Source organism: Adiantum capillus-veneris, chromosome 16 (assembly GCF_014529385.1).
Source record: "Adiantum capillus-veneris isolate H3 chromosome 16, ASM1452938v2, whole genome shotgun sequence".
Taxonomy (NCBI): domain Eukaryota; kingdom Viridiplantae; phylum Streptophyta; class Polypodiopsida; order Polypodiales; family Pteridaceae; genus Adiantum; species Adiantum capillus-veneris.
Window position 1 is genome coordinate 64548041 of NC_140946.1, and position 72089 is coordinate 64620129.

Genomic DNA, 72089 nt, shown 5'->3' on the forward strand with positions numbered 1-72089 from the left:
GCATGCTGCCTAGTCCTGTTTTTTCTAGAAAGTGACTCTTGCAACAGCAATGTGCATAATGCATCAAACTTGACAACTTCAGGATTTCCTTGGGTCATTAGTCTCCAAGTACTAGCAAAAGTCTGGTAGGAATCTGGTAAGGCATCAAGAACAGTCTGCACAAGGGAACTGTCTGAAATGACTTCACCTGCATAAATAAGCTGCTCATTGATATCCTCGACACTAGCAAGGAAAGTGTCCATATCATCTTCCTCATGCATAATCTTCGACTCCAACTCTTTACGCAGCAAAGCAATTTTAGCCTCATTGCGGCTTGCATAAAGACCTGCTAAAATATCCCAAGCCTGTTTTGCAGATTTTGCTGAACGGATGTGAGGAACAATGGTGCGCTTCACAGACAACGCAATCAATGCATGAGCCTACGCATCCTTAACATCCCAACGAGCCTGTTCTGCCGTAGGCAAAACAACTCTAACAGCTGCAATCCTTGCAGCAAGACCTGCAACATCCTCAACATCGCCTACATCATCAAAACCAAGACGTACATCAATGCCCTGCACAATGTTCCAGACACCCTTTGACACAAGAACATGTTGCATCATATAAGCCCACATACGGTAGTTGTCCCCATCCAACCTGTCCTCAGCATCAAACATCTTGAACACATCTGTGTTGTTGTTGTCAGCCATGGTAAATGTTGCACCTGATGTGAAAAATGCTCAAAAATAGGAGAAACAGAGCGGGAACAACCTGTGCTATATAGCACGAACCGTAGAAGACTATAAGACACCTGTAATGCAGGAAAAGAACTGACAGAAATTCTGCACAAAATGACAAAATAGCCTGTGCAGTATTGCCTATAGTGGAAACGGAGGCCGAAATGAGCCCAAATCAAAATTCTAATCAGACCTGCGAATGCTCTCCAAAGCTCACTGAAATCGAAGAAAGTGAGCAGGCGTGTGCTGGAGCAGCTGGCGACTAAGCACGGGAGGACGTGACCTGCTCTGATACCAATTGTTGGAATTAGGGTTGCAAAGAAACACACACAGCTTGGAGAAGACGAAGGAAGCTCAAGGCACACAATAGAGAGTGTGTTACTTAGTGTGTAATGGAAAGATAGATAGCCCTAGAGTGATGGGCATATATACAATGCACGGGGGAAAAAACCTCCTAAAGAGGGAAAAAATGCCCCGGCGGTCCTAGTGTGTTCACACACATCACTACCACATGTTGAGGCGGTCCGGGGCGGGCAACAAGAAGAGTGGCCTCTAGACACCCTTCAAGGCTCCCGTGCTGCTCAATGGGGCTGGGGCACAACACAACACAAACCAAAACAACAAACCCACCGCCAAATCCCAACTACACAAGGGGCACCACCTAGTTTAAGAGCGAACTAGGACGCAAAAGAGGAGAATCGTTAGAGCAACCCACAAACAAGCAAGGAATTACACTAACCCTAACACCAATGGAATACTCTCACACACTAAAACACGAGAGAGAGAGATAGAGAGAGAGAGAGAGAGAGAGAGAGAGAGAGAGAGATAGTGCTCGGGCTGCTTTGAAACGTATCGGCGATGATCAAGCAAACACAACTATATATTTAAGAAAGAGAGAGAAAGGGGGAGGGGGTGCTTGTTGCATTAATACCTTCTTACAAATCTGTCATGACAAATCAAAGTGAGATTAGTACTTGTTCAACATAGCTTGCGTAAATTTCACCACAACACATCACTAGAAAAGCCACCCCAATCACTGTCTTAAGGCCAGGGGAGTCCTCTCCACCCTGTCGCCCTCTTACAGTATGTGGGATTTATGGCTAGATTGATGACAACACCAGAGACAAGCTATCAAGAACTTAACCAAAAAAAAACACCAAGACACTTACACATCATTGTTGTCCATTACTTCACGTTGGAAGGGAGACAAAGTATCCAAGCTTAGTCCAAATCCACCCTCCTTGATTCAGTGAATGTTGGGCTTACACTAGTAGGAGAAATGATAGATTTCCTACTCTCAATTGAATGATCACTCTCTCTCTTACAATGGCATAGATTTCCCTTGCTAATCCCCTATTACAACACATGCACATGCATAAGACAATGAGCTTCCACTCAAGAGCTCCTTCTAGAGAGGTTGAGATTGGCTTCTCAAGCTATAGCATAGTGCTCTTGCTTATGGCTTCCCCCTTTTATGCTAGCTACACCCTCCTTTTATAGCAATTTTGAAGGCTAGGGTTACTCCTCTAACCATGGTTGGGTAAGATTTTCAGCAATTTATCTAATTTCTTTTGCTTGGAATTATCAAGAAGTTGGTGGGGAAAGAGAGAGGAGAGAAATGGAGGTGATAGGACTTTTCATAGTGGGTTAGTGTTAGTAGAGTTAGTATTAATTTACAAATGGAATTGGATATTTACAATGGGAGTATCCATGTAGGATACAAATAAGGAAGAAAAACTCTTAAGAGGTAAGAAAAGGTGGATTTCTTACAAGGTTGATGCTCCAAGTGTCTTGAGTAGGGCCAATTTTGACGCTTGTTGACGGTCCACTAGCTTTGACGGTACATTTTTTCTCCACTCTTGACCTTCCTTGAGAGACAAGGTAATTGAAGCTGAGTAATCAACCACCATGATGCTGTCTTTTAAGAGAAGAGGCTGAATTTTGTGGTTTTTTGATAGATATGGGTAATTTGGAGGAGGAAAAATGAGACTAGGTGGTCAATTTTGGAATGGAATTGTGTGTGGGAGGTATGAGTTCACCATGGTTTCTCTTATTCTTCAAGGTTGAGGATAAGGTGAGTAGTGTGCAAAGAGGAGTGGTGAGAGAGATGGGGATGATGAGTGGAGAAGTGTGTGTGAAAGAGGAAAATGATAAAGTGGAAGAGAGAGTGTGGCTGCATAGCATGGGAAAACTGGGGTCCACTAAAAAAATCATAGCTCACAGCGAATAGCTCCAAAAATCATGAAATAATTTGGGGTGATTATTCCAAGCGTGGGCTACAGTTTCTCTTTTGACCACTGCTCCAAATTCGGAGTGGAGATAGGTGCCAAAATTCTCACCAAAAAGCCTGTTTTTTATGCTTGCAAAAGTCTTTTAGTGGTCCCCTCCTTTGTTCAATTTGTACAATGCATCCAAGAGTGAGCCCCTCCTTTGTCATATTATAATACAAAGCATTCAAGTTGCCCTTGACCCATGCATGGAGGAGGATTATTGGTGAAATAAGAAATATATACATGGTGGGACTAGTGTATGGACTATTCATGGACTTTAGCTCAATGAGCACATGGTGTTAGAATAATGAGTAAAAATAATAATAAAAATATGGAGGAGTTATGGATATGGAAAGATATTGGAATCATATGATATGGTCCCTCCTTGAATTATTTTGGGTGAAAGAGGAAAATGTATGCAAGTAAATAATATAATAAAAGTAACCAATGAGTAGAAATCAATTTTTTGTTTTCACGAGGGTGAGGGTGAAAATGTGGGAGTGATTTGTATAAAGGAAAAATATGAGGTTAGAGTATGTACATATTGGCAAAAAAATAAGATTATGGTGTAAGAGGATGAAAGAAGGTGTACATAGGTTTAATAAAACACACACCTAAGTAGAAATATTTAAATAAAATACCAAAATAATTATAAAAAATCCCTATATTTAGGCCATATATACAATGAAATATTTACACACAAAGAGGTCATAATATACTTTTATTTTTTTATTTATTATTATTATTATTATTATTATTATTATTTTATTTTTTTTGGCTCACCTAACCCAGTGACTAGCTAGCTGAGGGTTTTTAAGAAGATATGGGAAAAGTCCCATGACTCACGCACGCCTATGTACAGTGAAATGGTAGGGATAGCCACAGTGTTTGGGTGATTTTGGTAGGGTGAGGTAACTCACTATGGCAATTACAAAGAGCCGAAAAAACGGCTATCATTAGCCCTCCCCCTGGATGATGGTATATTCATGTACCATCATAGAGCATCTTTTCCAAAGAGAGTGCTTCAGAGTCCTTGACGAGATCTTCATTGTTTAGCCCCTCAGAATTTTGGCTGGAGTTACACTCATGCTTCATGTAACAATACTTACATAAGACAGCGGCCTTTGGACAGATCTTTGGTAGATCCTTTGGTAGAAGGCGACTCAAATAGGGCTTCAAGCGATACCCGTTTACTTTCCTGGAGTGCTCTTTACCATTCAAGTCCATAAGCTAATAGTAACTTGAATTGAAAGCCTTCTTGACTATGTATGGCCCTTGCCATCTTGTTTCAAACTTGGCATCAAAACGATTGTCAAGTCGATTGTCATACCTTAGCACAAGCTCTCCTTCCTTGATGCCTTTGTCCTTCAGTTTCTTGTCGTGCGTTTCTTTCGCTTGTGTGGCTTTCCTCTTGTAGCACTCATATGCTGCTTCTCTTTTCCACTCAAGCTCCACTAACGTAAGAAGTCGATCCATCCATACCTCTTGATCATCTTGTGCTCCTTTGCCATGAAGTCGCATTGTTGGAATGTTGAGCTCGATAGGCTGCAAAGCCTCTTGACCATAGACCAAGTGAAATGGTGTGAACTCCGTGGCTTCCCTATATGTGGTTCGATACGCCCACAAGGCACCATCCAAGAAGTCATCCCATAATTTTGTCTTGTTTTGCACCATCTTTCTAATGATTCCTGCAATGACACCATTAGCCTTCTCCACCAAACCATTTGACTGTGGGTAGTATGGTGTGCTATGACGATGTAGAATGTGAAGCTCTTCACAAACTTCTGTCAGCAATCCTTTTCTAAACCCTGGACCATTATCAGAAACAATCTCCAAAGGTGTGCCAAATCTACAACAAATGTGAGTGTAGACGAATTTGCTCACTGTCTTCTCATTTACCTTTGCCACACTTTGTGCTTCCACCCACCTAGTCATATAGTCTACAGCCACTAGAATGTAGAGTTTACCATTTTTTGTCCTAGGCAGAGGACCCATAGCATCAATGCCCCACTTTTCAAAGGGTCCATTTGCAAGCACTATTTGCCTCGGGCCATGCACCAACCTTCTATTTCCATTTATCTGACAAGTGTGACAGCTTTTACACCCATTGTTGAACATCCACATGCAAACTTGGCCAAACATACCCCGAAAGAAAAATCTTCTTCACAGTTAATTCTTGGGCAAAATGACCACCACATGCCTCTTCATGCAAACCTTTTAGAATGGCTGGAATTTCCTTGATAGTTGGTACTCGTCTGCACACTTGATCCTTCCCTCTTTGATAGAGGGAGCCTTCTAGGAAGAGATATACGCTTGCCTTCTTCATGAGTCTCCTCTTCTGAGCTTTTGTGAAGTCTGGTGGAAACTCACCCTCCAAAATGTAGCCAATGATGGGAGCCAATGACTCCAATCCCTGGTACCTCGGTTGCTTCACAGCAGCCGCCACCATGATGACCTGCACTTCTTTCTTTACACATGCAACGGCTTGTTGTGCAAGTAAATCAGCATCTTCATTCTGTTTCCTAGGAATATGATATAGTTGCACTTCTTCAAATTGATTAAACAATCTACGAATGGCATGAACTTTTGTCCGTAAGCTCTCATTCTTGCATGCCCAAATGCCTAAAATCTGTTTAACAATGAGAAGTGCATCTCCCTTTACCATGAGGCGTTGTATCCCTTGGCCAATGCACATCTTCAAACCATGAAGTAGAGTGTCATATTTTGCTTCATTGTTGCTAGCTGAACTTGGTAGATTGAACTTCTCTTTCATGACCACCTCTCCACTTGGGTTGAGCAACACTAGCCCTCCCCCTGCTTTTCCTGTGGCTCGACGAAAAGCTCCATCAAAGAACAAAGTAAAAGCATTAGGAATACTTTTTGGTGGTGGCAATGGTAGGGTCTTTACTTCAGGCACCTTAATCTCCTTTTCGTGCACCCTATAAGTGAGAATCCCTGCCAATTGTGCACGCACACTATCTTCTACCTTGAAAGAGTATTGAAACTCTTGCAACTCCATAATCCACTTTGAGATCCTAGTACTAAGATTCATTTGAGATGACACCCAAGGAAACAAATTTTCTGCAGTGAGAATTACAAAAGGTTTTGGTAGCAGGTAGGATCTAAACTTTCTCACCGCAAACATGAGAGAAAGCATCATGAGTTCTGCTTCTGTGTAGTCTCTCTCCAAAGCATTCATGACCCTACTAGCAAAGTAGATGGGTCGCATCCTTGTACTGTGGGGATCTTGTTGTAGCAACACAGCACCAATTGTTTCTTTCCCAGCACTAGAGCTAACAAAGAATGTGTACTCCCAACAAGGAGGCATGAGTGTTGGTAGCTCTGACAAAATGACTTTAATGTTACAAAAGTACTCTTCAAGCTCATCAGACCATGCAAATTCTACTTGTTGTGTCAACTTTTGCAAAGGGTGAAGTAACTCCGAGGCTAAGTGAATGAAGCGTGACATATACTTCACCTTTTGAATGAATGAGATGACCTCCTTAAGACTCTTGGGTGATGGTAGCTCAATAAGATCCTTTGCCTTCGAAGGATCCACTTCAATGCCTTTGTAAGAAACTTTATGACCAAGCAAGATTACTTCATCCTCACCTATATGGCACTTGTCGGGGTTGAGTTGACCTCCCATGTCGTAGAGCTTCTTTAAACCTTCTTCTACCCTTTGTAGATGCAATGATTTTGAGCTATAAATACAGAAATCATCAATGAACACCCTAATTGACTTTCCAAAGAATGCTTGAAACACCATATTCATGAAACGTTGGAATGTTGCAGGAGCATTTGTTAGACCAAATGGCATGACTCTAAAAGCATAACAACCCCAAGGAGTGATAAAGGTTGTTTTCAATTGATCCTCCAGTGCAATCCCTATTTGAAAGTAACCTGAGTAACCATCGCACACAGTGTACTTCTCATGACCAGCTACCTCATTTAGTATCTCATCCTGGAATGGGAGGGGAAAGTGATCTCTCTTTGTTGCCTCATTGAGGGGACGGTAATCCACACACACCCTCCACTTGCCGTTCTTCTTAGGAGTGACAACAACAGGAGAGACCCACTCTGAATTCTCCACTGGATAAATGAACCCTGCTACTAGAAGCTTTCTTACCTCCTTGAGTAAAGCCTGCTCCTTGATGACTCCTAGCCTTCGTAGCTTCTGAGCCTTAGGTGTGGCCTCTGGCTTCAACTCAATTTTGTGTTGAACAGCATCTACTCCACGCACATCGGTGTAGTCTTTAGCAAAAAGCCTAGGAAACTTCCTTAGCACACATTTGAACTCCTCTCTTTCATCCTTTGTAAGTGTTGTTGATAGCATACCTTCCAGCATCCCTTCATCTTGATATTCACCTTCGTTCTCTTGAGGACCTACCTCCTCCAAGCCTTGACAAGAGGTCTCTTGGTTGCTTGGCTTAAACCTTACCCCCATGACTTCGATGGAAGACTCCTCTTCAGTAATGCTGCCGCTACTTTCTTCTTCTGAAGTGCTATCGGTCCAACCTTCTTCCGTCTCACTTTGAGATGATTCTTCATGGAGCTCCTCTTGGCGTTGCTCCTTCATGTCAAAGACAACCTTCTTGTGATTGTCATTCCTGCAAATTAGCTTTCCACTCTCCCAATCCTGCAAAGCTCGCATTTTCATTAGCCATGGTCTTCCTAGGATAAATGGGTAACCATTTCCCTTGGTAGACATGACATAGAAATCCACTGCCTTCTTAATGCCAAAGGCCTCCACAAAAACATTTTTACAAATGCCTACGCACCTAGCCTTGCTATTGTTTTCCATCTTGACCCTAATTTCAGGTGTCTCATGGATGTGCATGCCTAGTTTTTGCATGAGTCCCTCTGTCATGATGCAAATTTGTGCACCCCCATCCACTAGACCTTTCCTAACAAATCTCCCTTTGATGTAACAGTCTAGCACCGGTGTAATGTCCTCATTCATTTCAGCTTGTGCAATTTTTACAACAGGCACACTCTCTTTTACCTTTCTCCTAGTGCTAACTGCCCTTGTTAAATCCCTCCTAACTTGTGGACATAATGCAAGAAATTGAGGCCATGAAATATCAGGACCCTTACCTCTCATGTCTTCCAACAAGTTGTACGGAGCCATACCATGTCCAAGAGGGAAGTCTTGGAGGTTGATACGACGTCGAGTCCTCTTGGTTTCCTTGGTTCCCTTTGCCTTCTTGCCTTGTCCATGGTCACTCTGTGATGTGACTCCTTCTTTCTCTTTACCTTTTCCTCGGCCACGCTTAATTCCATTGGCTTCCATGTCAACCTCATTTGAATTTGTCACCTCTACCACATGCACATTTGGATCTGGCAAAGGTGGAACTCCTTCTACCCCTTGTGGAGGTGGTCTTGGTCCATTTGGCCTTTGTAGAAGCCTTGGTTGTTGACCAGTTCCTTCACCTGCATTCATCACTGGGTAATTCAAGTTAGGCCTCCCTGGCTCCCCACGGGGCCAAGGACAATTATACATCCCATGTCCAGACTCTCCGCAATTCCAACATTGCAAGACTCTCCTAGGTCGTGGATCTCGCTCTTCAGACTTCTTTGCTTGTCCCTTTGGACCTACAACTTGTGCAAGGTGAATTGACAGGCTGCTTAAAGATTCGTTTAACTTCTCAATTACTTCCGCCGTTACCTCAGGAAGCTCCCTCGATGTTGATGCTTGTGACTTACCTTTGGGTCTAAGACCTTCTATTGGAACCTCTCCCCTTAAGCACTTGAGTTTCCTATACTTCTCAGCAGCCCTAGTTTCAGCTGCATCAAAAGTAGCAGGTGCACCCGCCTCAACTTTTACCTTAAGGTAAGGAAAGAGTCCGGCTATGAATCTCTCCTTCTTTAAAAATTCTGCACCATCACCAGGGTTAGCAACATTTCGTATCCATAGAGCCCAAAGACGTAGAAACTCTTGCTTGTACAAGTAGTAGTCATCTAAGTCTTTTTGCTTATGAGAAACAATGTCTTGCCATAGTTTTTGAGTGTTTTGGGGATCAAAGAAGTATCTCTTAAAACGATTTAAAACTTCTGTGTAATTCCCCTTAACTTCCTCAGGCAAAGAGTCAAACCAAGTACTAGCATCTTTCCTAAGGACCACCTCAAACATTTCTACACGTTCTTGATCGGTTACTATCCTCTTGATACGGCAAGACATCTTGAAATTTGCTAAAAATAATTCTGCATCCTCTCCAGGCTCTCCAAAGAAAAGAGGATATCCAAACATTTGGCGTTGGCTCTCCATTATTATGAAAGATTACAACACGAGTTACAATAAGGGATACAATAGAGATCTAGAACCACTCGCCTGCAAATAAAGAAGTGAGAAAATACCACTCTAGGTTTTCTTCTTCAGCTATCCAAGCTTCAATAAGGTCTCGATTTGTTTGATCAAAACAAAAGGGTAGACTATTGATGAGCTCTAAGAAGGGTTGAAATTCTTCAAAGCTAAGGCGATAAACAGAAATCTCTAGAACTTCATTTTCTGGATCCAAAAGAGCAACCACGTCCCAAGTGATAAATTGCACTTGCTCTACAATTCCCAATGCACAAGCGGTTTGTATAAAAACTAGATCTTCATGCTCGTCGAAGGCCGTGAGAAAGTAGCAATTGACTAGGAGCTCCTTTCCTTCGAGTTCCACACAGTCGGAGTGAGGCAACCTTCTCACAATTTCATAAAGAACATCCTCATCAAGTCCAATCAAGTTTGCAAGATTTAAAGACTCCACTTGTGCTACAAAATTCCTGGACAAAAACTCCTTAGGATTATGGTTAAATCATTCAAAAGCATAAAGAGATTTACAATGTCTCTATGAACAAAGTGTCATAGAAAGTAGAGAAGGATGAGAATTTATACAAATTTGCAATCTTCTCTATGCTCTCTTTATTAAGACAAGCTCTGAATAGCTCCCTATCTCCTTTGTTGAAAGCGAAAGGAAGACTATTAATAAGATGCAAATGAGGGAAAAATTCACCAAATGTGAGTCTATGAAGCATGAACTCTGGCCGCAAGTTTCCTGAAGAGTCTTCCTCAATGGTGAAATGCACTCGCCAAATGCCAAATTTCACTCTATTTACCAATCTTAGGGCACACACTAGTTGGATGAATGCGCGGTCTTCCTTAGTGCCCAACAACAAGAGGAAAATGGAATCAACGCGTAGGACCTTCCGTCTTAACTTCACCACCCTCTTGTTATGAGGGAGACGCCTTACTACTTGCTCCTGTAACTCAATTGGTAATAGAGCTAGATCTCTAAGGATTGAACTTTCACTGCACACACATTCCCAGTTAGAATAAATGATCGTTTTTTTGTTTCTTGTAACAACTTGGACAAAGAAAAAACAAACATACACACTACTTTGCCGGGCTGCACTTCATTTTAAAATAAAATGAACATATGTACATCAAAAGAAGTGTGGTAGTTGATGAGAGGTAGAATGACAGGGTTTGGTGATGCAAGAATTTCTCCTGCTCTTTGGGCACCAAACATGAACACCATTCGTTGTTGAAAATGGATCTTTCTACTAATTGCAACGTTTATTCTAATGTGTGGAGTAAAATGAAAGGGAAAAACCTCTATTCCTGGGCCATTATCCATGGCCTATGCATGTCCTAATGCTTAAAACAACAAAAATATAGACGTCCAAACTAAGGTCGTACCTAATGAGAGGCAAAATAAAAGGATTTACTGAAGCGTTTATCTCGGCCAACCTAAGAGGACCTAAAATTCTACGAATGAAACGTTGAAATTGCAACTTAGTACTAACAATTATGTGTACCTTTTGCCTTGCAATGGGAATGAAGGGATCATACAAAGCTTCGTGATTCATGCAAACTACTTGACTATGCTAAAGGTTGATTCTACACAAAAATACACAAGCCGTCCTCGGTGGGGGCACCAATTTGAGGCGGTCCGGGGCGGGCAACAAGAAGAGTGGCCTCTAGACACCCTTCAAGGCTCCCGTGCTGCTCAATGGGGCTGGGGCACAACACAACACAAACCAAAACAACAAACCCACCGCCAAATCCCAACTACACAAGGGGCACCACCTAGTTTAAGAGCGAACTAGGACGCAAAAGAGGAGAATCGTTAGAGCAACCCACAAACAAGCAAGGAATTACACTAACCCTAACACCAATGGAATACTCTCACACACTAAAACACGAGAGAGAGAGATAGAGAGAGAGAGAGAGATAGTGCTCGGGCTGCTTTGAAACGTATCGGCGATGATCAAGCAAACACAACTATATATTTAAGAAAGAGAGAGAAAGGGGGAGGGGGTGCTTGTTGCATTAATACCTTCTTACAAATCTGTCATGACAAATCAAAGTGAGATTAGTACTTGTTCAACATAGCTTGCGTAAATTTCACCACAACACATTACTAGAAAAGCCACCCGAAATCACTGTCTTAAGGCCAGGGGAGTCCTCTCCACCCTGTCGCCCTCTTACAGTATGTGGGATTTATGGCTAGATTGATGACAACACCAGAGACAAGCTATCAAGAACTTAACCAAAAAAAAACACCAAGACACTTACACATCATTGTTGTCCATTACTTCACGTTGGAAGGGAGACAAAGTATCCAAGCTTAGTCCAAATCCACCCTCCTTGATTCAGTGAATGTTGGGCTTACACTAGTAGGAGAAATGATAGATTTCCTACTCTCAATTGAATGATCACTCTCTCTCTTACAATGGCATAGATTTCCCTTGCTAATCCCCTATTACAACACATGCACATGCATAAGACAATGAGATTCCACTCAAGAGCTCCTTCTAGAGAGGTTGAGATTGGCTTCTCAAGCTATAGCATAGTGCTCTTGCTTATGGCTTCCCCCTTTTATGCTAGCTACACCCTCCTTTTATAGCAATTTTGAAGGCTAGGGTTACTCCTCTAACCATGGTTGGGTAAGATTTTTAGCAATTTATCTAATTTCTTTTGCTTGGAATTATCAAGAAGTTGGTGGGGAAAGAGAGAGGAGAGAAATGGAGGTGATAGGACTTTTCATAGTGGGTTAGTGTTAGTAGAGTTAGTATTAATTTACAAATGGAATTGGATATTTACAATGGGAGTATCCATGTAGGATACAAATAAGGAAGAAAAACTCTTAAGAGGTAAGAAAAGGTGGATTTCTTACAAGGTTGATGCTCCAAGTGTCTTGAGTAGGGCCAATTTTGACGCTTGTTGACGGTCCACTAGCTTTGACGGTACATTTTTTCTCCACTCTTGACCTTCCTTGAGAGACAAGGTAATTGAAGCTGAGTAATCAACCACCATGATGCTGTCTTTTAAGATAAGAGGCTGAATTTTGTGGTTTTTTGATAGATATGGGTAATTTGGAGGAGGAAAAATGAGACTAGGTGGTCAATTTTGGAATGGAATTGTGTGTGGGAGGTATGAGTTCACCATGGTTTCTCTTATTCTTCAAGGTTGAGGATAAGGTGAGTAGTGTGCACAGAGGAGTGGTGAGAGAGATGGGGATGATGAGTGGAGAAGTGTGTGTGAAAGAGGAAAATGATAAAGTGGAAGAGAGAGTGTGGCTGCATAGCATGGGAAAACTGAGGTCCACTAAAAAAATCATAGCTCACAGCTGGTAGCTCCAAAAATCATGAAATAATTTGGGGTGATTATTTCGAGCGTGGGCTACAGTTTCTCTTTTGACCACCGCTCCAAATTAGGAGTGGAGATAGGTGCCAAAATTCTCACCAAAAAGCCTGTTTTTTATGCCTGCAAAAGTCTTTTAGTGGTCCCCTCCTTTGTTGAATTTGTACAATGCATCCAAGAGTGAGCCCCTCCTTTGTCATATTATAATACAAAGCATTCAAGTTGCCCTTGACCCATGCATGGAGGAGGATTATTGGTGAAATAAGAAATATATACATGGTGGGACTAGTGTATGGACTATTCATGGACTTTAGCTCAATGAGCACATGGTGTTAGAATAATGAGTAAAAATAATAATAAAAATATGGAGGAGTTATGGATATGGAAAGATATTGGAATCATATGATATGGTCCCTCCTTGAATTATTTTGGGTGAAAGAGGAAAATGTATGCAAGTAAATAATATAATAAAAGTAACCAATGAGTAGAAATCAATTTTTTGTTTTCACGAGGGTGAGGGTGAAAATGTGGGAGTGATTTGTATAAAGGAAAAATATGAGGTTAGAGTATGTACATATTGGCAAAAAAATAAGATTATGGTGTAAGAGGATGAAAGAAGGTGTACATAGGTTTAATAAAACACACACCTAAGTAGAAATATTTAAATAAAATACCAAAATAATTATAAAAAATCCCTATATTTAGGCCATATATACAATGAAATATTTACACACAAAGAGGCCATAATATACTTTTATTTTTTTATTTATTATTATTATTATTATTATTTTATTTTTTTTGGCTCACCTAGCCCAGTGACTAGCTAGCTGAGGGTTTTTAAGAAGATATGGGAAAAGTCCCATGACTCACGCACGCCTATGTACAGTGAAATGGTAGGGATAGCCACAGTGTTTGGGTGATTTTGGTAGGGTGAGGTAACTCACTATGGCAATTACAAAGAGCCGAAAAAACGGCTATCAATGTATATGGTAACATTTATTATAGTTAAACCGCACAATAAGGGTGGAAGCCATCACAAGAGGCGAGGGAGAATCTAGTATTTGAAGGGGGGACGTGGGGCAACTTCGAAGAAAAGTATTTATCGCGCCCTCAACACGAGGCATGCCCTGTACAATATAAAACAGATCCTTGCGCAAGAAGGCATGCAGAAGATTTTGAGCGGAGCGTTAACAAGTTGTGTTTGACTGCTGCGTTTTTAGTGATTAGAAGCTATAGTTGCTGCAAGTGATCATGGCGATTTCTGCCAGGAATTCTATGAGCGAAAGGAGAGTGACGGCCCTGCTGTTGTTGATGCTGGCAATCCCTAATTACATGATGACGATTATGAGTGTGCGTGTCGAGGCCGCACGTCCGAGAATTACAGGTTATATATCTCTCCCTTCCCCCCTCACACACAGTACACACACACACACACGCACGCTACCTCATGCACACGCAGGACCATACTTGATCAATAAGTTTGTAATTTGGCCTTCGGTGTACATGCTGCAGATATTGATGCGAAATTAGTTGATCATGTGAGGAAGGCATTAGCGCGGCCGGACTACATCTGTGCTGATGACTGCACGCAGAGGCTGGAGGGGCAGCAAGAGTTCGTGCTGGATGGCAAGCTGCCGCCGGCCATCCTAATTAACCATTTCCATTGACATTTTTCCTAGAAGCACGTTCTTACGGATTTTTCCCAATGTTTTACTTTTCTAATCTAACTATATTGCCCCTCAGACAAGTTATAGCCTTTTCATGAATTCGATGACAAGATAATCATTTCTTTTCAAGAATCGGATGATTTATTTTGTTATCTTCTCAATTCGTTGCTCTCTTGCTTCCCTACTTTGTCTTTTTCTGGTTTGCGCAAAGCTTACAGTGAGTACACATACACATTTCTCGTAACTCCTAAGACATGCAATGTAAACCTGATATTAGTTTTAGTGCTTTCTAAAAGGTTTAGATGTCATGCTTTATGCTTTTAGTGTGACAATCGGAAAGCTCAACATTCAGAGAAGTTATGCTTGATGTAGAGGACGGTTTGAGGGAAGTTATGCTGGAGGTAGGGCATCATGCCCAACATATCAACCTGCAAATCAAAGTGTATCACGTGCATTCAAAGGGTATTAAGTAAACCCCTCTGTTAACATTTTTGCCCTAATTTATATATCCCTCGTGTGACTTTTTTGGTTATTAAATATATCCCTCCAATCAATTTAAAATCTAAAAGTCTTTACCTTTTTACTCCCTCCTGTATATTTTATTGCCAATCCAGTCAAATATCACTTACAAGAAGCTAGCTATTTTTTCGAAATTATCATATAGAGTACGTATGAGGAATGATGCACTCCAAAAATGCACTTACCTTTCCAATCTATCCTAGCACACTTGCTATGCACTAACATACGTCATGTCAGTAGAGACCCGACCAAGGCATGGAAACACATAGGCATGTCGGGCACTATGCACCCTCAACACTCTGTCCCCTGTGTAAGACCTAAGCTACTCGCATGCATATCCTCCCCTCTGGGTCTCTAGTCTATGGACCCACGTAGGTTTGCTCCACTCCAACTCCAATATGGCCACTCAAGAGCTTGAAGGGCATCTAGAAGTCGCTCCTAACATCACTAATTGCTTGAGTCTCAGCTAATTGATGGTTGATCGTGATTAGAGCAAATCAGCCCCTACCTCGACTAATCATGCAAATGGCATATCAATGCATAGAGCTCGACAAGGGAAACTCCTAGACGCGACCCACAAGCGAGAACCTGGTACGCGTCGTAGCAAGCGATAAATGTTGTAGGCAATGCAAAATCGACCAACCAAAAAGAAGAATGCTTACCATAGAAAGAGAGAGCTCGAGACCGGCAACCAAATGCAATTGTCGATTTTGCAACACTATGAAAATCTCCAAGTGTTTACCGCGTTGTTTTACCGCGTTTTGTAGGTCCCCGATCAACGTTTTTCACAACAATGGTTGGAGGGCTACATAAAGACATTTCTTAAAAGCAAGCAGTCCAGTGTGGGGTGTGCAGCAGCCAACCAGGTCAGAGATCCAAACAGGAGTTACCGTGGTTGCAACATGGCAGACGCGGAGGGCGAGTGGGCAATTCAAGAGAAGAGCGATCAAGCTGCGATGGGCTCATCATACAGACAACAATGCGAGGCAGGCGCAAGACAAACTCCCATGCACTATGGCTCAGGAGGCAAGGGAGCTTGGAAGGATAAATATGTAAGATTATTGAGTTTTAACGTGGATCAGTGATTATAAAGATTGTAGTTGATGATTTGGTATTTTTATTGCTAACCTAGGAAAATATCACTCTCTCTCGACCAACTAGGGAGATGGTCAAGTATCGGGAGCGACATACATAATTTGATACTTGGCGATGGTTGTTTGAAAACAACCACATATCTCGTGAGAAATTCGACACGGCGGTTGGACCACTACGAGCGGTAAGTTTAAACAAGTAATTTTGTATCAATTGTTTTGAGCTGTTGATAATTTTTTAATTTGGTTTGGGTTTATGTAGAGTCAAAGTGATCCAACATACGTGCCTCTGGACGACGACAAGATAGAGGAGGATCAGATAGAAAAATGTTTTGTCCAAACTTTCGTAAAGTCCTGATGTGGCACGATGTATATACAACTATTTACTTTTTATTGTAACTTTTTTAAATAGTTGATCTTCAGCATTTTAAATTGTCAAGGTAAAGTGAATTCAATTTCAATTCTTTGGTATTTTTTATACTCTTCCAAAAAACAATTGATGTTTAGTTATTTTATGCAGGTAAAAAATAAAGGTGCTCATTTGAGCCACCCCACCAAATGAGCACCTTTATTTTTGAATTAGCATTTAGCGACAATAAGCGCGGTAATAAACGTGGTAACTAGCACAGTAATAGTAGCGTGTATATTATGGCGACTATTAGCGTGCTTATTGCTGAGAAACCACTACCGCGTCCATAGCCGATGTAGTGCGTAGTAGAAATGTTGTTCAGACTATGGAAGTTTGCATATTTCTTATAATAAAACCTTGAGAAAAGGAGAGGTGAGTGCCCCCAAAGTATTCAGAGGATTAAGTGAGCATAATCAAGGTGGATTGCAATAGAAACAATCATGACCTCACTCTCATAACAAGCAGCATCAAAGTGGCCAACAACAATGATGTGTAAACTAGGACAACTAGCCTCTCTCACACAATTGTAAAAGTTGTAAAAATAGCAATCAAGTGGGATTCATCAAGAACATTTGTCTATAAAAACAATATTAGAGAGTTTGAGATTTTAGAGACAATTAGGGAACCATCAATGTATTGAAGATTTGTCCATATGGTCAAATCTCAAACTATTTTTTTGCACCAGAGCCTTCCACAAGGTAGTACTTGAAAAACAACTTCCAAGCCTTGCTCTTAAAACTTTCTCTAATATTTGACCATGTGTCAAATCTCAAGCTCTTACTGAAAGTGAGAACTAAGACATTCGAAAATGCACTAATATGGTGTTTATAGAGAAAGAAACTAGAGGACAGTAGAGCAATATGTTGTTAGCTATGCTATTTTCAAAAGGTATGGTAGAGAAGTGTGCTTGACTTATCATCTATTAGGTCTCCCTAGTACGATCACACAAGCCTTGCAAAAATCCATCTAGTAGGCCATGGCTAGTGAAACCTAGAATTTGTGAGACTAGCAACACTCCATCTATGCCATGGCTATATCATGAGCAAGGATAACTCAAAGTGTGCCTCCCACTTCCACATCCGTGCTTCACTTTGAACCTTTAGGACCATGGCTCCCTAGTGAGCTTATCACATGGGAGCATCCATCCAGTATGTAACACTCTTAGTTGCAACTCTTTTTGTATTTTAGGTGTGGAAGCTTGATGCCAATGTTAAAATAAGAAGAGACTTTTCCTTTGCACAACTAGATGATTTGAGATGTTTTGTACACTTATCACTACTACAACACCATGTTCTATTACAAAAAGACCAAAATGATGAAGCAAAACAACATCACTTGAAAAGTTGATATACAATACAAACTCTTTCAATTTTGAACATGGTAGTTAAGGCAGTGCAATGCTTCTCCATGTTATGTATAAGGAAGGAATCCAGCACAAAGATCCTCTCCAAGAAAGCACATATAGAGTGCAAACCTTCAAATAGATGACCACCAAAGTACCCATAGTATTAAGAGAAGCACAATTCAGGAAAACTATGCCAATAGTTATGACCTCATTACAAAAGCGAACAACATCAAAGTGATTAGTGGGTAGTAGAAATGTTGTGCAAGTTAGTCTCTCTCCTTGAATACTAGCTTGAACAAAGGAGAGGTGAGTACTCCCAAAGCATTCATAGGATTAGGCGAGCGCAATCAAAGCAGATTGCAACAACAACCGTCATGACCTTACTATCGTAACAAGAAACATTAAAGCGGCCAACAACAATGCTATGTAAACTAGGATATCTAGCCTCTCTCACCCATTGTAATAGTGGTAACACTAGCAATCAAGTGGGATTCATCAAGAACATTTGGCTCAAGTGAAAGAAACTAGAGGACAGTAGAGCAGTATGTTGTTAGCTACGATATTGGTAAAAGGTACGGTAGAGTATTGCTCTTAAGTTGTTGTATGTTAGGGCACGGACTAGTGCTCTATAGAACCACTTATTGATCCTTCGCATGAAACTAGCAACACTCCATTTACGCCATGGCTAGGGAAACCTAGAATTTAAGAGATTAACAACACTCCATCTGCACCATAGCTATATCATGATAAAGACTATCTCAGAACGGGTCTCACACTCTCTCATCCCTGCTTCACAGTGAACCTGTAGGACCATGGTTCCCTAGTTAGGTAATCACGTTGGAGCATGCATCCAATATGTAACACTCTTAGTTGAAACTTTGTTTATCTATTAGGTGTGGAAGCTTGATGCCAATATTAAAATAAGAAGAGACATTTCCCTTGCAAAACAATCACTTGAAAAATTGGTATACAATACAAACTTCTTCACTTTTGAACATGGCAGTTAAGGAAGTGCAATTCTCCTTGGTATCAAATATGAGGAAGGCATCCAGCACAAAGATCCTCTCCAAGAAAGCACATATAGAGTGAAAACCTGCCAATAGATGACCACCAAAGCACCCATAAGATTACAAGAAGCACAATTGCAGCTAGCTACACCAATACTCATGATATCACTACCAAAGCGAACAACATCAAAGCAACTAGTGTGTAGTAGAAATGTTGTGCAAACTATGGAATTTAACATCTTTCCTAGGATACAACCTTGAAAAAAGGAGAGGTGAGTACTCCCATGGGATTCATAGGATTAGGTGAGCACAATCAAGTTGGATTGCAACAACAATTGTGATAACCTCACTATCATAATAAGCAACAACAAAGAGGCCAACAACATTAATGTTGTGTAAACTAGGACAGCTAGCACATTGTTATACATTGTTATGATATCCTTCTTTGCACATGCCTTGTTTCTTCTTCAGCTTCTTGCAAACCTATTTCAATAAGGTAATCTACTTCTTACACCACTTTCACAAGAAGTTTCAGCTCTCTTCTTTGCTTAATAACATTCCTTATAAACACAGCGATACATTTTAGTTTTCCACACGAGTATTGCTTTAGAAAAATAAAGTGATTGAAGAGATTATATATTATTGAAGCATTTATTCTTGTATGCAGGGGATGTAGGTTTCAATTGCAAGCAGTGGGCTTCATTTTCTTGCAAGTGGGTTCGCTATTTAGCAAGAACTAAAGCCACAAAGCTCTCTACAAATTGAGAATGTGGCTTGGAGAAGTTTCCTCTTGAGAGGTACAATTAAGCATGTTTTTTATTAAATAAATAATTAAAATTCTTTTCTAATCAATATATTATTAAGATGTGAGCTCAGCTAACATGCTTTCTTTTGCTATACATGACAAAAAATTTAGCTATTTGGAAGTTTGTGGGTTTCTGTCTTGCAAGAGGTATCTTCAATAGCTTCTTTTTACAACACAAATATATTTTGTAATTAAGTAAGGAATTGATAAAGGTTTACTTGAATAAGAATCATCATTGTATAGAGCAGCCCCTTCTATTTGTGTTCTCTTTCAATGCCCTTTCTTACTTGTCTCTATGCTTACTCTATTCAGTGATATTATGCAAATCTGCGATTATTGTAGATTTTCTCATCGTGCCTTGCTTAAGAGGATTTTTTGGCCCCTATAATTTTGGATAAAATATTCTTAAATAATGCAAGCTGTGACGCGACAGGGGAGAGCAAAATACATTGATAATGAAAAATAAAAAGTACACAGAATAAATAGATGAAATAAAGAGTTTTTATAGATGTAAGGTAATCATTATTACAAGAAGAGCATAGATCGTCTCATAACCTCCCGACCACCCCCGAGCTATCTCAATCTCAATCTCAATCACACTCTCACTCTCAATTACAATCGCAATCTGAATCTCAATCTTGAGCACAATCTCAATCTCAATCACAATCACACTCTCAATCTCAATCACAGTCTCAATCCCAATCTCTTGATGACAACAATGATCGTGATTGGAATCGCAACACGGTCACAATTCCAATATCATGACACCTTGCACAGATCTTGTTTCACACATTGATTTTTGCATCGTCTACAAAACAACCAACAGAACATACTCGTGCAACCAATTCACAATGATAATCAAAGTCAAAACATCATTTTTTACCATCATGAAAGAGTCCAATCACTTCTTGATTGGATGAAACAAAAGAGATATTACCTGTGTATATTTGTTTGTAAGGTAACCTATTGCTGCTTGTAGGCTATCCTGCTACTGGTGGCAATTTGTTTATTTCATAACTTTGTCATACAAACTGAGAATGTTAAGTTCCAGGTACTCATAACGATGGAAACAAGTTTGATCTACAAGGCAACGTAGAAAGAATTGCAAAAAATCTCTTTGTGTGGCTAAAAACGCAACTTTAAATTTGCTACTCATAAAACCTCTATTTTTGGATCTCCACAAATTTCTCACCTTATTTTAAGTTTGCTCATGTGTTTTAAGCTAGAACACATTAAAAAAAATAATAATAAAAAAAAAACATCAATTTTAATTAGGATTTGTATGACATCAATGCTTTTCAAACTTCAACAAATGCTTCTAGAAGTGGGTGAAAGCATGTTAACCTGTCATGCTTTTTCATGTCCCGGACAATGCTAACTAGCACAATTTTGACATATGCTAACTAGTACAATAACTTGAGCTACATCTCCAAGATCTATGACATATGATATATCAATAGAAAGCACTTGAAACAAGGAATCCAAATGTATAACCTCCGACAAATTTTGATATTGTTTGTAAAAAATTTACTGGACACCCAACTTTTTGAAGATGTGCTAACTTGAAACTGCTAACTAGCACAAAAAGCGCGACAGGTTAACAAGCTTTCACCCAAGTAGCTTCTCAAAAAATGAGGTGTTAGAAAAACCAATTGATATAATTTTTAAGCAAGTTATAGATTGATTTAATTTTTAAGCAAGTTCTAGATTGATTACAACAATTAAAAAAGATAATATGTAAAGACAAATACTATTTAACACTCTTGTCATAAATTTGGTGACCTTAATCCACGTATAACAAAATACTTGGTCATGGTTTTGTAGCATGCTATCAAATTTTAAATACACGATAATTTAAACAACATTCAAACTATTATTTCATAGTTAAAAATTCAAAACAATAATATAGAGTATCCTATGGCTATAAGACCATGAGATGCCATCTATTGCCACCATGGCATTAAGGCTACATATTGCTCTTTGTAGATATATCTATGACTTTAAGATAATCCAAAATATGTCTCTTTATGACCTCAAGGCCATAGGGTTAGGATTGTTAGCAGGTCTCAATGTATAGAGAGATCTAGTGCTTCAAAGCCATATGGAACTTTATTTATGTGACACCCTATGTCTCTAAGGCTGTAGGTTGTCTTAGGGCCACAAGATGCCGTTTATGCCAGTAAGAAACCCCTCTGTGACCTATGTTGTCACTCTATGCCCTAGGCGCACAAGGTGTGCCTCGTATGCTAGTTAGAAACCCTTTATTCTATATGTTTTCACCATATGGCCTTAGGCCATAGGGTGCCCTCTGTGCTAATAAGAAATCCTCTATACTCTATGTTTGCACCCTATGGAGCTAGGGCCACAAGGTACCCTCTATGCTAGTAAGAAATCCTCTACGCTCAATATTGAGACCATGTGGCCCCAAGGCCATAGGATATCCTCTATGGTAGTGAGAAAAAACCTCTATGCTCTATGTTCACAAACAATTATAAAATATAAACAATAATATAAAGTATCATATGGATCTAAGACCATAAGATGTCATCTAATGCACCTATAATTCCATTTGGTATTTTATTTAACTATACAAAGTTAAATGAGGCACGTACTTAGATAAACTATCATAATTCTAACTTTGAATTTGTTTCTCAACATAAAAATACAATATAGAAACTATTAATATAAGTTTGTGCCAAAGAATCTATGTTAAGATGAAGATTTTTCACATCAAGTACATGCTTTAAAACTTCATCAAAGGTTTTAGAGATGGTGTCTCAAAAAAAGGTGTTTAAAAACACCATTTGATGTGAAAAATACAAATTGTATACATTCATTATGTCAAAATAGTATAAAGTATAGACACAAAGATTACCACCAACAACTTGATAGTTTCATAGAAATGATGGTCTTCATCGCATGTACAACAAAATACTAACTAGAAAGAGTATGATATCTCCAAGATTGAGAGTGTTCAAAAAACACCGTTTTGTAACACTACCAAATGTCAAGAACATTTTGATTGTTTGCATCACTTAATAAAAACAATTACTAAGAGGAAAAATTTAACAATACCATAGAAGCATCAAACAATGAAACCAAAGAACTTGAATGAGAGAAGTCTCCTCACAATAGGATGCATTTCATCAAAAAAATAGTTTAAAGATTTTTCAAGCTATCCCACAACTTTCCATAAAGTTTAAAATTTGAAAAGTACACAATACCAAATACTTGGTAGATGCTTTTTAGAATACTTCACTAGTATACTTAAGGTGGATGCTTTTAGAATACTTAACTAGTACACTTAAGGTGGCCTCCTTCTGTTAATATTGTGAATCCTTTGAGACATATATCATTGCATTACATAGTGAGTCTCAAGATCTGGATGGAACATTACAAAATTTCTTATGATATAGTCTCTCTTGTCTTTAGCATACAACCATCCCATTAACCATGGAACAATTTCATCTTTTAAAGAACTTTGAAGCAATTGAGTAGGTTGGTTCCAAAACTTTGGAAAAATCATATAAGTTCCTTGCATATTTCACATCACTCCGTATGGACTATCATCAAATATTATAGTGTTGCCCCCATCTAAATAATCAAATAGCTTCCACATGGTCAAAATTATCCATAATCATTTTGAATTTGTGACTTTGTGACTTTGTGTAGGAAAAAAGGTCTTGATTATGTGCTCTACTTTTTTGTAAAAGATGGTAGCTTCAAATCCAAACCTCAAAGAACTCAAAGCAAAATCTTAAGAAATACTCTTCATTTTGATACACCACATATACCTCATTGTTATCTTCTATAATGTTGAGCTGATATGTAAAGCTACTCAATATATGGCTTCTCTATATATGGCATCCAGGTCCCCTCTATATATACATTGAGGGCAAGCTTTTTGAAATGGGGCCTCTAAACCCAAACCAATGGGCCTACCCTCACAAAATGTTCGTAAAGAGGTACGCACACTACTTGGGGCACCACCTTCATTTGGGAGTGGAGAAGGAAAACAATCAAAATAACACTTGCACTCACCCACTCAAGCAACACACTTTGAAAACCCCCTTACTCTATATAAATTTTGGACACTTGAACACCATCAACGATTATGCAACCCAATGACGTGCATCAAATGAAATATGCAATTTGTGGAATAGCATTTACCTTCTCCCCATAAGAATACCCATAATACATCCAAACTCCTCCTCTCTCAAGCACTCATCTAAAAATCATACGCACAAGACTTGCCTCTCAAACACACAAGAGAATCACTTACATCAAACTAACACACTTTGCATAGTGAGCTCATCTCCATCTATGCAATGCCGTGACACAAATAAAATCACCATGAGAGGTAGCCACATGCATATGTAATGAAGCAAAAGAGAGTTGGAGTGAGAAATTTCTTTAGACCAATTGAATAAGTGTGGAGAAACAAACCAATGGTAAATTGAGAATAGAACACTTACTTGATTTCTCCCACACCTTTTAAGGGGAGGACAGACGCTGGCTAACCATCACGAATTGCGACACTTGAAAGTTTTGAAGATGATTTAATGATCATTAACATAACCATGAGAGAGATCATGATGTATTTACAAGTTATTGAGGTGCTACAAATGATTTATTGGGTTGATGGAGTAAGAGATTGTAGAATAGAAAGAGTGGAGGATAGAGTTGCACTTCCTCCAAAGAGGAGGGTTATGAGGGAGGATGTGAAAGAGGAAGAGTATGGGTTTTCTCTACTATTGATCAAGAAAAAACATTGAGTTGAAAATATAGGTGTGTGTCCTTGAGTCTCTCCAAGGGGGGCTATTTACAGTTGTGTAGGAGTGGGATTATACTACACTTAATTAGGGTAAGTGATTAGCCCTAATTAAGTGTCCTTTGACCACTCATTGAATATTGGACATAAAAGGGACTATTTATTCACCAAAAATATCATTTTAGACCGTGAAGGCTCCATAGGGGTGCATAACGTAGGTGGGCCCCACCATGAGGCCCTACGGGTGGCTCCTGCGGGGTATCTCAACTTGTCTGTCTTGGCATTTAGAAAGCATCTTTAGGTTGGTCCCATCGCATGCAAGTGACCTTGAACACTCATTGCTCTTCTAGAAGATGAGTAGGGAAAAAATAAGATCTCACCCTCTTGATTTACTTGATTTACAGTTCCCTTTTGCTGCGAATCTGACAGATTTACACTATTTTGACCATAACGTTTTACATGTAGCTCGGAATGACATGCTTCAATAGGAAAATTTGACCTTCTCAACATGTTTGATATGAATTTGGACTATTATTCACGCCCATGCACCAAGGAATTTGGTTTGAAAGGTCCACACTAGGCTAGGGAACCTTTTGCTTCCAAGTCTTCTTGTATGGGCCCTTTGCTTGTATGCATCCAACGGGAATCATGCTTTTTAAAAAGGCTATGATGCTTAAACAAATAGAGGAGGGCCCAATATTATTTTCTTGTGAAAAGAATATACAATTGGAGTCTTTTTGAAAGGAGAAGAACTATATGTATATTCTTAAGAGATATTGGACCACCTATGTAGGGGGCATAGAAGACTTGTAGAGAGGGACCATAATCTTTGGTAAAGACAAGTGGAGAGTTGATTTCCATGGTAATTTATCTATATGGGATGGAAGATGGATATATTATTTTTCTACTACTAATTCACAAGAGGTAAGAAAATTTGGCGGTAGATAGTTGGTTATTGTATGTTTACTTTTATTTACAAAGCAAAAAAGAAAAGGGTGGTAATATAAATATATGACTATGGTGACATTTTTGGGAAGAGTACAATGTATGTGTCGCCACAAAGGTTAAACGAAGAGGGGGAATTTACTCTAGATAACTTAATAGTGTATAAAAATATATACACATATGAGGAAGAGGACGTGGAGTAGGCTGACAAATGTTGCAAAAAGATGGTTACCATTTTGTGCCACTCATATTAGCCCTCCCCCAAGCCTAGAGATATTCATATCTTTAGGAGGACGGTGTTGCTTCTTTTTCTTCTTTTTTTTTTCTCTTTTTTTTGTCATTTTTCCTTTTCCACTTTTTTTTTTTCAATAGGAGGAGTGTCATGCACTCTTTTACTCCAGTAGACCTGCTTTTCATTACCTCAATCCCATAAATCGGAGATGGGAGGGCCGTTGCCTTGGGTATGTTCAGATTCCAAAGCTGGTTCTTCTTTGCACATCAAAGCTTTAAAAATAGGTGGAGCATTTGCCAAGCCGAAGGGAGCCATGCCAATTTGGAGCTTAGATGATGTAGGCAGATGACTTCCTATCAACGGATTGATACATTGAAAGTAGGGCTTTAATATCCATCCATTGACTCTGGTCTTGTGGAGTTTTCGTGATAAATCTGCTAATCTGTAACTACCATTCCCAAACGTTTTTTTTATCATGAAAGGTCCCTCCCATCTTTGCAAAAACTTTTTGTCAAGTCGAGTATCAAGTCAGTTATCATAGCTAAGAACCAACATACCTTCCTTCAATCCTTTCCCCTTGAGCTTCTTGTTGATTTTGTCCCTTTGGCTTGTCGCTTTGGTGATGTAGTGATCAATGGACTCTTCTCTATCTAGCTCAAGTCGTTGGAGATCTAAGATCCTTTCATGTAGAACCTCTTTTGGTTTTTTTGCAACTCTTGCAAGAACACGCAAGCTTGAGAGCTCTACCTCAATGGGGAGAAGTGCCTCCTGTGCATAAACTAGATGAAAAGGGGTGAATTGGGTAGATACCTTGAAAGATGTCCTATACGCCCAAAGAGCAGCCATCAAATGGCGATCCCAATCATTAGACTGGTCCACAACCTGCTTGGAAATGATCTTACATATCATTCCATTCACTTTTTCCACCAATCCGTTGCATTGAGGATAGTAGGGTGTCGAATGCAGGTGTTTCACTTTTAACCTCCTCAAGAGATCATTCAAAAGGTTAGCCCTAAAATCCGAGCCTCGATCTGATAAGATTTCTAGGGGTGTTCCAAACCTACTACAAATATGGTCAAAAATAAACTTTGATACCTCTTCAGCTATGATTCGGGTTGTGCTTGTTGCTTCCGCCCATCGTGTCATGTAGTCAACACCCATGATGATGAAAACCTTCCCTGTAGAAGTACGAGGTAGGGGACCTATTGCATCCACACCCCACTTTTCAAAAGGGACATAAGATATTATTGGGACTCGAGGCTCATATGTTATTCGTCTATCCCCAGAAATTTGGCATGGCTTACATGCCTTACACCAATATTGGACATCACGATGTAAGCTCGGCCAAATAAACCCTGCTTGTAAAATCTTCCTACTTGTAATATCTTGAGAAAAGTGACCACCACAGACATCATCATGACATGAAAGAAGAATTTTCTCTATCTCTTGCACACCTGGTACTCTCCTCAAGACCAAATCTTTCCCTTTGTGATATAAATCATCCCCGATCAACTGGTAAGGTGTGGCCTTCTTAACTAGTCTATGTCTTTGCACCTTGTCTAAGTGTTTGGGACACTCACCTGCTTGTAGAAAGAAGATAATTTCTTTTAGCTCCTCTTGACCTTGATATTTGGGTTCATATAGTTTCACACCTCCTACCGCCATTTGAAGCTTTTCATTTGCGAGTAAGTCTGCTTCCTTGTTATGAGTTCTCACAATGTGTTGTACCTGTGTTGCTTTAAAACCCTTCATCAAAACTCTTACACTACTAAGCCACTCAAACAATGTACGATTCTTGCACCTCCAAGTCCCTTGGATTTTCCTAACCACTAGCAAAGAATCACCTTTTATAATAAGTCTTTGTATGCCTAATTATTTGCATTCTTCTAACCCAAGGGTTAGAGCAGCATACTCAGCCTCATTGTTAGAGTGAACGTTGGGTAGAGTGATACCTTTTCTAACCATTACCTCCTTTTGTGGGTTCAAAATGATGATCCCCCATGCTGCTTTGTCTTGTTGGCGTTGATAAGCTCCGTCAAAGCATAAAGTATGGGCATTATCAATCTCCTTCACTTTGAACTGTTTTGAGCCTTCCTCTCTTTGTAGTCGGGATCCTTCCCTTTCTCTCACTTTGTAGGTGAGAATGTTTGCAAATCCTGCTCTTGTGCTATATTCTACAAGGAAAGTGTATTCAAATTCTTGGAGTTCAAGCACCCACTTTGCTATTCTAGATGAGAGGCTCATGTGTTGTACTACATATGGTAGATTGTGCTCTAAGGTGAGAAAAACAAATGGCACAGGGAGAAGATACGATCGAAACTTCCTTACCGCAAACAAGATTGCAAAGACCACTTTCTCCATTTCAGTGTATCCCTTCTCGGCCGGAGTCATCACCTTGCTTGCAAAATAGATCGGCCTCATGTATGATGTTTTACAATCTTTTTGCATCAAACAACACCAATTGCTTCGAAACCTACACTTGGAGTGACATAGTAGGTCTCCTTTGGATTTGGTGGCATTAGGATTGGGAGAGATCTAAGAATGCCCTTCACTTCCTCAAAACATTTTGCATGTTCCCTCCCCCATTCAAATGTAGATTGGCTTGCCAACCTATGCAAAGGGGCGATGGCTTCTGCTAGGAGATGGATGAAGCGAAACATGTACCTCACTTTGTGGTTGAAGGTCATTAGCTCCTTAGTTGTTGTTGGTGGAGATAATGACAAAAGGGCCTCTACTTTAGAGGGATCCTCTTGAATTCCTTGTGAAGAAACCACATGGCCTAGCAAAACCACCTGAGATTCACCGATATGACACTTCTTTGGGTTGAGTTGTCCCCCAAATTGATGGAGCCTCTTAAGCCCCTCTTCAACCTTTTGGTAGTGAAGTGATCTACAACTATAAATACAGAAATCATCCATAAAGACTCTTATAGATTTTCCAAAGAATGGCTGAAATACAAATATTGTGAATCTCATGAAGGTGCTAGGAGCATTGGTGAGCCCAAAAGGCATTACTCTAAATGCAAAACATCCCCAAGGTATGATGAAGGTGGTTTTTGGTTGGTCCTCTTCTGCTATTCTAATTTGAAAATATCCTGAATACCCATCACACACAGTGTAGCATTCGTGACCTGCTACTTCATTCAAAATTTCATCTTGGAAAGGGAGAGAGAAGTGGTCCCTCTTTGTCGCAGCGTTGAGGGGTTTGTAATCCACACAGACCCTCCACTTACCATTCTTCTTGGGAGGGACTACAATAGGTGATACCCATTGGGAGTTGGATACTGGATAGATGAAGCCAACCTTCAAGAGTCGATTCACTTCTTGTAGGAGAGCCTTTTGTTGCACAGATCCTAGTCGCCTTAACTTTTGAGCCATGTGTTTGGTCTTTGGTTTCAATTCAATTCAATGCTCTATTACATCTACACCTCTTATTTGTGAGTAGTCAGTGATGAACAAATTGGGATACCTGCTTAACATATTGATCTAGGACCTCTTCTCCTCACAAGTAAGATATTTTGCAAGCATCTTCTCAAATCCTTCTTCAAGGTGGTGGCATCTTTCATCCCCTCGTGTGTGATTTTCTGTTGGCTTTTCTTCTACAAAAACATCTTGGGTGTTGGCGTTGAATACAATTCCCATTACCTCCAAAGAAGACTCCTCTTCACTGGTTGATGCTTCCTCATCACTTGAGTAAGGACTCTCCTCCTCGCTCTCTTCATCTGCCATGGTTTCATAGTTGATATCTAGTTGCTTTTCTTCTCGCCAATCATACACCACCGGTTGACCCTTCTTAAGAATCAAACAACCACTTCCCCATTTTTGATCTGCATTCACAGCAATGAGCCAAGGCCTCCCTAGGATGATGGGATAGCCCTCCCCCTTAGCTGGCATGACATACATATCCACTCGTGCATCTATGTTACATACAGAGACTTTTACATTTTCAATGATCCCCAAACACTTCACACTTGAGTTGTTGGCTAGCCTAGCTTGACAATTAGAGGACTTTGCAATTTCAAGCCCTAACCTCTTCATTGATTTTTCCGTGATCACACACATTTGAGCTCCACCATCAACATATACATTAGACACCTTTTTACCCCTTATGTAAGCATCCACAATGGGTTCCACATCTTTTTGTAGCTTTGAGGCCACAACCTTAATGGAAAGATTTGCTTTCTTTTTTGGAATTCTTGTACTCAACGTTGGCCATTGCCTTCTTACTTTGGCTAATAGGTGTAGAAGTTGAGGCCATGAAATGTTTGGCTTTTGGGTTTGTAAATCCTCCAGGATGTTGTAGGGCTCTAGCTCCTTTCCCAATGGGAAGTAGTTGATACCAATTTCCCTTCGCCTTGATCTTTTCTTCCTGCTACTTTCAGCTTCTTCCATCTTTGACTTCTTCTTCTTGTCCCTTCTGGTTGAATTTGTTCCTTCACTTCTCATGTCTTCATCCTTATCATGTGCTCTTGTGCGTTTTTCTGCTGGCATAACATCAAACTTTAGAGTATTCTCATCTATTACCTCTTCTAGCTTGATGATGTTGACTCCTCTTTCTTCCTCCTCATGTGGGACGGGAGGTATATTTGTTGGTGGTGGTGGTTGACGAAGGATTTGTGGGCCTTGAGCTAGTTCTTGCTGCACAGTGAGAGGAGGCGGTCTGGGGGGATATATGTCTCCCGGAAGTCACCTTGGATGTGGACAATTGTACATGCCATGGCCCATTTCATTGCAATTCCAACATCGCAACTCTTGAGCTTGTCTTCGTTGATTGCGATTCCCTTGTCTTGGTTGTCGTTGTTGAGGTAGGCCCTGTACTAGATTCAGAGTGAGGTTCTCAAGCTGTTGAGTTAGCCTTTGTAAAACCTCTTGTTGAGAGTTATCTCCTATTTGTGAATATTGTGCAAGAGGGGCCCTGATTGGTGCTTCCATGGTTTGTGAAGACTCCCTCTCACTCACTTCATTCAAACCCCTTGCTCTATGTGCTTGGAAGTGTAGTTTTCTAAACTTGATGATGGCTACCTCACGTGCTTCTTCGAAGGTGTATGGGAATTTTAGCTCTACTTTAGCCTTTAAAAGTGGATACAAGCCAACCATGAATCTCACTTATTTTAGAAAGTTAGGTGCACCACCATGATTTTCTAATGTAGCCTCCCACCTACCCCATAGATTGGCAAAGGTTGCTTCATAAGATGGATAGTCTTCAAGTGATACCTGCTTATGTCCAATAAAACATTTCCATAGTCCTTTAGAAGTATCACCTTGCCCGAACTTGGAGAGGAAGCTTGCTCGCAGTCTCTCCCAGTTGGACTTGATTTGGGGTTGCAAGGTCTCATACCATGCTTTAGCTTCTGCTTTTAGAACCAACGGGAAGGCTCGTAGCTTTACTTCCTCTTCATCTCTCCCGGATATGAGATGTGCCATCTCCAAGTTGTCAAGAAACTCTTGCGCATCTTCCCCACTTCTTGCATAGAACGTGGGAAAAGAACTTGACATTTTTTTTAGACTTTTTGAAATTTCTTTTTTTTAAAGAAACTTTTCTCTTACGGGCCGCACAAGATTGTTGACACTATAAATCTGATTACATTAAAATGAAGATGTACACATCCATTGTTAATTCGTACTTTATCATAGGTAGAATAAATGGATTAATTGAAGCATTGATTTCATTGAGGCGAGTGGATCCAAATATCCTCCTTATGATAGATTGAAACCTAAACTTAGTTGCAATGATTATATGAATGGATTGCCGAGCAATAGGCCTAAAAGGTTCATTGTTTTGATTGTGATTCATGTGCTACTCCTCGTTGTTGGTTTGAAGACCTCGTTCCTTCATATGGCCCTTGAGCACCCTTTCACCACTCCTTGTTCCTGCTTTTAAAACAAAATGAAAATATGAACATCAAAAGAAGTTTCATAATTGATGATTGGAAGTATATTTGGATAGGGTGATGCCAGTATTTCTCTAAGTCTTTCTGCACCAAACATAAAAACAATGCGTTGCTGGAAAAAGACTTTTCTATCTATGTGAAAATTTACTCTTATGTGTTGTGCAAAATGAAATGGATAGATGGGAACTCCATTGTTCATCACTAACAAATTTGAAGGTAACTTGGAAATATGTTTCTCAGTGGGGGAACCACTTTATGAGGGCGATCTTTTTGAAATGGGGCCTCTAAACCCAAACCAATGGGCCTACCCTCACAAAATGTTCATAAAGAGGTACGCACACTACTTGGGGCACCACCTTTTTTTGGGAGTGGAGAAGGAAACCAATAAAAATAACACTTGCACTCACCCACTCAAGCAACACACTTTGAAAACCCCGTTACTCTATATACATTTTGGACACTTGAACACCATCAACGATTATGCAACCCAATGCCGTGCATCAAATGAAATATGCAATTTGTGGAATAGCATTCACCTTCTTCCCATAAGAATACCCATAGTACATCCAAAGTCCTCCTCTATCAAGCACTCATCAAAAAATGATGCGCACAAGACTTGCCTCTATAACACACAAGAGAATCACTTACATCAAACTAACACACTTTGCATAGAGAGCTCATCTCCATCTATGCAATGCCGTGACACAAATAAAATCACCATGAGAGGTAGCCACATGCATATGTAATGAAGCAAAAGAGAGTTGGAGTGAGAAATTTCTTTAGACCAATTGAATAAGTGTGGAGAAACAAACCAATGGTAAATTGAGAATAGAACACTTACTTGATTTTTCGCACACCTTTTAAGGGGAGGACAGACGCTGGCTAACCATCAAGAATTATGACACTTGAAAGTTTTGAAGATGATTTAATGATCATTAACATAACCATGAGAGAGATCATGATGTATTTACAAGTTATTGAGGTGCTACAAATGATTTATTGGGTTGATGGAGTAAGAGATTGTAGAATAGAAAGAGTGGAGGATAGAGTTGCACTTCCTCCAAAGAGGAGGGTTAGGAGGGAGGATGTGAAAGAGGGAGAGTATGGGTTTTCTCTACTATTGATCAAGAAAAAACATTGAGTTGAAAATATAGGTGTGTGTCCTTGAGTCTCTCCAAGGGGGGCTCTTTATAGTTGTGTAAGAGTGGGATTATGCTACACTTAATTAGGGTAAGTGATTAGTCCTAATTAAGTGTCCTTTGACCACTCATTGAATATTGGACATAAAAGGGACTATTTATTCACCAAAAATATCATTTTAGACCGTGAAGGCTCCATAGGGGTGCATAATGTAGGTGGGCCCTACGGGTGGCTCCTGCGGGGTATCTCAACTTGTCTCTCTTGGCATTTAGAAAGCATCTTTAGGTTGATCCCATCACATGCAAGTGACCTTGAACACTCATTGCTCTTCTAGAATATGAGTAGGGGAAAAATAAGATCTCACCCTCTTGATTTACAGTTCCCTTTTGCTGCGAATCTGACAGATTTACACTATTTTGACCATAACTTTCTACCTGTAGCTCGGAATGACATGCTTCAAAAGGAAAATTTGACCTTCTCAACATGTTTGATATGAATTTGGACTATTATTCACACCCATGCACCAAGGAATTTGGTTTGGAAGGTCCACACTAAGCTAGGGAACCTTTTGTTTCCAAGTCTTCTTGTATGGGCCCTTTGCTTGTATGCATCCAAGGGGAATCATGCTTTTTCAAAAGGCTATGATGCTTAAACAAATAGAGGAGGGCCCAATATTATTTTCTTGTGAAAAGAATATATAATTGGAGTCTTTTTGAAAGGAGAAAACTATATGTATATTCTTAAGAGATATTGGACCACCTATGTAGGTGGCATAGAAGACTTGTAGAGAGGGACCATAATCTTTGGTAAAGACAAGTGGAGAGTTGATTTCCATGGTAATTTATCTATATGGGATGGAAGATGGATATATTATTTTTCTACTACTAATTCACAAGAGGTAAGAAAAGTTGGCGGTAGATAGTTGGTTATTGTATGTTTACTTTTATTTACAAAGCAAAAAAGAAAAGGGTGGTAATATAAATATATGACTAAGGTGACATTTTTGGGAAGAGTACAATGTATGTGTCGCCACAAAGGTTAAACGAAGAGGGGGAATTTACTCTAGATAACTTAATAGTGTATAAAAATATATACACATATGAGGAAGAGGACGTGGAGTAGGCTGACAAATGTTGCAAAAAGATGGTTACCATTTTATGCCACTCAACATCATCTCATGTGTGTATTCTACACACTTTGGGCTTCTATTTTTGTGCTCTGTCTTTCTCTCTCAACATGGTATTAGAGCAGTACGTTTATGTTTTTTATTTTTCTCCTGATTGAAAACGATTTTGCAGAAACTATCCATGGGAGGATCCGAGTCGATGTGGTCTACAACTTTGCAGAATAAAGATTTTTCAAATTCTGCACCGACTTTGACTTATCGTTCACAGACTACGTACATGGCTGAAAAGCAACTTTGCTTTTTGTTTTTGATTTTTCTCCTAATGGAGAACGATTTTGCAGAAACAACCCGCGAAGGCATTGAAATCGATGTGGTCTATAAATTTGCAGAAGAGAGTTTTTTTTTTCAAATTCTGCACTGATTTTGAGTTATCATTGGCGGACTGCATACATGCCTGAAAAGCAACTTTCGTTTTTTTATTTTTGATTTTTCTCCTACTTGAGAACGATTTTGCAGAAACTATTACCTTGAGCCATAGGAATCGATGTGGTCTACAACTTTGCAGAAGAAAGTTTCTCTAAATTCTGCACCGATTTTGGGTTATCGTCTCGAACTGCGAATATGTTTGAAAAGCAAAATTTTACTTTTTGCTTTTGATTTCCTCATAATTGAAAACTTCTCAATTATATTTTTTCTTCATCAATCATATATTTGTTACTGACGTAACTTTATTGCAGAAGCCAGTTACATATCGTTCCGATTCATTCGAGCCGTTGATGATCGTCCAAATTTTATCGAGCTATTGTTGGTACATGATCTTTCGTTATATGATATACTCGTTCATTGATTCTCGTATAATTATTCTTCTAGAGATATAGTTTACGTCGTTTTATTGATACTTTCTCATTTATATTTTTTCTTCATCAATCATATATTTGTTACCTACGTAACTTTATTACAGAAGCTAGTTACATATCGTTCCGATTCAGTCGAGCCGTTGATGATCGTCCAAATTTTATCGAGCTACTATTGGTACATGATCTTTCGTTATATGATATACTCGTTCATTGATTCTCCTATAATTATTCTTCTAGAGATATGGTTTACGTCGTTTTATTGATACTTTCTCATTGATACCATAGTGATTTTGATGATACCATAATGATATTTTGTTACTACTTTGGTCATGGTGATTTTTGTTTGATACCATGGTTATTCTCGGTGATGCCATTATGATATTTCGTTGATACCATGGTTATTCTCGGTGATACCATGATGTTGTTTCATTGATACCATGGTTATTCTCGGTGATGCCACGATGTTGTTTCGTTGATACAATGATTATTCTTGGTGATATCATGATGTTGTTTCATTGATACCATGGTTACTCGGTGATACCATGATGTTTTTTCGTTGATATCATGGTTATTCTCGGTGATATCATGATGTTGTTTCGTTGATACGATGGTTATTCTCGATGATACCATGATGTTGTTTTGTTGATACAATGATTATTCTATGATGCTTTTCATTGATACCATGATGATTTATTCATTTTTATTGATACAATAATGATATTTTGTTAATACTTTGATGATACTCATTGATATCACTACGTTGATAAATGTCGTTTTAGGTATTATATACACATGTCATTTGCATCACGTATCATGCATCTTGTACTTTTTATGTTCATACTTTATGTCCACATATGTTATCGTGCGTATATATATCGTCAAAAGAGTGGCATTGTGAACCATCTCTTATGGCATTGTGAACGTAATTATTTTACTAGCGATGCTAATAATTTTCATGACTATGTTTTTTGAGTCTATGATCTATGTAGGATGATCAAAGAATTGATTTCATTAAGATAAACTTGGTGACAATAAAAGATTTATGAAGACATGATTGATGTTGTCATATTGATGACAACATGAAGATATGTTTGGTGATGCGATAGTAATGGCAAGCTACATAGCAGATTCATGGAGACACTTCTGATTACGAGCTAATCGATAGCCTTTACACCTCTTTATTGAACCTTTGTATTCATTATTGTATTTGATAGGATAGGAGTAATGTAACTCCTCGTAAAACATTCATTGTAAAAGGAGTGATGTAGCTCCTCATAAAATATTCATTGTAAAAAGGAGTGATGTAGCTCCTCATGAACATTTGTATATTCAATGATTTTTATAATATAACGGTGGGTGTATATAGAGCTGTGGGTTTTTCCCTTGATCTCCCAAGGGTTTTTGCATCCACAGTTAGGGATCCTTATTTGAGCGAGGGTGTTCAGCTTATATGTGAAACTACTCAACATATGGCTTCTCTATATATGGCATCCAGGTCCCCTCTATATATACATCATCTCATATGTGTATTCTACACACTTTAGGGTTCTATTTTTGTGCTTTCTCTTTCTCTCTGAACATACAATGCACATGTACTTGGTCCAGTTTGGCCTTGAGTGATGCTCAAATGTTGCAAGAAGCACACCCTCTAAATCCAAGATAAGCATTTTTTTCTCCTGTTTCAAAGATGCTGGTAGATAATGAAACCATTGCTCTTGGTTTGAATGTGACATTTGATGTAATATGAAAGGGAGCTCCTCTATTTTGTGATAATATAATAGCAAAATATTTTTTCTTAGAAGCCCTGAAATGATTTTTAAGAAAAAGTTAATATAGAGATCTTAACTGTGTTGAAGACCTTAGGGACAGAGGGTGCTAATTTGTGGTTACACTTAGTAAGTCTTATGCAAGAACACATGCCAAGAAACTATGACCCTATGGCCTTAGAGTCATAGGGTGTTGAGACCATAAAGTGCAAATCCCCCAAGGTCATAGAGCAAGATTTGACCTCATGACCATGTAGATTGTCCTTGATGACATAATGGACTCAAATTTCAAAGCAAACAGCTATAAAACCTTAAAAAAGAGCATTTGGCACACAAAACTCAAAAGTTACTTATAGTATTGAAAGACAAATGAAAAAACTAATTTGTTTTGAGTGTACTCTCTTGCAATGTGAGACACTAAGCTTGGCGTTCTCGCTACTGCTAACGCCCCCCTGCTGCGCCATTGATGTCCCCCCCCCCTTGCTGCACCTCATGCCGGGCAGCCCAGCCCCCCCGCCCCCCCTGCTGCGTGCTACTTTACTCGCCCTCTGCCCCCTCTCACATCATCCCACCCCCGCCGCCCGTTGCCCTCTCGTGCCGCCACCCCTCCCACCCACTACCCTCTTGCGCCGCCATTTCCCTGCCCACTGCCTCTTGAGTTTTCTCCCCCTTCCCGCCTTATCCGATTCCCCCTCCCCCCCCCCCCCCCCCCCCCCCTGTCTTCCTCTTTCCCAGAGTTTCCCTCCAATTGGCTCTAGTAGCATTGTTTCTTTGGACAATGCTCAAAAACTCGGTTGTAGAGTCTTTTCTCTATCCGCTTCTTCGTCACAGCAGTAGAGATAGATGGAGGCTCCAGCTCTACCACAAAGGGACTCGTCTGCAACCCCCTCATGCGACCCCGCTGAGCCCACCATTTGACTTGCTCTTTCACCAACAGAGCAAGCGAGCCTAGCCGCAGAGGTAGAGCGCTTGCAGGCGGCTTCTGTCATCTTCAAGATTCTCGGCACCCGACCAAGCAGAGGAGCGTTGCGTGACCTTCTCCAAGCCCGCTTTATCGTAGAGGTGGGCAAGATCTTGGACGTACAGATACTCGGAGGAGGTTACTATCAGATCGAGTTTGAGATCTCCAAGATGGCGTCCAAGGTCATCGCCATGAGTCCATTGACCATCCGAGCAGCAGGAGCCCACTTTCGACACTGGAGACATGGTTTCGACCCTACTTAGGATGTTCTAGTAGAGGAGGCAGACATCCCGATCTCCGTCTGCTTTCCGGGTTTGCGGAGGGAGTACTTACCACTTTTGTCCAGGATAGGTGTAGCCATTGGGACTGTCCTCGAGACACCTCACACGGCAGCCTCAGTAGTAGCTGCCAAGGCGGCTGGCATTCCCTCAGTTCGCGTTTTGGTTAGAGACACTCACACGCTCTTGAAGGTCATTCTTCTACCTCGGGTGAGTGGGGGTTGGTTTAGACATAGTGTGGAGTATTCGGGCCTCCCGAAATAGTGCTTCATTTGTCGATAGATGGGCCATCTTGCGAAGGCATGTCCACGAAGGAGGCCTCGACCTACACCACAGACCCAGCCCCAGCCTACAGGGGCTGGCCAGCAGCCACAAACAGAGACATAGCGCACACATGCAGAGCCACCCTTTGAGCCTGGGGCTCCAACGGAGAAGGGATGGCAGCAGGTCAGTGGTCAACAACGACACGGGCCACAGCGATAGCCTGGCACTTAGAGTGGTCCTTAGGTACCTACTCAGCAGCAGTGGGTTCCCATGGGGAACCAATCTGGTCCTCTTGAGCAAGATTAGGTCCCTGCTCCAGCCCCCACCCTAGCTTCACCCTCGACAGCCCCTCCCCCCCTAGAGTTCCCCCCCCTCATCATCCTCCCCCCGCCTCCTCTCCCCCTCGCCCCTCTACCTCTACCGCTCCGCCCCTCCACCCCTTTTCTCCACCGCTCCCCCCTGCTCCTTCTCCCCCCTCCCACTTCAGTTCCACAGTCGACCCAGGGGGCAGGGCCTTCGTTGACTGCTAGAAGATCTCTTGGCAGCGCCTTTTCCACGAGTCGCTTGGCGGGAGAGGGACATCCTTTCTTGCAACCCCCTCTACAGGTACAGACGTCTCCCCTTGCAGTTATCCCTCATGGTCTGACAAGCATTGACATCGAGCGTCGATGGGACTTCTTTGACTACGACTTTACTCGTTTTCTTGGCGACCCCTCAGCAGACCATGAGGCAGCCTACTTCAGGGTCCATGTTCTGTTCCTTGTGCCTAGGGGGACAGAGGACTTGGAATCAGCAGTTGGCTTCTCCTTTCCCCTTTGCGGCAAGGACCAAATTGAGTGGACTCCGACTCAGTGTTGGGATGGTTTCACACACAGGTCCTAGAGTTATCTCACCACATGGGAGAACTAGGAGTTACAAACATGCTTCAGACTTTGTGGCCATTGGCCAAGTTTGCGGTGACACCTCCAGGTACAGTAGGATGTAGACTCATTGTGGTTTACTTTGTTGCCAATACACAGTGCTTGCCATGCTATGTACACATTCATGAGGACTCCTAGAGAGAGGAGGTTGCTTTATGTACGGCTCTCTCTGCTTGGGCTTGGGTCAGGCACTAGTTGTAGTCACGCCTATTTAGAGGACGCTCGTATGCGGATTACTCCCCATCCAAGCCAGCCTCAAAGATAGCCCGTCTAGTTTCTGCAGACAGCAGCATCTGTTCTCTCTCGCTCCCCATGAGGATCGTCTCATGGAACGTGCAGGGAATAGGTGGGCCCCAGTTTTAGCGTCAGCGGGGCCGACTGCGTTAAGAGCTTCAGCGCTCTCATTAGAAGAAAGTTGGACTCACTTTTGGGCCTTTCAGTTCTAGAGAGAGAGAGGCGCTCGACCAATGAGGAAGAGGCTAACTTTACATTGAAAATCGACATTTTGGAGTCAAGCTCTTTTAAAATAAAGGGAGGAAATTTTATTTTGGTTCATCAAATTGCACAATTTCATGCTTTCAAGGCATAAATGCCGTAAGTCGTACTAACTATGTACCGAGGAATCTTTAGAACTTTCATTGAAGACTCTATCTAGTACTTTGTTCCCGCCAAAATATGACTTTGAGTAGCTCTACTTCCCTCTCAAAACTTCTTCCCTTTTTTATATTTGCGCTAACCTTTCTGTGTATTCATTCTACTGCACACCATGTCTACTTCTCGAAGGCCTAGCACTACCATTGACTCTGTTAGCATTTTTAACAGTTATACTACAGAGGATCAAGCATGGATTCCATCTCGTATAACTATCGGAAGTTGGGTTCTACTGCAAACTAGGAGGAGGAAGAGGAGGCAACGCAATGATTTTGTGGAGGCTTTCAAGGGTCAAGTTAAAGAGTTTAAAGGGTGTGCACAAAGCAAGCGGGTGAAAGAGGTCCTCATACAACATGCTTTCCAGCATGCAGACTTAAGGTTGCAAACATCTCCTCCAAGTTTTCCAAGGCATCGAGCCAACTGTAAGTTATTTCAACATCTCGCTTAGTACATGATTATATTCGAATATTAAGTGGTGGATATCATCTTTGATATGTTTCAGATATTCATCCATCGAATAGGACAGATTGGCAACCAGTTGAGAGTATAGTTGGGATTTTTGATGCTTTCCATGCATTTATTGGTGAGAAAATGTACCGAGGAAGACAACACAAGGAACTTGCAGATAATGGAATTTTCTTTTATGATATGTCATATGTGGAACCGAGAACTTCCTTTGGTTGGGTTCGTGTAGCTCCTTTGATAGCAAGGATTGGTCCCTGCCTACTTCGCAAACTAGTGAAAGCTTCAGGAATAAGTTGTTTCAGGATATACAAAAGTCCATCAAGTATTCAATTGCCACAAAAATAGTTCGGCTCGCACTATTTATGCCTCTTGAAGTGTTTGAAGATTTTTTCTTCGATGTGCAAATAAGAACTACCGCAACAATGTTCATTTGCAAGTCTGAGAGCTGTTTGGACTTTTTAAATGATAGCTGGGATAGGAAACAATCACATAACAAAATCTATATTTTGCAAAAGAAGTCCATAATTTGCAAGTTCATTATAAGCTCTCAAAATTTCTTAGTATCGTTTTACTATATTAGATATCATCTTCTTAGTGGGCAGCTTATTCCACTCGACCAAGATACAGAGAACAGCCTCGAGAACAAACCTTTATCAATGGAGCTCTACTTTAGAGACAGCCTACTTACTGTGATGGAGACAATGTCAAGCACAACTCTGGCACAGCTCAGGATAGATCTTACATGTGAAGAACTTTCACTTTTGCTGGAATTGTATGCATTCAGTCTCAACAATAGAAAGGTGCTTACTAAATCGATAAAGTGTGATTGTCTTTAATACACTATGACTGAATCTAACTTTTTCTTCTTTTCAGATTCCAAGGTGCAAGGAGAAAACAACATTGTGCAAGGAGTCCATAACAAATACACTTCACTTAATTGCTTCCACCAGAAGCTAGGTCACATACCTTGTGCACGCAAAGAGCTTTGATGCCATGCAAACCATCTTCAAAATGACTAATGCAGAGATATTTTTTGGCGGTCAAACAATGTTTCAAAAATGTACATTTTCAATGTTTCAAAACTTTACATATTGTGTTGTTTCTGTCAAGAGTAATTTGCTCCCTTTCCCAGCTATTGTCCTCTCCCCCGGTTTGTGCCACTCATCCCCTGTCCTCTCCCCCGGTTTGTGCCACTCGTCCCTTGCCCTCTGCTCCGGTTTCTCCCCTGCCCTCTGCTCCAGTTGTTGCTACCTCTGCCTTTGGGGACGCTGGTCTTGGGCATCCTTTCGCGTCGCTCGAAATCATGGGCCTCTTCCATGGCTTCCCATGGTTCTTGCACCTATGAAGCTTCCCGCTGTTCTTGCTCTTGGCGTCGACGTGCAGCCCATTCCTCTACTTCTGCGGCGTCCACATAATATTGGTGTATTGCTTCTTGCATATTTCGAACTTCTTCTTGAGTCTGATTGTGGCGTTGCATCATTTCGTTAATGCGAGTCTCTTCGAACTCGTCAGCTCTTGCCGCTTCCTCTCTTGTGCGTCTGTTTACCGAGATTATAATATGTTGGATGGCCATTACAGAAAAATGTCGCACATCATTGTTGGTGTAGTTATGTAATCGAAGTTCCTGTAGAAGCGTGATACAGACATCTGTTGCTTCATACATACGTTGCAGCAAACAATAAAACAACAGATTACTTATGTTCGGTATATCCATAATTTGACTGATGAGAAACACGACATTCAAACAGGTTCGCCAACCACATCTATAGTCATCAGTCTGCGTGGGCACGGTTACCCGTTCGTGCTTGACTACATTTCCTAGATCATGTTCTAACAAAAGATGCTCTACACAACATACAAGTTTTTTTGCGGCACTACATACATAACCTCTTGAGTCAGCGACACATTCCAAAGAGACACTACAATGCTTTCCAGATGTACCCAAGTGGACCTTACGTTTTTACACGACCATGAAACACCCTGCTTTGCCCAGAGTTTGCGTAGTAAACAATCTTAGCTTCCATGTCAAATAACATCAGACTCCAATGATCACTACAAAGACACCATCAAAGATTAGGAGAGATTCGCAATGCAAGATGTTTTTTACAAGGCATGAAAATACTCACGATTGATTGTACGCAGTGACCAGAAAGCGCGCTAGATCAAAGTTGACTCTACTAAACCAGTTCATCAGACTCAAAAAGGAAACTGAGTTGTTCTACAGATAAGGCGATATCAACGGATCTATTACGTATACTTTCTTTTGAACTTCAGGGGGAAGAAGCGAGACAGCGTGGCTAACATGAACAAATGGCAAAGATTAAACTTCAACACCAAGTAAATCAATACCGAGCGAGTGGGGCAGCTATCGAATTCCATAGGCCATTGATTTGCTTGGTATTGACCATTGTCTTGGCTGAAATGAAGAACTTGACGACTACCGCAAAGACATGGGTCAATACCGAGGGAGTCAGCGGCGGATTCCAATTCCATAAGCAACTGACCCGCTTGGTATTGACCCATGTCTTTAAGGTAGTGAACCATTATAAAGAAAAACTTGGCAACTGCCACAGAGACATGGGTCAATACCGAGCGAGTAGTACCAAACGGCTTACACAACACACCTGGCCGAGACAGGGAACACACCTCTGGAGTGAGAGGAGAGAGACTATCCACTTGCCCACTCCACACAAAGACACACACGCACACACACACACACACACAAAAACTCAGCTCAAAAGAGGAGAACTTCTTATGTTTAGATACAAATGAGCTTGGGGCTTGGGCCAACACCAATGGGGAAAACAACTCACACAATATGGGTAAAAGATACCAGATACAATCACAAATTGGAGAAGAAGCTTCACTCACCGGAGAAGATTACACAGAAAAACAGCAGAAAAAGAGTGAGGAATTTGGCAAAATGGACAGCTCCATCACGTCCGGAACGGCCCAAAACCCCAATCTACAATGTCAAAGTGCTCAAATCCGACATCGGATGAGCAGTTTACGGCCAAAACAGGCTCCAAAAACCCAAAAAACACACCTGCGGCTGTTCCTCCTCTCTTCTCCACGTTTTTTCTGGTCTTCTATCTGTTTTTTCAGTTCCCGCACTTAGCTTTTTTATTTGGGCACCCTTAGCCTTTTAGATGACCTCAAACGGACCCCAAACAGGCCAAAACCTGACCTCGCAGTGCATAGTTGTCACCTTTTTGCATCATTCGCACACCGGGCACTCAGCTTTTTTCCAATAATGCATCTCGCCACCACGTGAAGTGGCCCCAAAAAGTGTTCCTAATGATGACCTTTCTGCATAACTCTCACAAGAAAACACCCACGTTGTGTCCGTCCTCATCTGCATGCAAATATTGATCTCGTTCGCCCTCCTGACGCCACTAGATGCCATCTGACGCACCTGCTGACCTCACGTCGTTGGCCCGCAGATAGCTTCCTCGAGAAGTTTTACGCACTACCAACTCCTCCTTATTGTAGAAAAAACACACTAGTATTGATAATAGTGAAAATCGTTGCACTATGTACATGCTGTCCTACCTGTACACATGTGGGCCCCACGTAACCACTTGGCTCTGGAAAATGGGCAATAATTTATTCGATGCACCATGCATGTATATGTACATATACGCAACCCATTGCTCCAAAAAACTCCTGACATAATTTGCCCACCCCCTAGCCTGCTAGAGCATTCATGCTCAGCAGCAGCACTAGTAGATGCTCATTCCACCTGGATCAAAAGGCCAAAGACATATCGCGTGATTCACAAGAAGCATCATAACACGACACCTACATTTGTCAAAAATCAACCAAAATGCACCATAGGCATATCCAACTAACACATCCGCCCTGTCTGGCGTTCCAAAAGCATAAATATTGCATGCCACGTTCAACCCAACCCATAGAGACAACTCAAGTGACTCATCACCTGGCATCTTGGCTTCACCGGCCATAGCAACAACTTGCAAATCATGCACCAAAGTAGCTAAAAGAATTGTGTGAAGGTAAAGTTGTTGATATCCAAAGCACAAAAGTATCCCCGCAGCACACATATCCCTAGCATAGGCATCCACATAGCTGAGATTGGACTCATATATGCCAAACCCCTTCTCATCATCATAAGCATACTCATCATCACACATAACTTTATCCACATCATAATCATGGCTAGCACCACGATCCATAGCTTCTAGCATGGGTTCATCAGTCTCCAAGAATACAGACCCCTGCTCTAAACCACAATCATGCTCACAAATCGGTTCAATCACTGCACATACATCAAAATATGGCTTCAAAACAGGCTCCACATCCAACCAATCCACAAAATGGCTCCAACCTTGCCCTCTTCCCTAATTTCCAAGGAACTAGTATCCAAAGATACGTGCTCATCATCAATAACCTCAACCTCACACTCACACCCAGAATCACAAGGTACACAAGTAGCCAATGCATCCTCTTCAAGACTTTTCAATCTTGTATCCAAAGCATTACTCACCTCTTTATGCTCTTCCATAAATCTGTCAACCTGCAAATCATCTTTACGCTTCACAATAGACCTTGGGAAGAAACGAGAAACATCATAGGATAGGCTACTTTTCACCTGCTTAGGCTTAACTTCATCTTCCATGCCAAATCCATCTTGCACATGCATACCTGTACTGATACCATGTTCCTCAAGACGCTTAAACTTCCATTCCTTGTGCTTTGCAATGCATACCGCATCTTCAAAAGACTCTGGCCTCTTCAACTCAACTTCGAACCGCAAACAAGGTGACAAACCATCAACAAAAAAACTTTTCTTCAATGAATAAGGGGGGGTCTCATCCTTAAGAGCAACACACCAACGAGTCCATAAATATGTAAAACCTTGTACATAAGCATCAACACCTTGACAAGAACCTTGCTTAAGAGCATTGAGCTCATTCCATACTGCATTTGCATCTTCAAAAACCTGGAAACGCTCTAAAAAAGCTTCTATAAACTTGTCAAGACTCAAACCATAAGAAGAAGCCACTGCTTCTTTAGCTTCCAAATCCATGAACCAAACACGGGCCTCATCTTTCAAAAGCAATCCAAATAGCCTCAAAATCTTCTCCTCATCACACATATTGTTGCTTATGCATGCCACCTCGACTTTCTCCAGAAAGTCTTCCGCATCTTCACCACTTCTTCCATGAAATTCCGGATAAGAGAAAGCCATGGCTACCCAAGTTTAATGCTTTGAGAACCCCTTTGAACACACGTGCAAGAACCCAAAACTTTTGACTACCCAATCCCCATAAACTTCAATGGAGCTCAACTTTACATAAGGACAAACACCTGCACATCAAATGAGTTTTCATAGTTGCTCATCGGAATTACAACAGGCAAAGGACATTCCAGGATCTCTCTCAATCTTCTTGGCCCAAACATAAAGACTATGCGCTACTGGAAAAAGATCTTCCTGGACACATGAACATTAATCTGAATTCTTTGAGTTAAATGAAAAGGAGTGAACTGAGGGCCATTTTGGTCATCCATTAAAGCCAACCATGAAGCTCCCAAGAAGGCACACCTGACTCAACCTCTGATTTTGCCAAAATTTCAGCAGCATAACAGCACAAATGGCTCAAAATACCAAAAAACCAGCCATCATAACTTGGGAAAATTTCGACAGAGTTTCCCCAGAAGTAGAGCAGTAGGAACCCAAAATATAGACTGTCTATGTATGCATAAACTGTCAACAATAGAACCCGAGCATCAAGTAGGACTCACTAGTACATAGCCTATGGCGAGGTCACAAAAAGGGTGCTCCAGCTACCTGTATCACCGAAAGGATCTCCACATTTGAGAATCCCCCAGCTCAATAAAAACCTCACGCTATCGACCCTCACACGAAGGCTAATGCAAATCACATATAGTCAAGTCTCAGAAATGACTATCTTCCAGACCAAGTCTCAGAAATGGCTGGGACTGCCAAATACAACCAAGTATGGCTCCACAAATGCGTACAATGGCAGTTTCCACAAGTAACGTACAATCCAGCAGACAATGCGCTCAAATAGGCGCCAAGTGATGCATTCCCACAACAACTACAAGTGACATCACTGCTAGTATATCACTGTACTTCAGCTACCTGTACCTGTGTGAATCACTTGTACCTGTACCTGTCCCTGTAACCTGTAACCTATAACCTGTAGTCTGCAACCTGCAACCTGTAATCCCGAATCTCGAAGCTTGAAGCTCGAAGCAGAAGGTACTCGAAGAAGATCCTCAGTGGGGGCGCCAAAAGAATGTGAGCGGGATGAAAACACACAGAGCGCCTCTATAACGACCCGACACACACTCTTGGGAAGATACACACACACACTATGGGGCACCACTCGGCTTACACAACACACCTGGCCGAGACAGGGAACACACCTCTGGAGTGAGAGGAGAGAGACTATCCACTTGCCCACTCCACACAAAGACACACACACACGCACACACACACAAAAACTCAGCTCAAAAGAGGAGAACTTCTTATGTTTAGATACAAATGAGCTTGGGCCAATACCAATGGGGAAAACAGCTCACACAATATGGGTAAAAGATACCAGATACAATCACAAATTGGAGAAGAAGCTTCACTCACCGGAGAAGATTACATAGAAAAATAGCAGAAAAAGAGTGAGGAATTTGGCAAAATGGACAGCGCCATCGCGTCCGGAACGGCCCTAAACCCCAGTCTACAATGTCAAAGTGCTCAAATCCGACATCGGATGAGCAGTTTACGGCCAAAACAGGCTCCAAAAACCCAAAAAACACACCTGCGGCTGTTCCTCCTCTCTTCTCCACGTTTTTTCTGGTCTTCTCTCTGTTTTTTCAGTTCCCGCACTTAGCTTTTTTAGTTGGGCACCCTTAGCCTTTTAGATGACCTCAAGCAGACCCCAAACAGGCCAAAAACTGACCTCGCAGTGCATAGTTGTCACCTTTTTGCATCATTCGCACACCGGGCACTCAGCTTTTTTTCAATAATGCATCTCGCCACCACGTGAAGTGGCCCCAAAAAGTGCTCCTAATGATGACCTTTCTGCATAACTCTCACAAGAAAACACCCACGTTGTGTCCGTCCTCATCCGCGTGCAAATATTGACCTCGTTCGCCCTCCTAACGCCACTAGATGCCATCTGACGCACCTGCTGACCTCACGTCGTCGGCCCGCGGATAGCTTCCTCGAGAAGTTTTACGCGCTACCAACTCCTCCTTATTGTAGAAAAAACACACTAGTATTGATAATAGTCAAAATTGCTGCACTATGTACATGCTGTCCTACCTGTACACATGTGGGCCCCACGTAACCACCTGGCTCTGGAAAATGGGCAATACTTTATTCGATGCACCATGCATGTATATGTACATATACGCAACCCATTGCTCCAAAAAACTCCTGACACCGTGATCGGGTCCTTCTGCTGTTTGTTTCAGCCGTAGACAGCTCTGTTTGTGGTGCACGGGGATGGCGAGGGGGGATGTTGAGAATATCCATGGTTCTACTATCCCGGATAGGCACTGGCTGAAGCAGCCCATCGTAGCGGAAACGAAGACTACGAAGAGTATCGAAATCCCGCGGCATGATAGTGACCCGGTGTGCATGGGCAGCCAAGATATATCCATCGCTGAAGAATTCCACGAGGTAGTTTTCAGCAATTTCTTGAAGGCAGAGGAGTGCACTGCTGGCCCATCGCATGCCGACTCTCTACTGCTCGCAAATCTCCCGCACTACTTGCTGGAAAGGGATATGTGGAATAGAAGATTGAACGTGTCGTTCTATCCTGCGTAGCTCTTGCAGTACACCTCTATGCGCCTCATATCGGCGTCTTCTTGCTTGAGCATTCAAAGATTCACATGTTGCCCTCCTAGCACAGGCCTTTACACGAGGCATCTCTACAAATACAATAACACCAAAAGACAATTCATTTGTTAGCACAAGGGACTTCAGATTTAAGGAAAGGTCAGTACCAAGCAAAAAGATGGATAGGAAAGAGTTGCCTTGCCTTATTCGCTCGATAGTGACGGTAGACATGACTTATATTTTCTGAGGTCACTACCGAGCGAATAGGTGCATAGGAAAGAGTTTGCCTTGCCTTATTTGCTCGGTAGTGACTTCAAAAATAGTAATAGCAGATATCACTACCAAGCAAACTGGTTTGCAACCCCTGCAAAAAAATACCTTATTCGTTGGGTGGTGACGTCAGAAAAGTGTACAAGCAAGCGAGCAGGTTTGCATCCGCTGATACAAAATAGCAATGTGAAGGAGATCTTAAATCGATGCGGTTCTAACTATCATGTCGTTCCCTCCAATCACCTCCCCTAATATCGGGGGGATGATACCATTGATTCTCTCTCCCACGTCCACCTTTCATGAAACCTCATGGCAGTACCACCTCTCATAGACCACTCACTCATAAGCCAAAGCCCACGCTCTGCTTTTTAGGCATGTCTGAAAGTCTATTTAAGAAGCAGTTGTTTCAGAACCTTTCTCAGGGTTTCGCAGAACAACTAAAAGAAGCTTAGGATAGTGGCAATGCCTTTCCAAGGTATACTCCTGCAGCGCCAACAACACCGCATCCGGGCCCTCCTCATGAGGTCCCCTCTTGGCCCTCCCCCGATGTTACCTTTAATGTTCTCGACCGACACAGCTCGGGAGTGGCTGCTGTCAACACGGGAGTCAGTTCTCGAGGTAAGTTGCTGGTAATTCTTTGCTTTCTGCTCCTAGTTTGAAGAGCTTACTTGCTAAATTCTCTGTGCAGGATGCTATCCTGAAGCTGCAGCAAATGCTGATCGTCAGGCAAAGGGTCTCAATCCTTAAAAACTCTCTGGAAGCCAAAAGGCCTAAAGACATGCAGTAATTTCTCGTCGAGAATGGCTCTATGGAGGAAATCATTAATTGGTTTCAGGAAATGAAGGATGAACTGCTTGAGCTAGCCAGTAAATATGAGGAAGCCATTAACTTTGCAAACATGCTTTGTGAAGAGATAGCCTGGCTGTGAACCCTAAACCCTAAACCCCTAAACCCTAAACCCCCCGGAAATTAATAGGACACTCTTTGTAAAGTCTGAAGTGTTTTCTAACTCAAACCCGGTGTTCAATTGTAATTTTGTTTCTTTCTTATAAAATCAAAAGGCATATTTGGCAAAAGAAAAACCTAAATCCGCAACAAGCAGGGGTTACCTTCCCCTTATTTTCTTAGTATTGACCTCTGTACTAGCACACATCACTTAACTTTTCTTTTGGTCAGTACCAAGCGAATAGGGCCCTTCGGACTAGGTGACCTTACCTTATTCGCTTAGTACTGACCAACTACACAAAATACAAGCGCACTGGACCGAAATCAAAACGCGAATTTGGCAAAAGAAAGCCCTAAATCCGCAACAAGCAGGGGTTTCCTTCCCCTTATTTACTTAGTATTGACCTCTGTACTAGCAGACATCACTTAACTTTTCTTTTGGTCATACCATGCGAATAGGACGCTTCGGACTTGGTGACCTTACCTTATTTTCTTGGTACTGACCAACTACACAAAATTAAAGCACACGGGACCGAAATCAAAAGGCGTTTTTGGCAAAAGAAAACCCTAAATCCGCAACAAGTAAGGGTTACCTTCCCCTTACTTGCTTAGTATTGACCTCTGTACTAGCAGACATCACTTAACTTTTCTTTTGGTCAGTACTAAGCGAATAGGGCCCTTCGGACTAGGTGACCTTACCTTATTCGCTTGGTACTGACCAACTACACAAAATACAAGCGCACTGGACCGAAATCAAAAAGCGTATTTGGCAAAAGAAAGCCCTAAATCCGCAACAAGCAGGGGTTTCCTTCCCCTTATTTGCTTAGTATTGACCTCTGTACTAGCAGACATCACTTAACTTTTCTTTTGGTCAATACCATGTGAATAGGACCCTTCGGACTTGGTGACCTTACCTTATTTGCTTGGTACTGACCAACTACACAAAATTAAAGCGCACGGGACTGAAATCAAAAGGCGTATTTGGAAAAAGAAAACCCTTAATCTGCAACAAGCAGGGGTTACCTTCCCCTTATTTTCTTAGTATTGACCTCTGTACTAGAAGACATCACTTAACTTTTCTTTTGGTCAATACCAAGCGAATAGGGCCCTTCGGACTAAGTGACCTTACCTTATTCGCTTGGTACTGACCAACTACACAAAATACAAGTGCACACAAGGGTAGTACGTAGCATACCTCTTCACTGTGTGTAGAGTTCCGCGTCGCTGAAGCACTGCAGAACAAGAGTAAGAGAAGGAGGATGCGCGAGAGTAAGAGGTGATGGAGTTTGCTTACCGTGTAGCGTCGATGGGGGTAGAGTTAATTAGAATGATGCGCAGCAGAGGACGCAAAAAGAGGCAGAATAGTTGAAACTTGAGATGTTTGGTGGGGGTAATGCCTCAACTTAGAATGCTTACCTCGGGGAGGGTGACAACTTCACCTATGCGCGAGATTGCGGTTGGCAAATCGTACTGCATGGGAATCTGAGACCATTTAATATTGGTTGTCCTTGAGAGCGTAGCCCACGTGCCTTTTTGAGTGACCGTTAAGGGTCAGACATATGCCAATCGCCCTTACAGTCGCCATCTCCATCTCCATCTCGCCCCTTCTGCCTGGCCAGCTCTCGTGCCTTTGCCTTTTCTGCGCCCTTCCCCTTAGCCAGCTCTCGTGATCCTGCGTTTAGAGTCAGACGCCGATCGCCCTTGCATTTGCCATCGCCTTTGCCTTTTCTGCGCCCTTCTCCTTGACCAGCTCTCCTCATCCTGCGTTTAGAGTCAGACACCGATGGCCCTTGCATTCGCCATCGCCTTTGCATTTTTTGCGCTCTTTCCCTTGCCCAGCTCTCGTGATCCTGCATTGAGTGACCTCCACTGGGTCGAGTCCTTTGCTGCCGCGTTGCCATCGCCATCGCTCCCCTATTGGTTCTTGCTGTCCGTGGCCTGCGACATCACCATCCAACTCGGCGCCATTGGATATTGCAGAGACAGGTTCTTTCTCCCTGCCTCTCCCCTTCCTGTGTGTTGTTAACTGTGTGTGCACCGAAGCCACTGCGTTAGGGTAAAAACGCATGCATGGTTGGAATAATTACTCATTATGTGACCATATCGCATTCATGGTTGGAATAATTACTCCTTATTTGGTGACCGTATCGCATTCATGGTTGGAATAATTACTCCTTATGTGATCGTGCCTGAGTTTGGGCATAGTGAGTGAGTAGGCCTATAAATCTATCACTGATAACATAATATGCTCTGTTTTGATCCACCTGTTCCGAATGCCACAAGACAGAACCAAGCGAATAGGGCCCTTCGGAGACTCTTGGGGGCCCTACTAGCTTTGTACTGACTCAACTAACATCACCACTTATGACATTAGCGCACGGGACATAACCCGTCGATATGACATTAGCGCACGGGACATAACCAAGCGAATAGAGTTGTTCGGAAATTCTTGGGGGCCCTACTCGCTTGGTTCTGACTCAACTAACGTCAACTCTCATGACTTTAGCACACAGGATAGAACCAAGCGAAGAGGGTCCTTCGAAAATTCTTGGGGACCGTACTCGCTTGGTTTCTTACTCAACTAATGTTACCTCTTATGACATGAGCGCACGGGGCCAAAGCAAGCAAAATAGGACATTGAGGGCTACTCGAGGCCCAACATTCGCTTTGTTATGACACCAAATAGTTTTGTCTTGCTTTTTCTTTCAGTCATGGGGATCATAGTCCTGGAGACAAATGTGAGCGAGGATACATGTGAAGAAAAACTATTCACATTCTTATATAACGCCCGTGCTCATCACTGTACACCAGAACTATCAGGAATGTTCAATGCAGAGTTTTCTATACAGAGGATTATAGATTGCTCCTTTGAGTACATACAAAACCATTTGCAACAATATGAGGTAGTCACTTGTGACAATTCCATGACAGTTGATGGCATGAGATATGTGCACCCTGCCGACCTTGACCCTGACAAGAGTGCTTCAAGGAGAGTGAATCGTTGTCTTGAAAAGTGTCCCTCCAATGCACTGCTTGTACAAGACAGGTGTATGAAGCACTTAAAAAAATGTCGATTATCGGAATTCTACCATGGGCTTGTCTATTACTTATACTTGCAGACGGATGGCGAGTCAGAGACTTCGCAGTCAACAAATTTCGGTAGTTGTCCATTGGTGTCGGAGGAAGAGGTAGAGGATGTGGAGGTGCAATTCAATCCAGAAGAAGAGCGGGAAGAGGTACTAAAGGAAACATTTGATGCGGGCTTAACTCTTGTTTCTCTTGTGGATGTAGGCAAGAAAGCCCAAGTATGGAAGCGACTTTGCCTCTCAATTGTGCCCCCAGCTTTGCTATGGCGGGCGACACCCACTATATTCTGCTCAAAGATATCATGCATGAGCTCAATATACGGGAGGACTACTGCCTAGTGGCAATTGCAAATTTTTTGTGAAGCAGACATGGGGTTTGTGGACGATGATGGAGTGGACCAATATCTTATTGCTGACACAGCTGTCTGCGACTCACAGTTTAATTCAGGGTCGCAACTGATTAAAGATACGTTCAATGAGGCGAAGTCCGGAGAGGCCATTTTGCCAATAGATGAGCAGTTTGAATTCACAACAAAACAACTCGGCTTGGAAAACATGGGTAGACACGTGGCACCCGAAGATCATGTAATGAATAGTCAGTCTATTCACTTGTGGGGGAGGTCGATGCTGGAAATGGACGAGAATCAGATGGTAATTTTTGTCGATCATTCAGATGGTATTAGAGATGGCCGAGTGATAAAATATTATGAACACTTTTTTTTGCTTCCTGGTGCTAGTGTATGACGATAGTTTCCTTAGAAGAGCGGGAGGCTCACGCCAAGGGCTTGTCAATGGAGTCCAAGGCAAGGATGCGGCGTTGTCTCACTACATCGGGCATTTCAACCACAAAAAGGTTTGTAGAAACAATTCAAGTACTTGACAATTGTACTCATCTCACTTACGGCCCATAATTCATTGCAATTATTATGTAGATCATAATATACCACAAGGAATATTTCGATGACATTGCAAAGTTCCCTCTATTTGCAATGAAAGCTATTACAAGATTGTGTGGTGGGCACCCCCTCCCACTAAACGCAAAAAGAGTAATTCTGATTGAACAAAAGTTTGCTCTACGTGTATTTGGCATTGGGTATGGGTGCCACGCACTCAGAGCCCCCTATTTCATGTCCTACACAGCTCAGGCTCTGGCTCCAGGGGTTGAAGACCCGGAAAGCTTAGATCCATACAATAAGCGGCTATTTCTGAGGGAAAGAAGACGCATGATGCCCGTAGGGATGCTGCCATCAACAGAGGAACGAGCTAGGTACAAAGTGAGGAGAAAGGAGGTGCATCGAAGAGGATAAAAACGACGGGCTCAGTTCCATCTTCTCCCGCTCCTGACTCGTGACCGACGCCACCTCGCATGGCGCTCTACCGTATTTGAAGATCCCCAAGCCATCTATTTCTTCTCTTTGCAGATGTGTTGTAAAGACCGTGTAATTTTTGAACTCTTAAGAAGTTCCTTCTGCCTTGCTCTATGAATTAGTCATCTATAAGTCCATTGGTGTAACTCTAATAGGCTATTGGCCTTTTCTTTTCCTCCCCCATGTCGAGTGTGCTTAAAATACCTGTTCTTGCCATGTAGTGGGTTTTTTCCATGCCTTGTGTGGACCATATTGATAGTGAGCCGTATGTCTTGGCAAAATATGGACCATGGTTGAACAGTATGTGCTGCATTGAAATAAAACAAAATGGTCAGTTGAGTACAATTTAAATTTTTTTTTTGTATACGTAGAATGCCAACCTACCATGTAATGTGTGATATGTTGCCCACCCCACCCTGTAAGGTAAGCCTTTTTCTAATCCAGCAAGGCTGCTTGAAATGACGTGAGCTTACTTTGGTCCCAAGAATGTTGCTCAAGGTAGTGGAAAATTTTATCTAGTGATTTCCACACATTCTCCTTGTGATTCTGGATTGCCCCACCACCAGCATTGTCTTTAACCACTTTATGTAACTGTTTCCATTTGTTGAACAAGATTCTCCTTTCTTCTCTATCTGAATCTTTGAGGCTAAACCCAAGAAACCTTCTTGCCTTCACTCCACCTATCGATGATTTCCTCGGTACCTTGTACCGACTTTGAGACATCTTAGGATCCTCTTCTATTTTGACATTGCCTCCATGAAAACCAATGTCTGAGAGCACTCCCTCTAATGCTTTGATCACTCTTTTCGACTCACTCTCTGGCTTTAATGTCCATGCAAAACATATGTACAAATGAACCACCTTTTCAATTATTCGACAGAGTGCATGAAGTGTACAGACGTGAACTCTACTCATAGGAATATCAAGCACTGGTTTAAAAGTTTTATCTTGAAGATGTTTGTTGGGAGCTCTAATCCACTGCACACTCTCAAGTGATTGTGCATCAGCCATGCAATATAAGCATGGATTTGCCAAGCTGCTCCGTGTGTTATGTTGTACATACACTTAAGAGTCTTTAAGTCACCTGCCATGTGCCATTCCACTGTGTAGTCGCCAAATCCTTCCACTGAAAGAACAGCTCCATTTCTTTGTTCACTGATGATAGAAGGAATTTGGGTTTGACTAAAAACCCAATCGAGGATTTCAAAATTTTCCTTATCAACCTGTAGTGAAAAATGAAAACACAAAATCAACAACCAAATAATCAATATTTTTGTTATCAGAGATTGAACGAAGTATACCTGAAATGATCCTAGAGATAGAATGTTGTTTTCTGATTGCACGCTGAAGTATCGTGGATCCTCTTTCGTTATTGATGGATCCAGAGCTCTGTTCATGAGGGTAATGGTGACTCTCCCCAAATTCTTGTTCTTCAGGACGTCGCACTCGTCGAGCTTCAAAACAAACTTGAAAACCCCACCGCACTCGTCTCGACTGATGTCAAAGAAGTGAACTGCATACCTTTGCAATGCTTCAAGATCAACGAAGAGGTTTTTGTGCTCGTTAAATTGTACCTCTCTGCCGCCCTTGCCTAAGAATGTTGCTTCAATATGGAATGGTGCCCCAAGTTTCTCAAACACCTCATAGTTTACGTGCCGACGAGCAGCCTTTACATGTGATGGCTTTGGCAACAATGATCCTCTCTGTAGTTTATTTTGAGATTTTTTAGCTAATGCTTTGAAGAGTGTCCTGTATCCCATCTGTGAGATGCCACTCTCATCAAGTATTGCTTGCACTTCCATTGGTTCCAGCTGATTCTCGTTCATGAAGGAGGTAAGTAGCCTCCCTTTCAACTTACAAATTTTTTTCAGAGTTATCATCTCTTCAACTACTTCTTTTGGAACTAGACGGCTGTAATGCACTCCGGCATTGAAGCCTGCACCATTCGAGTTTGGATGCAGTAAAGACCTGCCAAAAAATCACAATGCGTTATGATCATGTATAGGAAAGTAAGTGTATCCACTTCTTAATGAAGCACATTGAAGAACCAAACTTCGAGTTACCTTAAAGCTCATATTCGTTTTTTCAGGCCACCACTACCAACCTTCATGTTCTCAAGGTTGCACAGATCTCGTTTTCTTTTCCGACTACCAAGCACGGTGTCTTTCTCTCGCAAACTTGTGATCTTCTTCTCAAGGCCTTCGATTGTCTCTTTGTTTGATGAAATCTTTTGAGAGCATGCTTCATTAAGTTTCTTCAGCTGCATGTTCTCCATTGCCAGGAAGTTTCTTTGCCTTTCCGCATTCAATCCTCTCATTTCCAAATGTTCGGTGTATCCCAATAGCCCATCCTTGCCATCGCCTGTGAAATGTAAGAGGTTAGTGATATTAGCAAAGGGAGGTGGCGCATTTGTCGTAGGATCCTTTGGATAAATAGACCCATCCGTCCACAAATCCAAATGATGTTCCTTGTTTGTCTTTCTAAGTTCTTTCTCCCGTTGAGATAAGAAAGACTCCCTCCTACGTTTCTGCAACGGGGCGTACTCTTGCAATACATCAACATGAAGATGATGTGTGTTCTTTCTTTGGGTAAGTGTTAAAGATGAAGGGGCCGAGGATTGTAAGTTCAAATTAGTGTTTTCACTAGGAAAAGATGCGTTCTCCATTCCTAGAGTTGATAGAGAAGAAGACAGAGAAATGTCTCAAGTTTTGGGAGGGAAAGTCATATTCTCAAGTTTAGAGTTGATAGAGTTCGTGTGGCTTATGTTTCTGGAGGGAACGCTTGTAAGTTGGCATTTCAAATCATTAGTCATATGGTTAGTTGGATTCTTGACAAGAGACCGAAGGATAAGAATGATAAAGACGGCGGCTACCTACCAAAGAATGTCATTTTGGCTTTTTGTTGCGTCGAAAAGTATCACATAAAATGCACAAGTTAACATTTTCATTTTCTCTCTCTAAGCCGACGTGGCACTTCTTACAGGGCCCAAAAGTGAGTCCAACTTTCTCCTAATGCTTGTGGGAGGAGAGATTGATCGCCTTATTCTTCAGGAGCACCATCTATGTGAGAGACGTATTAGACGTTGTGGTCAGCTCTTGCATGGACGATATGATACTTTTTGGTCAACTGCTTTTGAACCTGGAGGCATCCAGGGTGGGGTATGTATGACTATTGCAGACTCTTTGTAGCAAGCCATTGTGGGCAGAGGGATTAGTGTGCGAGGCAGGGCTCAGTGGATTACTATGCAGGTTCAGGGTTGCCTAGTGGGATTCCTGAACCTCTATGCCCAATGTGGCGAGTGCTTGAGTAGAGTTTTGGTCACAGATAGTTGAGTCTCTGCCGCAGGCAGAACAGTGGTGCATAGGAGGGAACTCCAACATGTTGGAGGACCCTTCTGACAGGATTATTGGTAGCCATGCTACTGTGCATGGAGTTGAGCTAGCAGCTTGGGAGAGGTTTTATATGACTCTGAGGGTCTCGGATGTTTGGTAGCACTCTAGTTTTGTGAGGCCCTCATACAGCCTTGCCTTCTCTTGTTCGGACCTCAGAGTGGGAGGATTGAATCTATCGCGGATAGATCGCTTCTACACTAGTGACCATTTCAGTGACTTGGGAGAGACAGTTGGCATTATGGCAGGGACTTCCTTCTCGGACCATGCACCAGTGATCCTCACAGTGGCAAACAGGCAGAGGAGTTGGAGCACAATGCTTCACATCCCATAGAGGGTCTTGTTGGACTCTACACTCAGAGAGCGAGTAGAGGCTCTCTGGACAGAGAGCTTGGACAAGCAGGATTCTCTTGCTGACAGAGTGGCCTCAGGATTAGCTTAGATTAGCCATGTCTTTCTCCAGGAGTCTTTGGCTCACCATGCTGGAGCGAGAGAGGAAGAGCAACATCTTAGACGGGGCATTGCTTTGTTACAAAGGATGCAGGAGTAGCATCCAAACAGCCCTTGGTTGGAGGAGCAGCTACAGCAGGCTCAACAAGAGCTTGTTGGCACAAAGGAGAGGTGACATGAGTTTTCTTTCCACCGACAGGCATCTCAGTGGACCCAGGTGGGCGACAGAGTGACTCGTGCTTTCTTTGAGGCAGTGGGACCTCGACATTCGCATGCCAAGGTCAGTCAATTGCGGAGGCCCGACGGGTCAATTGCTTTTGAGCCCGAGGATATGCATGCACTTGCTACTGACTTTTACCATGAGTTACTGTCTACAGAGCCCCAGTCAGAGCGTCAGTATGCATGCAGGGAGAACGTTTGGGCACAGATTCCTTGTCTTGTGACTAAGGAGATGCGTCAGAGGGTTGAGCTGCCACTTCAACTTGAGGATCTCCACACGACTCTTAGGGACCTCCCCCGTGGTAGATGTTTAGGTGAGGATGGGCTGACTCCTAGTTCTTTCTTGGAGTACTGGGACCTGCTTGGCCCAGATCTCTATAGTGATTTTCAGTACATTTTTCACACAGGAGTGATGCCTGACAACATGAGTGAGGGCTTGATCTACCTCATTTCCAAGGAGGGTGGCTCCTTGGATGAGATTCGACAATGGCGCCCCATCACCATCCTCAACTCAGCCTACAAAATTCTTGCCAAGGCTCTGAGTTTGAGGATTCAGCCACTTCTAGAGAGCCTTACACATGGACTTAGACAGTTTTTGTTAAGGAACGCAGTATCCTTGACAACATCTTTACTTTTTGGGAGGCTTCTGCCCTAGCACGGCTCTGTGGTGAGGACCTAGTGACTCTTCTTCTCGATCCTCAGAAGGCCTACGATAGAATTGACTGGGACTTTCTAGAGGGCACTCTACGCAGGATGGGCTACTCTAATGCTTGGATTAGAGGGATGTCATCTTTGTACAGACAGGCTCACAGTCAGGTACTTTTGGCAGGAAGTAGAGGTGATCGCTTCATGCTTACATGTTCATTCAGACAGGGTTGTCCTCTTGCCCCCTTCCTCTTTCTGTTCTATGCGGAGGTTATGAGCAGGTTTTTGGTGTTGTAGCAGGTTGTTCTACAAGGATTAGCACTCCCTATTCGGGGAGATGAGCTACTAGATGCTAAGTTTGCCGCCCGACGACTCAGCCTTGTACATAGATGGCCAGGAGGCCAACCTTCACAAGTGTGAGAAGGCTCTGGAGACCTTCTGTTGTGCATCAGGGACACTGATCAACTGGAGAAAGACAATGGCTTTCTCGGTTGGTAGTGTTCATGTGCCCGATTGGATGCCAGGAGATGAAGAAGAAGATGGAGACAGGATTGCTATAGTCGGCAATCACAGTAGTCAGTGGACCTAGGCCCAAACAGATTGATGAGCATCAAGATGTAAAATCCCTTTGTTTTATTGATATGCATTTGATCAAAGCACAGGAAGCTGATGCCAGGCTAAAAAAAGTAGAAGAAGTGCCAACCAGGTTTCAAAAGAGATAGTGAGGCATATTCAGAGTGCCACCCAATTTGCTTGCTCAAGAGGATGAGGTGATAGAAGATCTTAAAGAAGAAGTGTTAATCCCAGATCCAGCATGAGGCTGACAGCAAAGGTGCAGGAATCAGCAAGATCAGAAGAGGAGTCTGACAGTTCTCATAGCTCTAGCAGCAATTTGGACACAGATAGCATGTGGGAGACAGAATCCATCTCTTCTAGGTATGAAAGTTATGATGTTTTTCATGTAGATGAAGTGGAGAAAGATGTATATGTGTTTCCTATCAAGCAGCTGAAGGTCGAGGAGAAGCATAGTGCAGGTGTGGAAATGCCTTGTGTGAACCGGCCAGTCGAGGAGCCTTCTCTTGTGTCTCGTGATGGTGAGTCCCTATTGGAGGAAGCGGTATGGTTTGAATGTGCATCCGACCTAATTGAAGAGCAGGTTTTTGAGGATGACTTGCAGGAGCTAGTAACAGAAGCTGTGGTAGATCATGTTGATTTATCTATGTAGGGGGTGGGACAACCTTGCCTTGATGCGGATGTCGAGGTTCACTTTGAAGTTTTGGAGCTAGTTTGTGGCCGTGGAGAGCGAGCTCCGGCAGATGACTCTATGGAAACTGATACAAGTGCAGCCTATAAAGGGAGAGGTTCCCTGCAGAGAGGAAGGTTCCACCAACTTTGCAAGTGATGAGGTATTTGAAGAACCGGTTGAAGCTATAGCAGGTCATACTCTTGAGTATGAAAAGATGGTTTTGGAGCCATGTTTAGAGGGTTTGGGTACAGGTTTGCAAAGGGAACATGTTTGCTTGGCTATGCAGCAAGTGGAGGCAAATGGCAAGTTCTTGCTATTTTATGTGATGCTATGGATACATGTATTATTGGAGGTTGCTTTACACGTATTTTTGTATCAGTGGCGAGGTTTTTTTGAAGTGGACTATACTATGGAGGGTTCTGTAGCAGATGACATGGTAGCTACTTATGGTACCAATGCTTCAAGTGGCTGAAAGTATTCTTATGGTTGGCACCAAGTCTTGTGGATGCAGGGTGACAAAGCTCCATGCTATGAAGAGTTGTTAGGGTGGCCTGTCTATTGGCCTACAAGTGCAAAGGACGGCTTAGATATACATGCATTACAAATGAATGGCCAAAACCAATCCTTTGCATTTGCTCCAGGTGGACTATACATATTCTTAAGGAATCTTCGAGCTTTGCATTTGACCGAGGCGGGTGCTACAGTCAGTGAAAGTCTCTCTCTATCTATCTATTGCTATTTATCTAGCTCTTGTACATAGTATCTATCCGTTTCTTCTTATGCAATGATATATTATCTAAATAATGATACGGTTGAGCATGAATGCTCAACAAGGGGGTGGGCAATGATGGTGCACCCAACTCCTATTTACCTAGGAAGAAGCCAGCAGTAGGTGAGCATGTACTAGATGCAGGGTGGAGGAGGCTGACTTGGGATATGTATGCCAAATTAGGTTTTTTGCGGTTCAAATTGTGGATTTTGAGCTCTATTAGTCAAGAAGCTTAAAGGTGGTGCAATTGTGGTATGTATACCAGATGGGTGGTCAAGATCGGTGCTTCAAAGTTTTCTATGTGCTTGAGTGACGGTGCTTTGCCATTTGTCAGTTGGATGTCGCATTGAGCTCAAAGCCAAAAAACGATCGCGACAGTCGTGTTTGGGATCTTCGAACCAAAACTTGAATACCTAGAGTCTTGATGCTTGCCAACAAGCAATGTAGTTGTTTTCCTATGGTATGCCGTGAAAAAGTAGCCATGGAGTGCGTGTGATGCGAAGCCAGGTCGAATCTTTTTTTTAAATAGCAAAGTCGAAGTTGAAGGAAAAGAAAAATTGAAAACAACGTTTTTCTGTGGCGTCGCTACGACCTGCAGCAAGGAAAGCAGCAAGGGAAAGAGGTGGAGGTTCCGCCATCTAGAGGGCATGCAAGACAAAGCGAGTGCACAAGGAGGAGAATAGAGAGGGAGGAATGAGTTGCACGTGGTGGTTGACAAAACAGGAGCGGAGATGTCCCGATGCATGGAAAGGGCCGAAAAAGATCAGGAGGGCACGTCACTAGTGTTGGTATGACCAGGCGCAGCCTTACATGGTGGGCATGCTATACAAGGGTGATGGCTTGTTGTATAAGCGAGGCCTCCGAAATGCAAGACAGGGGGAGTACATGGTTGGTAAGAGAGGAGCAAGGGGAGTCTGTAAACCAAAGCATGCCCAGGGCTGCAGGTAGTAGCCGTCATATCAGGTAAGGGAGCGGCCATAGGTGGGGGGCTCGCGTCCAGCAAGGCGGAGACCACTGGCCTGCACCAGCTGAGGAGGGTTGCCAGTTAGATACAGAGGACGGATTGGGTCTACATGAGAGGAGGTTGAGGTTTTTGAGGAAGGGGAGGTCGATTGGAGGCCGCCATAGGAGCTAAAAGTGAGCACTCCAGTGTTGAGGAGACTTGGACAGGCTGTGAGGAGTTGGAGATGCTTGGGCAGCTACCTACACTTATTGGGAAGAGGAGAGCCGCATGTAGCTGCAGATGGTCGAGTGGTACAGATGAGGGAGTTTGCCTACTACAGAAAGAGGACAATATTGTCATGTGAATCAAGGTCTTGAGCAGTTGGTGGCCGCCAAGAGAAGAGAGGAGAGTTGGGCGCTAGAGGGGAAAAAACACTGCAATGGTGGTGTTTGTGGGGATTGACGTACTAAAGTGGGGCGCTATTGCATGGTGATCTAAAAACCGCCACTATAACATATGCGCGGTATTATTGCTCACATTATCGTAAAAAAACAAACAAATTTGGAATATGAAAATTCCCATATGTGGAAAAGATTGCAGCAACATTTGCGGTAATGGTCTAGCGGTAACAGTCGCGGTAATGGCTGCGGCTATATTTTCGCGTCTATTACCACGCCGTTTACTTCAAACATACCCTGGACAGTTACCACGTAAATGTTATCGCAGGCATTACCGCGGGCGGGTTTATTATAAAAAAACAGATGACCGTTTGGATTGTCTTCTGCAGGACCATCCAAAAGGTCATCTATTATTTTATTTATTTAAGATATTTTACAAAATTATTATTAATTACAACAAAATATCACAATTGGACAATACATTGAGCCAAAAAAGATTGATAATTTCATTTACATAAGTGGAATTACAATTGGGGGAGGTATTGAGCCAAAAAATGATAGGTATTGCATTTACATAAAGGGCAAAAAAAGCCCGCGTGTACAAAATAGAGTATGGTCATGTGGGATAGGGCAAACGGGGCCCGCGTATACAAAATAGAGGATGCTCATGGGAGAGATGGCGGCATTTTGCGTGGAACTCCTTGACTCTGCAAAACCAGAAAAAGAAACAATTAACACTTTGTTATTTAATATTTGATATAAAATCAACCATTTGATTATTTAAATAAGATTAAACTTACATGTTGCAGACCTGTGCACGCATTTTCAAACTCCTCTCGAGAGATCATTTGATTTTCAAACAACCAACCCCAAGTTTGATACTCGGTATGGTTCTCTCTATATCTCTGCACATCTCTGATCGGGCGACTCATGGTAATGTTATACTGACAAAAAATAGCAACCAATTAATTAAATGAAAAACATTAGACCTTTTACAATAAAACAAATACTTTTACTTATATATTTGTCTTTCCAAGCCGTTTTTCCTCCCGAACCATAATGCGTAGGAGTCTGATGGGATCTGGCCTCAACTTGACGCGCATACATCCTCGCACCCATTGCCCTTTCGTCCTCTTTCTCGCCCATAGCTGTCTCCCACTCCACATCATGGACATTTCGTGGCCGATAGCTATGCTCTGGAGACTCCATGGTCTTCTTTACAGCTCTCCTCACACTAGATTTTTTGTTCTTGAGAAATGTTTTGACATGCTCTTGCAACCATTGCCTTGAGAATTGTTGCCCCTCAGGGTTGGGGAAACGCATGTGCATGGTTGTCTCTATATATGTGAGGTTGTAGGGATCTTGCTGATCAAATTTGAGAAAACAATTGATATGTAGAGTGGAATAATTGGTTGACGTTGTGAGCGGGATGAAAACACACACAGCGCCTCTATAACGACCCGACACACACTCTTGGGAAGATACACACACACACTATGGGGCACCACTCGGCTTACACAACACACCTGGCCGAGACAGGGAACACACCTCTGGAGTGAGAGGAGAGAGACTATCCACTTGCCCACTCCACACAAACACACACACACACACACACACCCAAAAACTCAGCTCAAAAGAGGAGAATTTCTGATGTTTAGATACAAATGAGCTTGGGCCAACACCAATGGGGCAAACAGCTCACACAATATGGGTAAAATAAGCCAGATACAATCACAAACTGGAGCAGAAACTTCGCTCATAGGAGAAACTTACACAGAAAAACAGCAGGAAAAGAGTGAGGAATTTGGCAAAATGGACAGCGCCATCGCGTCCGGAACGGCCCAAAACCCCAGTCTACAATGTCAAAGTGCTCAAATCCGACCTCGGATGAGCAGTTTACGGCCAAAACAGGCTCCAAAAACCCCAAAAACACACCTGCGGCTGTTCCTCCTCTCTTCTCCACGTTTTTTCTGGTCTTCTCTCTGTTTTTTCAGTTCCCACACTTAGCTTTATTAGTTGGGCACCCTTGGCCTTTTAGATGACCTCAAACGGACCCCGAACAGGCCAAAAACTGACCTCGCAGTGCATAGTTGTCACCTTTTTGCATCATTCGCACACCTGGCACTCAGCTTTTTTCCAATAATGCATTTCGCCACCACGTGAAGTGGCCCCAAAAAAAGGTCCTCATGATGACCTTTCTGCATAATTCTCACAAGCAAACACCCACGTTGTGTCCGTCCTCATCTGCGTGCAAATATTGACCTCGTTCGCCCTCCTGACGCCACTAGATGCCATCTGACGCACCTGCTGACCTCACGTCGTCGGCCCGCGGATAGCTTCCTCGAGAAGTTTTACGCGCTACCAACTCCTCCTTATTGTAGAAAAACACAATGGTACTAGTAACGATGAAAATCGATGCACTATGTACATGGTGTCCTACCTGTACACATGTGGGCCCCACGTAACCACCTGGCTCTGGAAAATGGGCAATACTTTATTTGATGCACCATGCATGGGTATGTACATATGCGCAATCCCTTGCTCCAAAAAACTCCTGACATAATTTGCCCATCCCCTAGCCTGCTAGATCATTCATGATCAGCAGCAGCAAAGAGAGATATGAGACTCGCCGCATCACAAGTCTCCTCATCCTTCACCAACATTTCTTGCTCCACCGACAACTCATCTTGTTCCCCCATCATCAATCTAGCATGATACAATTTAAGACGCAATCCATTTACCCTTGACTTATGTAGAACACCATCCAGGTTAGCCAGCTGATATGTGCCATTTGGAAAACACTCTACTACCTTGAAAGGGCCTTCCCACTTAATTTGAAACTTCTTTTGGAAGGTGTTGTCCAGCTTACTGTTGTAGCGCAAAACCAAGTCATGTTGCTTGATACCCTTACTTTTGACCTTTTCATTTAGCTTTGTCAAAGCCTTATCCTGCATCTGCCCATAATGCTCCAATGCGCTCATCCTATCCAACTGGACCTCTTGTAATTGCAAGAGCCTCTCTTTGAATGCATCACTAGGCGGCCCAAGCAACTTCTCTAACATCTTGACCGCAGGCAACTCTACCTCCACAGGCAATAGTGCTTCCTTTCCATACACCAAATGAAATGGAGTAAACCCTGTACCTGTCTTCACCGAAGTACGGTAAGCCCATAATGCACTAGGCAATTCCAAATCCCAATTCTTTCCTTGGTGCTCTGTCACTTTCGAAAGAATCTGTACCAACTCACCATTGAATCTTTCATTCAAGCCATTACACTGCGGGTAATAAGGAGTGGTATGCTGGTGCCTAATCTTCATCTTTGCACATAAAAAATCTAGCAGTTTAGCTCTAAAGCCAGGCCCCTTATCTGAAAGTAACTCCAGTGGCACCCCAAACTTGCAACATATTTCATCATACACAAATTTTGCCACATCCTTTGCAGTGATCTGTTTTACTGCTATAGCCTCTGCCCATCTAGAGAGATAGTCCACTGCCGTCAAGATATAGCTTTTGCCCCTGCTTGTGATAGGTAACGGGCCTATTGCATCAATCCCCCACTTTTCAAACACATCAAACGCCATAATGGTTTTTCGTAGCTCTGGCTTCAACACTCTCTTCCCAAATGCTTGACACCTATTGCAAGACCTACACCAATGGTGAACATCCTTGTGCAAACTAGGCCATACATACCCCTCTTGCAAAATCTTATGCAAGGTGATCTTTAGAGCAAAATGGCCACCACATGCGCCTTCGTGATTCTCTTCCAACACTCTGTAAAGCTCCTCCCGCCAAGGTACACGTCTCAACACGAGATCAGCCCCTTTCATGTATAAGACATCACCAATCAATTTGTACCTGTATGCTCTACGCACAAAGCCATACTTCTTAGACTTCTGAATCTCCTTTGGAATGATTCCTGTTAGCAAAAACTCCTCTTCTTGAGCCAAACTTTCCCGGCCATGATAAAGAGGTAAAGTGGTCCTCAACACAAATAGCTCCCCAATCATGCCTTGAGCTGCTTCATGTGCCTCTCCATTTAGAGCACGTTCAATGTGTCTGATACTCCATGCTTCAAACTTTTTTAACAGGCCTTTAATTCTGAAGCACATTTCCTTCAATGAGGTGTTCTTGCTCTTCCACACACCCAACACTTGCTTCACCACTAACAAGGCATCACCTTTTATGCTCAACCTTCGAACCCCATGCTTCAAACAAATGTGTAATCCGGCTTCCAATGTAGCATATTCAGCCTCATTGTTACTATGAGCATCCAATTTGAACCCTCTCTTGCATACTAGCTTCCCCTCTGGATCATAAAGTGCTATACCCCCTGAAGCTGCATCATGGCTCTTTCTGTATGAACCATCAAAGAACAACACATGTGCATTGCTGATCTGTGGCACTTCTTCAACTACCTTTCTCACCACCTCTTCCTTAACAATAAGGGGATTCTCCTTGTAGGTCAACAAATCAGCTAGGGTAGCCCTTGTACTATCTTCCACTAGAAAAGAGAACTCAAACTCTTGCAGCTCAATTACCCATTTCTTCACCACATTTGACATGTTAATACCATTAATTAACTGTGGCAAAAAGGCATAACTCGTCAAGAAAACAAAAGGCCGTGGTAGCAAGTAATGACGAAATCGTCGACAAGCAAATATTACACTAGCCATCACTAGCTCTACTTCCGATAACTTTCTCTCCGCTACCAACTTCACTCGGCTTGCACAATACACTGGCCTCATATAATGGCTGCCCTTCCCCTTTTGCAATAGCATGGCTCCAATGGCATCATCCCCCACTGATGGATTTACATAAAAAACTTTCTCCCAATCAGGAGCCTGCATGGCTGACAACCCCCCTAACACCTCTTTCACCTCTTGAAACACTTCTTCACACTTGTCATCCCATTGCAATGGATCATGCTTTGCCACTTGCTGTAATGGATAAAGAAGCTGCGAAGACAATGGAATAAACCGTGCCATGTACTTCACTTTGTGTATAAAGGTTGCCAATTGCTTCGTACTCATAGGTGATGGAAGAAGAATAATAGACTTCACCTTATCTGGATCAGCCTCAATGCCATTTTCTGACACCATATGGCCCAATAACTTCACCCTTGGCTGTGCTAGATGACATTTCTTTGGATTTAGTTGTCCTCCACATTCATCATATCGAGCCAATACCATCTGCAGCTTCTCATGGTGTTCAGCCCTACTGCTATAAACACAGAAGTCATCCATAAAAGCCTTAACACAACTACCAATGAATGGTTCCAGCACCCAATTTGCTCTTTCTTGATAGAAAGATGGTCCATTTGACAACCCAAACGGCAACACTGTGTAGCAATAGCAGCCCCATGGCGTAATAAAAGTTGTCTTTGTGCGGTCTTTAAGAGCAATCTTCAATTGAAAATAGCCTGAAAAACCATCACACACACTGTACCTCTCATAACCTGCCACTGAATCCAAGATCTGATCGATGAATGGAAGAGGATATGGGTTCTTCTTAGTGGCTGCGTTTAAGGGTTTAAAATCCACACAAATTCTCCACTTCCCATCCTTCTTTGGACTGACTACAACTGGACTCACCCATTCTGTGGTCTCCACTGGAACTATGAACCCTGCCTTCAATAACTTGTCCACCTCTACCCGCAAGGCTTCCATTTGCTCTTGACCCATCCTTCTTAGCCTTTGCCGCACTGGCTTAGCACCTTCTTTCAGCTCTATATGCATCTCTTCACCCTTGAACCCTCTGATCTCTTCATATGAAGTAATGAACAAATTAGGAAAACTAGCCAGCATATGCAAATATATATCCTTCTCCATAGCTGAGAGGTCTCCACTAATCATTTGCGTCATTAATTCCTGCTTTTTTGACAACTCAACCTTGGTTTGCATCAGCCCTTCAATCACTTCATAAGGTCCTTCACTTTCATCTTCAACTTCATTCGCAAATGCGACTAAACCACACTCCTGGATTTCTTTATCCATCAAAAGAAATGCAACATCAACATCCTCATCACTGCTGGTAGTGCTATCACTATCCTCATCTGTCACCGTGGAAGAGTCTTCATCACTAGACTCATCCTCATCTTCATAAAGCTCCTCTAATCGTTTCCTTGTGTCCATATTATAAAGCTTCTTGGTACCTGTCTTTCCATAGAGGCTAATTGTACCATGTCGCCAATCTTGAACAGCTCCCACTGCACGTAACCATGGTCTGCCCAGTATAATAGGATATGCTCCCAACCCTGCTGGCATCACATGAAAATCAACCACTGCCTTTGCATCATATGCCTCCACTTCTAAGCTCTTTACAACACCCAAGCATTTTACTTTTTGATGGTTTGCCAATCTGATCCGAAAACCTGACACCCCAGCCACTGTGAGACCCATCTTCTCAACGCATGAGTGTGTTATGACGCATATTTGGGCTCCGCCATCCACATAACCTTGTCCCAAATTTTTCCTTTTATGCCACACATCTACTATTGGACAAATGTCTGGTAGCTCGTCCATTGCCAACACCTTCACTGAACCTCTCTCTGGCTCTTTCTCCATTGGGTTAACCATCCTCTTCCACTGTCGCTTTAGCTTAGGAACCATTTCTATGAGCTGCCCAAAAGTAACATCTGCCTTCCTGCTCGTCAGATCCTCCTTCAAGTCATAGCTTAATTGCCCATCCCCTAGTGGAAAATCTGAAACATGAAACTTTCGACGAGCTCTCCTTTTCCTCTTGGCCTTGACATCCTCGCCTTCATGGCTCTTTCCTTTCTTCTTACTAGGACCTGGGGCACTTCTTCCTTCCTTATCCTCTGTGGTCCTCTTCCCAATAGGCATCACTAATGTATCCTCTAGCTTTGATGCCTTCTCCAAGGTGACTACACTTAGCACTTTTGTCTTTCCCTTTTCCTCCTGGGTCAGTCCACTGGTCCCTTCGTCTCCCTTAATTTCGATGCCATAATCATTTGATCTAGTTAGCACCTGTCTTGGCAATGGATACATGTCTCCCCCCATCCTTGGTGGCTTATCACATTGCGGGCTGATGTGACCCAACTCTCCACAATTATAACATGTGGGCGTCTGCCTCCAAAACCTACTATTACTTTGTCCAGCACCATTCCTAGGTCTTTCTTCACCTCCTGGCTGATTTGCAAACCGCCCTCGACCTCGATTATTTCCCACTTGACCTAGCATGTTTAGGCTGAGATTCTTCATCAGATCAACCACTTGCCTCATGTCTTGCCTTAGGCCATCATCTTGCACTGCTGTAGTGACCACTGCTGGCATAACCTGAGTAGTAACAGGAACCACTGGTTCATGATGAACCCCTGACATGCGCCCTTGTAAAGACTCTATAGGCTGAAATTCAGACCTCATTGGCAACGACTCCACCCCTAACTGGCTCATTTTCCTCAGCTTCCACTCTTTGTTCCTTGCTACCTCTAGTGCATCTTCATATGTCCTAGGCTTCTTTAGCTCTACTCTCCAACGTATATTCTCCCAAAGACCAGCCAAGAACCTGTCCTTCTTCATCATGTCAGGCGGGGGTACCTGTGGTGCTAAAGCCTTGCACATTCGCTCCCATGCCAATGAAAACTTACGTATGTACGCATCTACTGGCTCACCTTCCTTTTGCACCAAAGCCTGTACTTCTTGCCACACTTTGTCAGGGTCTTCTATCTTCACAAACTCCACTTCCAATCCATGCCTTAGATTGTCCCAACTCAATCTTATAGGTGGATCAGCCATACGCAACTCCTCTTCAAATGCTTTGGACCAAGCTCGTGCATCACTCTTCAAACAAATTTGGAGAAGGCGTAACATTTGCGTAGGGTCATGAATCTGGTTGCTAATGCAGGCAACCTCCATCTTTTCCAAAAATTCTTCCACATCTTCATCACTTCTTCCATGAAACTCGGGATAAGAGAAAGCCATGGCTACCCAAATTATGATGCTTTGAGAACCCCTTCGAACACACGTGCAAGAACCCAAAACTTTTCACTACCCAATCCCCAGAAACTTCAATGGAGCTCAGCTTTAGATGAGAACAAACACATGCACATCAAATGAGTTTTCATAGTTGATCATCGGAATGACAACAGGCAAAGGACATTCCAGGATCTCTCTCAATCTTCTTGGCCCAAACATAAAGACTATGCGCTGCTGGAAAAAGATCTTCCTGGACACATGAACATTAATCTGAATTCTTTGCGTTAAATGAAAAGGAGTGAACTGAGGGCCATTTTGATCATCCATTAAAGCCAACCATGAAGCTCCCAAGAAGGCACACCTGACTCAACCTCTGATTTTGCCAAAATTTCAGCAGCATAACAGCATAAATGGCTCAAAATACCAAAAAACCAGCCATCATAACTTGGGAAAATTTCGACAGAGTTTCCCCAGAAGTAGAGCAGTAGGAACCCAAAATATAGACTGTCTATGTATGCATAAACTGTCAACAATAGAACCCGAGCATCAAGTAGGACTCACTAGTACATAGCCTATGGCGAGGTCACGAAAAGGGTGCTCCAGCTACCTGTATCACCGAAAGGATCTCCACATTTGAGAATCCCCCAGCTCAATAAAAACCTCACGCTATCGACCCTCACACGAAAGCTAATGCAAATCGCGTATAGTCAAGTCTCAGAAATGACTATCTTCCAAACCAAGTCTCAGAAATGGCTGGGACTGCCAAATACAACCAAGTATGGCTCCACAAATGCGTACAATGGCAGTTTCCACAAGTAACGTACAATCCAGCAGACAATGCGCTCAAATAGGCGCCAAGTGACGCATTCCCGTGGCAACTGCAACTGACTCCCACTGTCAGTGTAACACTGAACTCCAGCTACCTATACCTATGTGAATCACCTGTACCTGTACCTGTCCCTGTAACCTGTAACCTGTAACCTGTAATCCCGAATCTCGAAGCTTGAAGCTCGAAGCAGAAGGTACTCGAAGAAGATCCTCCGTGGGGGCGCCAAAAGAATGTGAGCGGGATGAAAACACACACAGCGCCTCTATAACGACCCGACACACACTCTTGGGAAGATACACACACACACTATGGGGCACCACTCGGCTTACACAACACACCTGGCCGAGACAGGGAACACACCTCTGGAGTGAGAGGAGAGAGACTATCCACTTGCCCACTCCACACAAACACACACACACACACACACCCAAAAACTCAGCTCAAAAGAGGAGAATTTCTGATGTTTAGATACAAATGAGCTTGGGCCAACACCAATGGGGCAAACAGCTCACACAATATGGGTAAAATAAGCCAGATACAATCACAAACTGGAGCAGAAACTTCGCTCATAGGAGAAACTTACACAGAAAAACAGCAGGAAAAGAGTGAGGAATTTGGCAAAATGGACAGCGCCATCGCGTCCGGAACGGCCCAAAACCCCAGTCTACAATGTCAAAGTGCTCAAATCCGACCTCGGATGAGCAGTTTACGGCCAAAACAGGCTCCAAAAACCCCAAAAACACACCTGCGGCTGTTCCTCCTCTCTTCTCCACGTTTTTTCTGGTCTTCTCTCTGTTTTTTCAGTTCCCACACTTAGCTTTATTAGTTGGGCACCCTTGGCCTTTTAGATGACCTCAAACGGACCCCGAACAGGCCAAAAACTGACCTCGCAGTGCATAGTTGTCACCTTTTTGCATCATTCGCACACCTGGCACTCAGCTTTTTTCCAATAATGCATCTCGCCACCACGTGAAGTGGCCCCAAAAAAAGGTCCTCATGATGACCTTTCTGCATAATTCTCACAAGCAAACACCCACGTTGTGTCCGTCCTCATCTGCGTGCAAATATTGACCTCGTTCGCCCTCCTGACGCCACTAGATGCCATCTGACGCACCTGCTGACCTCACGTCGTCGGCCCGCGGATAGCTTCCTCGAGAAGTTTTACGCGCTACCAACTCCTCCTTATTGTAGAAAAACACAATGGTACTAGTAACGATGAAAATCGATGCACTATGTACATGGTGTCCTACCTGTACACATGTGGGCCCCACGTAACCACCTGGCTCTGGAAAATGGGCAATACTTTATTTGATGCACCATGCATGGGTATGTACATATGCGCAATCCCTTGCTCCAAAAAACTCCTGACAACGTGTGTGCGGAATCTCCTGCCCTGCCCTGTCCCAAGATCCACCATACCTCCTCTATGAACCTGGTAGTATAACCCGCGAGAATCTGGTTAAGGCATGTCATGGTCCTCATCTTCTGCTGGAGCAGGGAGCGGTGACTGTGGAGGAGAATCTGTAGTACTTCCCCCCCCCCCCCCCCCAAAAAAAAAAAAAACAACAACTAGCTCCTCTCCCTTGTCGAGATCGACCGGCGCTAGTGCGCGAGCTGCCCTGACGCTGACTACCAGAAGAGCGCCAACGTGAATCTGGGACAGAAGGTGGGATAAGTGATGGATAGGTGGACGCCCGTGGCGTCGGACCCTGTGGCGTCGCACCCAACGGCGTCGGACCCTGGGGCGTTGGACCCTGTGAAGGAAAAGTTGAACCTGGAGTTGTAGCTAGAAAACTCTACAGGTATGGAGTGCCACCAGTCGGAGTAGAGACCTCTGATAATCCAAAAGCTGCTAGCTGCGTCGGTGAATAGCGCTGCGTAAGGGTCTGCTGCGAACCTAACCACTCAGCCCGAAGACGCAATGCCCTCTACACATCTGGATCGGTCACAGGTACGGCAACGGACCCACCAAGAGCGTCCCGAAACCAGCCGAAACCTGATGATGATTGTTGAGGCGATGGCTGTGAATAATAGGCAGAGAGAGC

The 72089-nt window shown here is 42.5% G+C and overlaps 1 protein-coding gene and 1 pseudogene across 1 annotated transcript; both read left to right on the forward strand.

Annotated features, from left to right (window-relative positions):
• Positions 1 to 13868: 13868 nt before the first annotated feature.
• Positions 13869 to 14284, forward strand: LOC147439177 (uncharacterized). The gene is made up of 2 exons (XM_086483981.1): positions 13869 to 14001; positions 14130 to 14284. The coding sequence occupies exons 1-2, from the start codon at positions 13869 to 13871 to the stop codon at positions 14282 to 14284; spliced, it is 288 nt and encodes a 95-aa protein (XP_086340107.1).
• Positions 14285 to 58566: 44282 nt separating this feature from the next.
• On the forward strand, positions 58567 to 60349 carry LOC147439178 (uncharacterized; annotated as a pseudogene).
• The last annotated feature ends 11740 nt before the right edge of the window (positions 60350 to 72089 follow it).

Coding starts and splice junctions, on each gene's coding strand:
- LOC147439177 (XM_086483981.1), top strand. CDS start 13,869: ATGGCGATTTCTGCCAGGAATTCTATGAGCGAAAGGAGAGTGACGGCC. Junction 14,002..14,129: donor CGCACGTCCGAGAATTACAG/GTTATATATCTC, acceptor TACATGCTGCAG/ATATTGATGCGAAATTAGTT.